The sequence below is a fragment of the Gordionus sp. m RMFG-2023 genome, chromosome 1 (genome assembly GCF_954871325.1).
Source record: "Gordionus sp. m RMFG-2023 chromosome 1, tfGorSpeb1-WG-v2, whole genome shotgun sequence".
Lineage (NCBI taxonomy): Eukaryota > Metazoa > Nematomorpha > Gordioida > Chordodea > Parachordodidae > Gordionus > Gordionus sp. m RMFG-2023.
The window spans coordinates 20,314,568-20,375,340 of NC_088775.1; the positions used below are offsets into that span (position 1 = coordinate 20,314,568).

The following is a 60,773-nucleotide window of genomic DNA, read 5'->3' on the forward strand; positions in this document are numbered from 1 at the left end:
AATCTCATGATATTAAGTTACAATACAATTATTAACGTTTTTGTTTGAATTGATCTAAAACAAAAATAATCAAATGTAGAATATTTAGACTATCGAAAGTATTAATGTTTAAAGATTAAAAGTAAAATAAAATACAATAGGATAAAAAATTAGAAATAAAGTATTTAAGTTGCGTTAATATTAGTACTGTAAACATTTCCAAAAAAAACCTCTACGTTCAACGTTCATTGGAACGCATTCACGTTCACCTTCAAAGCAAGAATCGCGTTCACAGTCATTCTAAACTTTAGTAATATTAAAATTTAATTTAATATAAATAAATACCATATATTTTTTAACACAATATATTAATTAACCTTGTTTAAAATAGTTTTAAGTCAATAAAAAAATATTTGATTATTAAAAAAATTTCTTATTTATTTTTAATATATAAAATTGATATAAAATAAGAATATATTCTACGTAAAAACCGAAAGCGTTGATTAAAAAAAAAGGAACACATTCACGTTCAAAGTTCGTCAAAAATAAAATGAATATCGTTTATCTTTTTTTTCAAACAACGTTAGTTAATATATACTAGTAGAAAGCTTGTCAAAAATGACAGGGAATGAGATTTATATTCATTTTTTACGATAGATGTCATGCCAGGTTCAAGCTCACAATATTAGGAAGCATCCAAGATCTTATAATTATAAAAAAGTTTATCAAGCCCAGCTCAACCCTTAATAATTTGTAAAAGATATTCCCAAGTCAGGTGCAAGCTAATATTAATTTTGAGGTTTAAAGCCCAGTCCTACCCATTATAATTTTCAAAATTTTTTCCCGCCTCGGAGATAGTTAAATTTTTAATATCATCACATGAACGGGAAATATCTGATTTACCAATTAGTCTAATATGGAAAAAACATAAATTCCGTATTAAGGGAAACTGGGAAGGTCTGGGCAACCACTTATTAGAGAATCATGACAAATAAAATAAAAATAGCCTACTCTTATACTTTTCTGTAATATGATCAATTAAAATTATATCAAAAAATTGTGTTGTTTTTATTATACAAGGTTATTGTTGTTTTTCAGATAAATTTAATGTATGTCTTGCATTTCTGAAATTATTTGTCAAAGAATTTGATAAGGGATATATATTTTTTTATGTTAAGTAAAAAAAATGCTGTCTATTTAAAATACAAAAATGCCACTAAACACTAATGAAACTTATATGCAAATTATTTATATATTTTTTAAGATATTTTTTTTTATTGACATATAAATTTAGGATAATTTTTTTAAAAAATAATGAGGATTATTTATTATGTATTTGATAAAATTAAGAGCAAATCCTTGTTGACATTTTAATTTTTAATGGAAAAAGTGACAAAATAAATCTGGGCGGTCATCTGGAGAGGAAATAATTAATGTATAATTTTATATCATTTAGGGTTTTAGATGAAAGTAATGATAGATTAACAAAGCAGTGTACAAAACACATTGCGTCCGGATAAAGATGATATGCCTATGCCTTGGGATACTGGTAAAAGAAGAACGCAAAACGATAATTCTGTCAATGTCAGCATTGGTATCCCCTTCTAAAATAGAATCATGAAGGACAATGTTAACTCAACCATAAAACGGTCGTAAGTATTGTTATAAAAGCCACGACAGAACTGCTGCTTATTTTTCCATTAATAAAGTTGATGAAACTGGCTGTACTGTACATTTAAGTTTGAACATTCCTCTAAATTTTCTCAGAGAATCGGATAAAGTAATATTTATATTAACTCCTAGTGAAGTGAATGATAGTACAGAATTAAATGTTTATATTTGTTATAAAATAGGCGGAGGCATAGGGATTGTGGTAGTGGTGATAGAAATATCATTTGGAGAACTGGGTGAGAATAAAATAAACATAGATTTAAAACATAAGATAAAAAAAAACAAAATAAACCTCCAGATGAGTTCATTTCAAACGTAGTTCTTTATTATTTTGTCTACCAGTAACCTTAGAACGGGTAAGGCGTTTGTTTAATCGTCATTATTTTCTTTACTTATCTTTAATAATAGATTCACCATGTTTTGTAGCAATGTGAGGAATTAGGGTTAGCCTAGACAAATAAAGAAATCAGGCAAAAATATAAATAAACTATTGTTGAAATTAAACAAACATTAAAATATAGTAAAACCGGTAGATGGGTCAATATTATATGCATATTTCTAGTATTTGGAGGGCTATCATCAAAATAAATTTTGGGGGGACTTATCAAGCCTATTATGATATTCTAAAATAAAAAATAACATGATGAATGTTATGTTAATAAGATTAAGGTTAATTAATTGTAAGGTAATTAAAAAATAAGATTAAAAAAAAGGGGGGGGGGAAAGAAGGTATAAATTATTATAACATAAAAATAATAAAAACTAAATTAAAGGAATTGATAAGGTTTTGAGAAATAGTGGTTAATAGATAATAGAGATAGAAAGAAAAGAATGAGATAATAAAATTTAGTGATAAATAAATTCATTAAGGGAGGGGAAAAAAATAAAGAAAGAGTTATTTATAAGGATGGGAGATTATAAATAAATTAGGATAAGAATATTTAAATATTTGAATATACTTGATTATCTTCTTAATTATTGGTTATGAAAGAAAAATATGAGTATAAAAAATTGTAATGTAAGTACTGACAAAAATTGTGAGTTTCAAAATAAATATACAAGTTGAGTATCTTGTAGAGATTTCATTAATGTGTAATTGATAATATGAGATGATAATTGATAAGGTAATCTAAAAAAAAGAAAGGATTAAGTGAAATATTAGCCTGAATCTTTTTATTAACATCATTTATTTCATTTATATTTAGAAAGTTGAGGGAATATTGTTTATATCAATTCAAAGGCGATTTTTCAAATCTCTCAATCCATGTTATGTATGTGTACACCATCAATTCTCTAAATTCCATTCATCTGTTTGTATAAAATAAATAAATAAATAAAATCCACAAATAAAAAAATAAAAATAAATACGTACCGATGACATGACGTAGCGATGACATGACGTCACGATGATATAGTGAGGACATCGGAAAATTATAATATAGATATATAATTAAAGTTGTTTTAGGTTACGAAATAAAAAACGAATATCAACATTCTCCTCTCTGGCAAAACCATCTAAAATAAATATAATCTACTTTTCCATCGTTAGCACCACAGAAGAGCCATGGGGTAGTTAGCCATATTTGAATTTAATCTTGGGCCTATATAGTTGGGTAGACCTCGAAGAATCAAGTCTCTCGTAACAGCTAAACCTTCATTGCTTTATTTAAGTTTGGCAGTTATCATAGTTTGAACTTTGATAACGTTATCTAAAGAACCCTTAATAGCTATGGTTATTTCTAAATTACAATTGTCTCAATCTTTAGGCCACATCATACTGTAATTCTGGCATCAGACTGCCATAAATTGTTAAATATCATTTTCATTTTTTCCAATAATTCTACCAATTAAGTTATTGAGTGTCAGAATTTTAAGAGGTAACTAATTTTCCCTTTGTTTTATCTTCTCCACTCATTATTTCTACTTTTAAGGATTCAACAAACATGATTGTCTACGTCATTATATAATATGATTTCTCTAGGCTTCTTTACAAAGTTTCTTCTTACCTATGAATTATTATTTAAATACATCAATCCTTGCATGACTTATTTAAGTAATGACCATAATAGTTTCTCTATTTCTACAAATTAGAGCTCAAACCATCTCACTAGGAACTAATATCTAAAATAACTCCAATTTCAATATCTATATTATAATTTTCCGATGTCCTCGCTAGGCCATTCGTGACATCATGTCATCGCTACGTCATGTAATCGGTACGTATTTATTTTTAATAATTTTTTTATAAATGAACTTTTTTTTATCAAGCTTCATTTATAATCAACGCGTTATGTATACCTATCTATCCATATTTGAAAGGATATGTTGCCATTCGTTTATTAAAAATATGCGATCGATAAAAAGGTATATGATCTTTCTTAAATATTATAAAAAATAATTATCTATATTTTAGATTTATCCTAAAAACATTTTATATCATGGAAGGACTATTGTTAAAGTATCTGTTTATTATTAGAAATATTATTAAATTAAAATATTATTTAATTGTATATTTAGTCGTTAAATAGTATTATAAATTAAATATCATACATTCGCATTACTAATTTTGAATATCCATATTACTCTCTCTCAATTAAACAGTGATGACAGTAGAAAGTTATTGGAGATGTGCAGGAGTATAAACCTCAAGGTCGAAAATACTTTCTTTTCGCACAGTGAATTAAACACCCTAACCTTCAGTAGAAATAATATTAAGTCTCAGATCGATTTTATCATCTCGAACATCCATAGTTGGTTTATCGATGTAAAAGTAATGCCAAATATTAATATTTCTGATCATAAATTAATCAGAGCCACTATCACTGTGAAAAATTTATGGGGAAACTCTCGGCGTCCTTCTCTTCAACCCCAGCCGAGATACCTGTCCTGGAAGAGAAATGCAACTCACCTGCAACGCCCTGCAGTCAAACTACAGCTTGATCTATTCTTAAATGATAGAGAGGCAACTTTCTTATCCTCGTCGGAGTCTCAATCTGTCGAAGAATGTTGGGCGTCTTTCAAAAACAACTTGTTTGATGCCTACAATCATCTCCCTAACATCAACATTTCTCCACCGAGACAGGAATGGCTATCCGATGACACCACTCGCATGATAGCTCAACTCAAGTTACGAGGTGAGCGTGATGGTCACTTATGGACCTCAATTCATAGACTCCTAAGGAGAGATAGAAGGATCTTTATTGCTAAAAAGGCTTTTGAGATAGACAGGGATATGAGGGAAAATAGAACTTTCGACGCCTACAAGAAACTAAATTATTTTTGTAAAGCCAAAGTGTTCAAGACACTTCCAACTATAAGACTGGATAATAATAGGTTAATTACTGACCCTGACGAACAGATAGCGTTATGGCTTGACCACTATATGGGAGTCTTTGATTCTAGGAGGCCTACCTTAATCCCATCCACTAGTCAAAATGGGGGACAATTGGATGCAAACTTTTCATCGGCGGAAATTGTGGCTGCCATTAAGAAGCTTAGGAATAATAAATCTCCGGGTACAGATAACATTACGGGAGAACATCTGAAAGCAGCTCCCTTAACGATCTCTCGGTTCTTACTTCCTTTGTTTAACAAGATATGGTTGACTGGGATGATGCCAGCGGATTGGAATAAGACTATCTTTTGCAACTTCCCGAAAATTCCAAATCCATCTAAATTCAAGGATTATAGAGCCATCGCTCTCACGTCTATTGCATCAAAAGTTTTTATGGTTCTTTTAAAAAATCGCATTCTTTCCTCTACACCAAACCTTTTGTCTAAGTATATTTGTGCTTACCGTCCAGGTAGAAATATAAACGAACCAATATTAGCTTTAAAGATTATAATGCAGAAATGTCAGAAGTATAAATTACCTTTTTACTTTATTTTTATCGACTTTAAACGTGCTTTTGATAATGTTAACCATGATGAGCTTTGGAAGATTTTAACCGAATATGGCATTGACTCTAATATTATAAGGATCCTTAAAACACATTATAGTAGTCTTTTTGCCTCCTTAAAAATTTATAATAAGGTTTCTCCATCTTTTAGGACAAAAAAAGGGGTAAAACAAGGATGTGTTCTTTCCCCGCTTTTGTTTAATATACTTATGAATAAAATCATAGTAGATACGCTGGCTACTGCGAATCTCTTAGAATTAAGTTCCAGTCAGTCTTTTTTCTTGGAAAATAGGGTGATATCTTATGCTGACGACATAGTTTTGATAACAAAAAGTTTGGAAGAAACCCAAAATTTGATCGCTATATTAAACTCCTTTAGTCTTAAGGTTGGCTTGGACATTAACTTTGATAAAACAGTGATAATGCCCTCGTCCCAGGCGCCTCTTCTGAATAATTTGGTGGTGGGGGGAAAGTTGGTTAAGGTGGTAGATTCTTTTAAATATCTAGGTGTAACCATTGACAATAAAGGTAGTTGTAAAGAAGAACTAAAAATTCGTTTACAAAATGCTAGGGCGGCTTTTTATAAATTTTTTAAACTGTGGAAAGCTAGAGAGATATCCGTTTTCACAAGACTCTGTATTTTTAACTCAACCATCATCCCGATTCTCTTTTATGGCGGTGATACATGGGAGATTACCAAGACCGAAACTAGGAAATTACAAACGTTTGTAAATAAATGCCTTAGAATAATAAATGGAATCTTCTATCCAAATATTATCTCAAATGAAAATCTTTGGAAGAAGTCTAACCATACCCAGGTTCACGTATCTTTAAAAAAGAAACGTCTTACTTTCTTTGCCCATATTTTAAGAAATCATAGTAACAATAGCCTTGTTATTGATGCCATTAATTGGTTATACTCCTTTAATGGGAAAACATATTGCAAATATAAGACATTATGGTTCTACAGAGCCTTGAAGGACATAATGGATCTAAACTTAAATTTGAAGCAATTCCTAAGGCTAAATAAAAACAAAAAATCTATAAAAAAACTACTAAAAATTAAATCGAATTACCTAAACCTCCCATAATTTATTTTCTGTATTTTTCAGGTTATTTAATTTCTTCATCTCTAAATTTTACCTCTTGATTTTTTGTCTTTCACCTATTCTGTGAATTACTTACTTCACTGACTTCAGCTTTTATTTATCTTATTTTCTGAAAAAACTGCATGGTTAACATTATCAATAGCTCTGTTATAATTCACAAATGTAAAGCAGAAGGGGTTTTGTACTTAGTTTTTCTGCATGATTATTTTTCTAAATTAATTTTGGATCCAGTATTTTCTTTTCTTGGTCTGTATATACTTATGTATTTTTGGTGTGGGTGTTATGCTTTTTCCATGCTATAGGATGTGATGGCTATAGCTCAATAAGTCTTAATTTTCTTGTGGTCTTAGTTTTTGGGTAGTTACTTAGGTAGGATTTTTGATTTCATCCCACTGCAGTAGTTCCGCTCTCCCATATTTCTATTAAATGAGGGCAAATAGGTAGCGATATTGTTATAGATGCTATTTATTTTTTGGTTTTTCTGCTGTGATATTATCTGGCCCTGGAGCTTTTGCTTTCTCTTAGTGTTTTTTTTTCATTAGTCTTTGTTCGCTTGTTACTTCATTTATGGAGAAATCAGTCGACAGGGGGGTGGCGAGGTTTGTAAATATGTTTTGCTGGTAGAGTTTTCCGTGAATGATAGACTATCATATAACAATCAAGCCAAAATGCCTTTGTTAATCCTGGCCAACAATTACTTTTCAATTTCCTAAAACTTACGGAGCTGGCTCCTATTTCTGCGTCATAGTTTCCTTTCTCTCATATCTTTATCATTATCAAAGACCTTTTTCGCTATATAATCTATCTATCACTCCATAGAGTATTTTGTTTCTCTGGAAAAAGGAAAAATAACCGTTTGTTGTGTGGTGTTCGTTTGCTGGATAGTCATAAACCGATTACTGACTAGTTTTTGCCTATTCACTGGATTTTTCACCTTTTAAACAATTTGTGGTAAACCCATTTTAGCTTTTCCTTATTTTCATGAATAAATTCTAATCTCAATTGATATGAACACATTCTCAATTATTTGTTAGTAACTACCAAGGCTTACATTAGATGTTTAAACTTAAAATTGGCCACCACCCACCCTTAAAGTAATTAAATTATTTAGGCAGTTCATGGGTATAGGCTTTTGTTTTTGCCCATCTCTTTTGTTGATTAGCCTATAGACGTTTAAGCGACAGTTCCCGGACTGTTGCGCGTACAAGTACGTGCGGCTTGCCCACAAACGTGTGAAGGGCTCCTCATTTTTTTTTCTCCTCCCCTAAATTAACTATCCAGTTTGATGGATTTTTGAGGAAAACCTAGCGTAGCTCTGTTGTATCCACAACCAGAGGGCGAAAACGCTTTTATCACGTATCACGTATATTTGCGTATATAGAAACCTTGTAATAATATTATTCTAATTTTATTTTGTATGTATATATACTAATTTTAAAATGTAAAAAAGATAATTAAATTATTATATCTAAATAAATTATATTTAATGCTTCTTTTGATTTTAATAACTTACTGCCTTCCCCTTCATCCTTTAGTATCTAATATTTACACAAATCAATTTTAAATAAGCATTTATTTATGTTACTATTTGTTAAGTTCGGACTGATTTTATTATTTCTTTTATTTTACATTATACTAACTTAATATTTACCTTACAGACATATCTTATTATTTCTTTCACTTTATATAATATTAATTTAATAGTTTCTTAATACCTTGGTCGTTTAAATGATTGTTATTTTGTATTAACCGATTAAGTAAATTGTTAAATTGAGTTTTGTAAAGTATGTATAGATGTAAAATTTATTAGATTTACATAGGCGTAGCTAGGATTTTCCTAAGGGGGAGGGGGTATTAAACAATTACTGAGGGCTTCGCCCCCATACCCCATTTTGGGGGGGGGGGTTTTCGGCCGGGTTATCTTAGTCTATATATAATCATAAAATATTTTTACAAGATAGGAGGTTAATTTTAATAGTGTTGTTAAACTGAGTCGGGTTGGCTTAGCCGAAAACCCAGCAAGGTTTGAGCCGAAAAAACGACCCTAAACCAGAGCCGACCTATTTGGCCATAGATCAGACCCGAGCCTACCCGATGGGTCGGCTTGGTAGGTCGGCTTGCTTGGTAGGCTTACTGGGTTGGTCTGTCTGCTGGATCGACCTTCTGGGGGACTTGCTGGACTGGCATGCTAGGTTGGCTTGATAGGTTGGTCTGCTGGGTGAACTTGCGGGGTTGGCCTGCTGGGTCGATTTATTGGGTCGACCTGCTGAGTTGGCTTGCTGGGTCGACCTGCTGGGTTGGCTAACTGGGTGGACAAAATATATAGAAAAATTAAACTAGTTTGTTTTAATCCGGGTTCAATGTTTTTGATATTAGAAAGATGTTCAAAAATCTTTAATTCTAGTAATAAATTGACACTGCTATCATATTTTACTCCACGAGGAAAAAATGTGAAAATTTTTAAAATATTTATCTTAAACCTATTAAAAGTTTTAGATAGAAAGATGTTCACAACCTTTTGGTCTTGTAATAAATTGGCACTGCTGTAATATTTTACTCCACGACGAGGAAAAAAATTTAAGAATTTTTTTAAGACGTTGTTTTAAGCCTAGTTAAATGTTTATGATATGAGAATGTTCATTAATTGGCACTGCCATTATATTTTGCTCCACAAGGAAAAAATAAATGATGAAAATTTTTAAAAATTTATCTTAAGCCTAGTAAAAAGTTTTTGATACTAGAACAATGTTCTTAAACCTTTGGGTCTTGTAATAAATTAGCACTGCTGTTATATTTTGCTCCACGAGGAAAAAAATTTACGAATTTTATTTAAGAAATTGTTATAAACCTAGTTAAATGTTTATGATATTAGGATGATGTTCTAAAACCTTTGGGTCTAGTAATAAATTTGCACTGCCATTATATTTTACCCCACGAGAAAAAATAAATTATCACGATCAAAAATAAATTATTTAATTTAAAAAAAATTTATTTTAAGCCTAGTTAAATGTTTTTTTACTATAAAGATGTTATAAAACATTTGAATTCAAAAATAAATTTCTAGTGCTAATATTATTTAACCCTCGCCTAAAATATAAAAATAAAATTATATATTTATGTTTTGAGTAAGGTTCATATAGTATTAAATCCACACTGCTATTCTGATTCATTCCACGAGGTAGGTTAAAATATAAATATTTATAATAACTTTGTTATGAGACCAGTTAAAAGTTATTTATATTATACTAAAAAAAAATTTTAAACCTTTGATTTCATAGAGAGATTCCCATTGACATTATTTTTTATAATTTCTTGCGTTAAAATTTAGAAATATTAAAAAATATATTAATTTATGTTTTGAGCCCAATAGTAAGTTTGGGTCTAATAATAAGTTGTCGCTATAATTCTATTTAATCCACGAGATAATTAAAATTTTTAAAAATTTTACGAACTTTGTTTTGTGCCTAATAAAAAGTTTTTGATATTAGAAAAATGTTCCAAGGCCCTTGTCTAGAATAAATTAATATTGCTATTATTTTTATTATTTTTTTTAAACTTGAATTTAGTTTAAATATTTTGGTATTAGAAATGAGTGGTATATATACCATTTGAAACTTTTTAGGGGTTTGGTAGTGGAAAAGAAAAAACTGGGGAAGTTGATCAGTCATCCCATTTTAAAATTTAAGTCATTTGTATATATTAATTTCCTAAAATGATCTTAAATCGTCCATCTATGCTAAAAATATTTTGAAATATTTAACTATTACAAATTTTTTATATCAAATATGGAAAATGTTTGTAAGACAAATAATTTTAGCAAAATTTGAAATATCGTAATTTGTGATTTTTACAAAAATTGATGATGAATTTACAAGCATTTATGATGTCAGGAAAAGTACGACAAAAATAGTTTCCAAAAGAAAGATAAGGAAAAGATATTGATATCTTTGGTTTTATACCCCATATTTTTTTTTCTATTCTCCAGAATACTCCAAAACAAATGGTCTAAAAGCATTGAAGAAATGGGTAAAAAATTTTAAAAATAACGATAAATCCACAAAAAGATGTACTGTACCTATTTTAATTTTACTTTAATTTATCCTCTTAAAAAAAATTTTTTAATATTTTTTTATGCATCCCTATCATGTACTTTTCTTAATTCATTGTGCTTGATTATAAACAACTTATTATCAAAAAAATATGATGAATTTTTTATTTCCTTATCTGATTTCTTAAAATGTATGTAGCCTTAAAATCGTACTTTCTTTCAATTAACAATACACCAATTATGAGAAATTTTTTGAAATGATTTAAAAAATGCATATCTGTTGTTTTCCCATTCCTTGATGTATAAGTTTCATTAAAAAAATTAAATCAATTATTGATATTAATTAATTTAAAATCATTAAAATATTTGTTAACCGAAAGAAAAATGAAATATTTTTCATTAAAAGTAAAGTATTTAAAACAAATATAATAAAAATGGAAATCCCAGTAGATGCTTTGAGAGATATGTTATAGACATTGCAGGTAATAACTTGATCTTAGGTCAGAATCTCTAGAAGAAATGGGTGGAAATAAAAATTTCAAGTAGTCACATTTAGAAAAGTCTGTAGAATCTTTGAATAATAAAAATTGTTGTTTAAATAAGTCAAAGTTGTTTAACCAATCAGCCAAGTTTATAGATAAAATAATCACGGCCAAAACTAATTAATAAAAAATTAGACATCGGATAAGGATTTCTGCTAATCACCCTCAGGGTTATATTATAAATATATATAAAATAATTTTTAATAAATATAAAGATAAATTTTCTAATGCTGACGGATAATTAGCCGAAATCCTTAAGTCCTTAGCCAATGCCTAATTATTTTAGCTGTTTTTAGATTAAGCTTAATAAGCATAGTTTTTCGCCAATTATGCAACACAAGATCAGACCACAATAAAACACTATTAAATTTGAAAATAAAAATTTAAATCATGGAAATTTCTTTTCAAAAGTAATGAAAACAAGGATTACGTTAAGTGACAAACAATATATTGCTAACAGAAGCTCTTCGTTAGATTTTAAAAATGGGAAAATAATAAGATTATTAAGGTATGTAATTTACGATATTTTAAACTTTTTCCCCAAAATCTGCACACAACTGATTATAATAATCTCGATTATTTTTATGAATATTTTTTAACATTAAAATTTATGCAAATTTATTAAAGAACGTTTAGTAAATTTAAAATAGGTTTCCCGGTTCCATGTCAATTCAGCGAAACTTTTATCGCGAATGCGAAACTTTTATCGCGAATCCACATTAGCGAATAATTTTCCGCGAAAACAATATAGCGAAACAAATATCGCGAATTTTTTATACCGAAACTCTTATCGCGAAACCTTTAAAGCGAATACATTAGAGCGAAATTTTTATCGCGAATCAATAATCGCGAAAATTTTATAGCGAAGTCAATATCGCGAAACATAAATCGCGAAGACAATATAGCGAAAACTACTTCGCGAAATATAACGCGGCCTATTATTATTTTTTTATTTTTATTAAAATAATTTATTTTATTAATATTTAATAGCGAAGTCAATATCGCGAAACATAAATCGCGAAGACAATATAGCGAAAACTACTTCGCGAAATATAACGCGGCCTATTATTATTTTTTTATTTTTATTAAAATAATTTATAATGTTAATATTTTATTTATCAACGAATAAACATATTATTATGATATATATTTTTTATTTATATTTATATTATTATATTATGAAATGAAAAATGTATTTCTTTTATTTGATATTTTTTTAATAAAAAAAAATGATATGCTATTATTGTAATATTATTTTTGTTACAATTTATTAGTGATTTTCACACGCCCAAAATTTTAAGCAAAAAATATTTTTTGAAGTTCAAAAAGATTTTTAAACATAATTTGATTAAAATTTTAAATCTTTTTTGAAGAATTCTTTTGTCAATTTTATTATAAATAAACAATCTTTTAGGTGAAATCTTTTATAGTTTTTTATATGATTTTTGTAAAATTATCTATTTTTTAAGTATATTAAAAGAGGTGGGTTTTCTAAATAATATTTTTTAAAAATATTTTTATATAACTTATTTATATGTTATGATCTTTTTAAGGATAATAATTTAATCTGACAATTTATATTCGTTATTGAAGATGTTCCTTGGAAAAATGAAAATTATCATAATCGGTATTTTTAAACATAATAAATTTTTTTTGACAGAAAAATATGTATTTTTAACATGTTAAATTAAAATTTTAATTAAGATGCACCATATAAAAGTGACTATTATCATAATCGTTATTTTTAAAGTTTTTTAAATTTTTTGACGTAAATCGGTTAAATAAGTATTGTTAACATGTATAAATAAAACTTAGTGAAGATGTACCATAGATAAGTGACAATTGTCATAATCCTTATTTTTAAAGTTTTTTGAATTTTTTTGATGCAAATGTAAAAATATACTAACATGTTAAAATAATATTTCAGTGAAGATGTACCCTAGATAAGTGACAATAGTCATAATCGTTATTTTTAAAGTTTTTGAATTGTTTGACGCAATTGGACAAAAATATAAATTGTTAACATGTTAAAATAAAATTTCAGTCCAAACAAAAAAACAAATCGATATTTTCATTCTCAGAATCGTTGTTCCTTTTATCCTGCTTAAAATTTGATAAAAATATGCAAAATGATTATTAAAGATAATTGTAACCTATGTTAAATTCTAAACTTTTAAGATATGGATTCACAATCTTATTCCTTTATTTAATAAATTATAATTCTACATTATAAAAATGTATAAACTTGTTTTCTCAGCTAGCAAATATTTTTGTATACTCGTGGCAATAGTGCTGAGTCTCAATTCAGGATAGGATTTTTTTAAAAAGAACTTAAAACCATATGAATATTATTTAGTAATATGGTACAATCAACTCCAATAAATTTAATGTTAAGATTTTATTATGGTTAAATGGATTACAATCCATATTTTAACCCATTTACATCAAAGAACTTTAAAAATAACGATTATAAAAATTGTCACTTTTCAATGGTATATTTTCATGAAATTTTAATTTATCATGTTTACAATCTATATTTTAACCCATTTGCAACCAAAATATTCAGACAACGATTATGACAATTGTAACTTATCTATGGTACGTCTTCACTGAAATTTTATTTTAACATGTAAGCAATTTATATTTTTGCCCATTTGCGTCTAAAAAATTCAAATAAAAAATAACGATTATGACAATTGTCACCTTTCTATGGTTCATCCAAATGAAAATTTAATTTAACATGTTACAATCTATATTTTATCCATTTGTGTCAAAAAAAATCAAAAAAGTTTAAAAATAACGATTATGACAATTGTCACTTATCTAGGGTACATCTTAATTGAAATTTTATTTTAACATGTTTGCAATACTTATTTTAGCCTATTTACTTCAAAAAAATTCAAAAATTTATAAAAAAACGATTATGACAATTGTCACTTTTCCATGGTACATCTTCATGAAATTTTAATTTAACATGTTTACAATCTATATTTTTACCCATTTGCGTCAAAAAAATTCAAAAAACTTTAAAAATAACGATTATGACAATTGTCACTTATATAAGGTACATTTTCACTGAAATTTGATTTTAACATGTTAACAATACTTATTTAAGCCCATTTACTTCAAAAAAATTTTAAAAAGAATGATTATGATAATTGTCACTTATCTAGGGTACATCTTCACTGAAGTTTTATTTAAACATGCTAGCAATATTTATAACCTATTTTGGTCATAAAAATTCAACTTTAAAAATAACGATTATGACAATTGTCACTTTTCAATGGTACATCTTCATGAAATTTTAATTTAGCATGTTTACAATCTATACTTTTACCCATTTACAACAAAAGAATTCAAAATAAACAATGATTATGACAATTGTAACTTATCTATGGTACATCTTCACTGAAATTTTATTTTAACATGTTAGCAATACTTATTTTAGCCCATTTACGTCAAAAAAATTCAAAAAAGTTATAAAATAACGATTATGACAATTGTCACTTTTCTATGGTACATCTTCATGAAATTTTAATTTAACATGTTTACAATCTATATTTTTACCCATTTACGTTAAAAAATTTAAAAAAATAACGATTATGATAATTGTCACTTATCTAGGGTACATCTTCACTGAAGTTTTATTTAAACATATTAGCAATACTTATTTTAACGCATTTTGGTCAAAAAAATTTAAAAAACTTTAAAAATAACGATTATGACAATTGTCACTTTTCAATGGTAGATCTTCATGAAATTTTAATTTAGCATGTTTACAATCTATATTTTTACCCATTAGCAACAAAAAAATTCAAAAAACTTTATAAAAACGATTATGACAATTGTCATTTTTCAATGGTAGATCTTCATGAAATTTTAATTAAGCATGTTTACAATCTATATTTTTACCCATTTACAACAAAAAAATTCAAAAAATTTAATAAACAACGATTATGACAATTTTAACTTATATCTATGGTACATCTTCACTGAAATTTTATTTTAACATGTAACAACTTATATCTTTGCCCCTTTAAAGCAAAAAGTTGTAAAAAAAACTTTAAAAATAATGATTATGACTATTGTCGCTTTTATATGGTACATCCTAATTGAAATTATAATTTAACATATTAAAAATACATATTTTTGCCCATTAGCGCTAAAAAAATCTAACATGTTTAAAAATACCGATTATGATAATTGCCATATTTCCAAGGAACATCTTCATTGAATTTATAATTTAACATCTTTACAATATAAATGATATTTTTACCCTTTTGAGTCAAAAAATTTCAAAAATATTAAAAATAACGATTATGACAATTGTCACATTAAAATATTATCCTTAAAAAGATCATAAAATAACATAAATAAGTTAAATATAAATATTTTAAAAAAAATTATTTAGAAAACCCACCTCTTTTAATATACTTAAGAAATCGATAATTTTACAAAAATGATAAAAAACTATAAAAGAATTCACCTTAAAATTGTATATTTATTTATAATAAATTTCACAAAAGAATTCCTCAAAAGAGATATATTTACAAAGAAGATTTAAAATTTTTATCATAATATGTTCAAAAATCTTTTTGAACTTCAAGAAATATTTTTTACTTAAAATCTTGGGCGTGAAAATTACTAATTAATTATAACAAAAATAATATTACAATAGTAGCATATCATTTTTTATTAAAAAACATCAGATAATAAATTATATGTTGTTTTCTTTTAAATAAATGCATTCGCAATATATTTATTGTTTCGCGGTAATGCGCTCGCGGTAATGACTTCGCGCAAACATATTCGCGATAAAAAATTCGCTGTAAAGTGTTCGCGTAAAATGTTTCGCTAAAATATATTCGCTCTAATAAATTCGCGGTTAAGGTTTCGCGGAAATAAATTCGCGACAATGGCTTCGCGAAATTGTCTTCGCTAAAAATGTTTCGCGGAGATAAATTCGCAGAATTGGTTTCGCGATTTTACCTTCACTATAAAAACTTTTCGCGATAAACGACATTTGCGATAAAAGTTTCGCTGAATTGACCTGATACGGAATAAATATTATTATTTTTTCCAAAAAAAAAATAATATTAAAACTTTTTTTTACTTTTTTGCCGTCTTGTTTGTTAATTTATCAATTAACCCTATTTATATTTTTACTTCTCTATATTTCTTTATTTTTAAAAAATCAAACAACACTATTTATATTTTTACTTTTCTATATTTCTTTATTTTTCAATATTTCTTTATTTTTTCTTCAATACAAAATTCAATAAAATATATATCGTACATAAAAAAAATTATAATAATCGTTTGTTTTTCTTTTCGCGCTTATATATTTGTTTTTTTACAAAATCATCCCTTTTATTTATTATTTTATTTATCACAAGTCAATCAACTTTCTTTTTTTAATATTTATTTATTCCACTCCTTAGTATTCGTATATTACGCCATTATCTTCCTCTAGTGCTAAGCTTAATAGCCTGCTCCTTTAACACACCCCCTTCAGCAAAGATGATCATCCGTCTTCTCCTCCCAGAGGTTGCCCCATTCCGAATCCTCTCATCCAACCAGCCTCCAAGCTCATCAACATCTTCCAAAACTGCCACTAGATCCATCCATTCTTCGGTTCCCATCACTCCTATACTAGTTTCTATATGCTCGGCTGCCGCGATATCCTCTCTTCTCGTTATACCGTTTCCCTCCGTCCTCTCGTTTGTGCCCTCAACTGTTAAATCAACGATGGGCCATTCCACGCTAGCTGTTGAACGATGTTCACGCTGCTCCTCTTCTTCCTCTTTCCTCGTTCCCATAATTTCTGCGACCGGTCGGGATTCATTGATTGTCCCTTGCACTAGCTCCGTTCGCCGCCCCAAAACAGCCGCTATCTGCCTCGTAGGTACTACCTCCACCCTTGGGCGAACTTGTTGCTATGTTCGATTTTTCTCCGTCCTTCTCCAATTCCAGGGACAGCTATATTGAATATGACCACACTCTTGACATCGATAACATCGTCTTTCTGCCATCGCTTGTCTTATGATACTTCGTTCGCTTCCCCGTCCACCTCTCCTACTCCGGCGCTCAGTCCTACGAGGTCGCATCCCGAGTATTACTTCATAGTTTCCACAGATCCATCTCATATGCCACCCCGGAGCACGATTCATTTTGATGACCAACCTAAACATATTCTATACTTTATATCTTTGTAAAATACATACTTCGTACGGAATTCCTCTTTTATAAGTCAAAGTAATCACCAAATTTATTTAATTTACACAAAAATAATTATAACTTTTATTGAAAACAATTTTCTTCAAAAAAAAAATTTCCTCTCTCCTTTTTTTTTCTTTTGGCCCACTGCCTCCTAAGGCTACGCTTTGCACGCCGAGTAATTAATTATCTTTTCATCAAATAATTTGGGACTACGCCCTTTTGTCTATTATAAAGAATTTACATTTGATAAAATTTGGCTATTAGAAAGAATTTACATTTGATAAGATTTGACTATTAGAAAGAATTTACATTTGTTTTCTTCGCCAAAGAATTTACATTTGTCTTCTTAATCAATTCTATTCATTTCTCCCTCCTTCCCACCTAATTCCTATAGGCTCTTTTATTCCTCCAAAAATTGATACGTCTCCCATTCTATATGCTCTCTTATTCTCTCAATTATTATTATTTTCCTTCTATATACGACTTTCTATCTTCACACATGCTGACTTCCCTTTTCCCTCCTGACTAGACCTAAGTCTTTTGACTTGACCTAAGTCTTCCGGGGTCCATTCCTCTCTTTAACTGATCCCCATGTCTTATTTCTTCTCTCCCGTCTGGGAACTTTATCCTATGCAATTTGTGCCCCACGTTCTCTATGACCACACCGGATTCCCATTTTCGGGCACCCCAAAAAATTCTAGCCCAAACCGTTTGCCCCACCACGAATTTACTCGCGTTATCCCCCGAATCCATCTCTGGAGGTACCTCTTGTTTTAGCAAATCTAATTGAATGCGAGTTCTACGGCCCAAAAATTTTTCCGCCGGTGACAACTCCTCCCCTTTTCGACTATTATTATAATAGGCCACGGCCATCCATAGTCCCCCCCCCGCCATATTTCGATTTTCTTAACCAACTTTTAACCAGAGCCACCATTCTTTCCGCTTGTCCGTTTGAGCTTGGATGATAAGGAGGTGCTAAGACATGTTTTACCCCGGTTTCCGTGCAAAATTTTTCAAATTGTCTACTCCAAAAGCGGGACCGCCGTCGGACACGATCGTCCTCGCTACCCCAAAACGAACCCATAAATTCTTTAAGGTCTATATTACAATTTGCGTAGTTAACCTCCTTACTGCCTCGTACTCTACCCATTTGGAGTATGCATCTACCACAATTAAATATATTTGCCCCTCAAAGTCAAAGAAGTCGATGTGGATACGTTCCCACGGCTGTGTAGTCTTGGGCCATACACTTTTCTTGTTTCTGTGAGGCATACTAGCCCACAGGTTACACATTTCACAGCTTCGGCTTATGTCCTCAATCTCTTTGTTCATTCCTGGCCACCATACATATTCTCGGCCCCATTGTTTTATTTTCTCAACTCCCTGATGCCCTTCATGAATCATTGCCAAGACCGAATCTCTCAATTTAAATGATGCTATACCCCGACTTCCCCGTACCACACAGTTATCCACTATAGCTAATTCCTTTTCGATGTATTTAAAAACTTTATCTCCGTCGCTCCAAGGTTTTCTCCCCTTTATACACGCCTTAATTCGAGTCAATTCACGATCCTTTAGAGTTGCCCTTTTAAGTTCTTCCCAAGTTATCGGTCCTCCTTTGGCTATTTTGACCATTGCCCTAATTAGTCCTTGCTCCTTTCCCTCCTCTATATCCTCTTGAGCCATTTCATATCCTTCTTCTCCAGCTCCACACCTAGAAAGAATATCTGGTAAACAGTTTTCCTTTCCCCGTCGATATTTCAATTGTACATCAAAACTTCCCACAAGTAAGAGCCATCTCTGTAACCGGGACGACAGCATCAGTTCTTTATTATCCTTTTTGAACAGGTGTACTAACGGCTTGTGGTCTGTATATATCACGAACCTACGCCCAATCAAATACTCACGGCATTTCGTCAGTCTAAATATAAAAGCCAATGCCTCCTTTTCAATCACGGAATACCTTGTTTCCGCGGCTCTGAATATTCTCGAGAAAAATAAAACCGGTTTTTCCATCCCATCTATATAATGCAGTAATGCGCTACCTACTCCTTTAATCGATGCATCTACCGCCAACACCACCTCCAACTCGTTGTTAAAGCACATAAGAATGGGCTCCCTTCCAATTCTAGCTTTCAATTCTGCAAATGCATTCTCTTGTTCCTCCTTCCAATCAAATTTTTCACCCTTCTTTAGCAGGGTATATAATGGCGCAGCTATTTGAGCGAATCCCTCTACAAATCGGTGGTAGTAATTTACCATTCCCCAAAAAGCCTGAACCTCAATTTTATTATTCGGCCTCAACACATTCGCAATTCCCGTCATATTTTTATCCAAAGGTCTAACCTCTTTTCCCGTTATTTTATGTCCCAAATATACGACTTCCGTCACTTCTAACATGCTTTTTTCGGCACTGGCCCACAAACCCTTTTCTTTAATTCTTCGGAACACCTCCTTCAATCTTTGCTCATGCTGTTCTGGAGTTCGCCCCATTACCAATACGTCATCCATATAATAGAATACGCCTTCCATCCCTTGAAAAACCGCAGCCATAGTCCTCTGAAATATCGGAGCGGATACACTTAATCCAAAAGGTAATCTACAAAACGTAAATAACCCTTTGGGAGTAGTAATGGTTAACAACTTTCTTACTTCTGATTTTACCCGCAATTGCAAGTACGCGTTGGAAAAATCAACTTTTGAAAAATATATACTTCCCTTCAATTAGCTAAAATTTCGTCAATTCTCGGTAAGGGATATTTAACTTCTACGAGCCAGGGATTTAGAGTCACTCGAAAATCAGCGCACAGGCGTAGTTGACCATTAGCTTTTTTCACAGGCATTAACGGCGTTGCCCATTCACTATATTCCACAGCACATATGATGCCTTTCTGTACCCATTTATCCAATTCCATTTCGACATCCTTCCTCCATTCAAACGGTACTCGCCTCAAAGCACAAAACTTTGGTACACATCCCTCTTTTAATTTGATATCTACTTCGTAATCTTTTAAACAGCCCAACTCTTCGTCAAAAATTTCTTGATAATCATCCACCAATTTTCTTACTCCCTCCTGCATCCTGATTACTTCCAATTCTCCTTCCGGGTTCCAACATGTCGTGTTTTGGCTCGGATTCTCCTTTGTAATTTCTTTTTTTATTCTATTTTCATTATTATCCTGCAACTTCCCTTTCCCAATCTTCGCTTCATTATCGGTTGTCTCCTGGATCTCCCCCTCCCCGTGTCTGTCCTTTTCCTTACTTGCATACCCATAACTCCCCACCGCTAATTCTCCCGCGTAATTTCTTCCCCCCCCTCCCCTTACAATTATTTTTTTCCCCTTCCTTGGTACAAATTTCTGCCCCCATCTCCTCTTCACTATTACTCGCCACTACTTCCACCTTGGAATAATACGCCTCTATTTCTCCCTTAGAATTATTCCCCTTGGAATTATATGCCCCTATTTCCCCCTTGTAATTATTCCCTATTTCCCCCTTATAATTATTCCCTATTTTCCCCTTAGGATTATGCGCCCTTATTTCCCCCTTAAACTTATTCGCTCCAATCTCTTATAAAATTTTTCCTTTCCATTTCCCTTCCCCACTCTCCGCTTACCTCTCCACTATGATTATCTCTCCTGATTCCCTCATTCCTAAACCTTACTCCCAGACTTCCATCCCTAATTTCTTCCCTCATTTCCTCAACTCCCTCCTGCTCCCAATTGAACATGTTCTCAATTCCGGGCAATACTTCCACGTCCTCATATGTCCTTTTCCCATCTGTATCATCACTCACCATCGGAACGAATACTCCCCACCATGCAAATACCCCCCAAAAACTATACCATGGACCAATCCGGGTGATCCAATCCCACCCCAATACCGCTTCTACTCTCCTATTAATAATCCATAAGTCTAAAACCTCTATCCCTCCTTCCATCATTGCCTCTATTTCCACTCTTCCCATTACTGCTATTTGCGACCCATCGAATTGCCGTATTCTCAAGCCTTCATTTGCTATCATTCCATCGGGCCAAATACTCTTATATCTCGCATAACTCATTACTGAAATAGCTGCTCCCGTGTCAAATAGCATAGGTACCCTATTTCCATTGAAGTCTATTATTACCCTAGGACAAGGATCATGTATTACCTCGTCTTGTATCATCCTACATTCCCAATTATATTTCTTTGTCCTCGTGAATATATTTTGTTTGTTTCCCATAACCCACTCTCTTGGCCCAGTGTATCATTTTTTTTACCATCATATAGTCACAAATTAGCACAATCCCTTGCCACATGTCCCCTTTCTCGACATTAAAAACATTCCACGGTTTGATCTTCAACTCCCTCCGGAAATACTCCTCTTCCCCCAACTCTGGCATCCTCAATGGTTCGCACAGTTGAAGTATTTGGTCCAATTACTCTCTGTGGAAAACCTCCTCGAGTATTATAATTTCCCGTATTACATTCTTCCTTATTGTGACCAAATCTTCCGCAACCCGCGCATCGTAATTTCTCTTGTTTTCCTGGACAATAAGGGGCTATATGACCAAATCTACTACATTCGAAACACTTTGCCTCCCTACAATCTCTGACCATATGTCCTTGTCTTCCACAATTATAACAATTCATTATTCCCCTCACTCTCGAATCAAAACTGGGTCTTATTTCCCCTCTACGTCCCTGAGAATCCTCTCTAGGTCCCCTATAAGGTCCCAACTTTTTATCACTATATACTTCCCTCCCATCAGGCTTACTTATTAATTTATCCACTTCATTCTCTGTCCATCCATTAATTAATTCTTGAACCGGCAACCATGTTACCTTTCCCATAACATCCTCCTCTCCATTATGCCCCTCTATTGTTAATGTCTGGCTCTTTATTCTCACGCTACGACACTTTTTGTCTCTTCTACCCCAAATCAAACTACACATCCAAATCACTAATATGACTAGTGCTCCCACAATATTATATTGTAATTCCCAACCTTTTATAAATTTAAAAGTTTTCATTTTCTCTCTATAAAAAGTTAACTAATACTTTTAATATAAAGAGTTTAACAATTTGCAACGTTAATAAATAAAATACTATGAGAATTGTAAACAAACTAAAGATGCAACTATACATATATCTTGTATGCCGTACAAAAATGTATTAATCCGGTTTTCCTTCTTTTTAAACCTTTTACTATGTTTCCTTATTATTATAAATTCAGGATTTCCTTCTTTTTTAAAACCTTTTACTATGTTTCCTTATTCTTATAATTTTCGGTTTTCCTTCTTTTTTAAACCTTTTACTATGTTTCCTTATTCTTATAATTTCAGGTTTTCCTTCTTTTTAAACCTTTTACTATGTTTCCTTATTCTTATAATTTCAGGTTTCCTTCTTTTTTAAACCTTTTACTATGTTTCCTTATTCTTATAATTTCAGGTTTTCCTTCTTTTTTAAAACTTTTACTATATTTCCTTATTCTTATAATTTCAGGTTTCCTTCTTTTTTAAACCTTTTACTATGTTTTCTAATTTTAAAATTACCTCTTTTCCCGTAATGCGTCGGGGTCACCACTGTTAATTTATCAATTAACCCTATTTATATTTATACTTCTCTATATTTCTTTATTTTTAAAATATCAAACAACACTATTTATATTTATACTTTTCTATATTTCTTTATTTTTCCTTCAATATTTCTTTATTTTTTCTTCAATACAAAAATCAATAAAATATATATCGTACATAAAAAAATTATAATAATCGTTTGGTTTTCTTTTCGCGCTTATATATTTGTTTTTTTACAAAATCATCCCTTTTATTTATTATTTTATTTATCACAAGTCAATCAACTTTCTTTTTTTTAATATTTATTTATTCCACTCCTTATTATTCGTATATTACGCCATTATCTTCCTCTAGTGCTAGGCTTAATAGCCTGATCCCTTAACAATAGAATTCATAATAAAAAATGATTATGACAATTGTAACTTATCTATGGTACATCTTCACTGAAATTTTATTTTAACATGTTAGCAATACTTATTTTAGCCCATTTACGTCAAAAAAATTCAAAAAAGTTATAAAATAACGATTATGACAATTGTCACTTTTCTATGGTACATCTTCATGAAATTTTAATTTAACATGTTTACAATCTATATTTTTACCCATTTACGTTAAAAAATTTAAAAAAATAACGATTATGATAATTGTCACTTATCTAGGGTACATCTTCACTGAAGTTTTATTTAAACATATTAGCAATACTTATTTTAACGCATTTTGGTCAAAAAAATTTAAAAAACTTTAAAAATAACGATTATGACAATTGTCACTTTTCAATGGTAGATCTTCATGAAATTTTAATTTAGCATGTTTACAATCTATATTTTTACCCATTAGCAACAAAAAAATTCAAAAAACTTTATAAAAACGATTATGACAATTGTCATTTTTCAATGGTAGATCTTCATGAAATTTTAATTAAGCATGTTTACAATCTATATTTTTACCCATTTACAACAAAAAAATTCAAAAAATTTAATAAACAACGATTATGACAATTTTAACTTATATCTATGGTACATCTTCACTGAAATTTTATTTTAACATGTAACAACTTATATCTTTGCCCCTTTAAAGCAAAAAGTTGTAAAAAAAACTTTAAAAATAATGATTATGACTATTGTCGCTTTTATATGGTACATCCTAATTGAAATTATAATTTAACATATTAAAAATACATATTTTTGCCCATTAGCGCTAAAAAAATCTAACATGTTTAAAAATACCGATTATGATAATTGCCATATTTCCAAGGAACATCTTCATTGAATTTATAATTTAACATCTTTACAATATAAATGATATTTTTACCCTTTTGAGTCAAAAAATTTCAAAAATATTAAAAATAACGATTATGACAATTGTCACATTAAAATATTATCCTTAAAAAGATATATAAATATTTTAAAAAAAATTATTTAGAAAACCCACCTCTTTTAATATACTTAAGAAATCGATAATTTTACAAAAATGATAAAAAACTATAAAAGAATTCACCTTAAAATTGTATATTTATTGATAATAAATTTCACAAAAGAATTCCTCAAAAGAGATATATTTACAAAGAAGATTTAAAATTTTTATCATAATATGTTCAAAAATCTTTTTGAACTTCAAGAAATATTTTTTACTTAAAATCTTGGGCGTGAAAATTACTAATTAATTATAACAAAAATAATATTACAATAGTAGCATATCATTTTTTATTAAAAAACATCAGATAATAAATTATATGTTGTTTTCTTTTAAATAAATGCATTCGCAATATATTTATTGTTTCGCGGTAATGCGCTCGCGGTAATGACTTCGCGCAAACATATTCGCGATAAAAAATTCGCTGTAAAGTGTTCGCGTAAAATGTTTCGCTAAAATATATTCGCTCTAATAAATTCGCGGTTAAGGTTTCGCGGAAATAAATTCGCGACAATGGCTTCGCGAAATTGTCTTCGCTAAAAATGTTTCGCGGAGATAAATTCGCAGAATTGGTTTCGCGATTTTACCTTCACTATAAAAACTTTTCGCGATAAACGACATTTGCGATAAAAGTTTCGCTGAATTGACCTGATACGGAATAAATATTATTATTTATTCCAAAAAAAAATAATATTAAAACTTTTTTTTACTTTTTTGCCGTCTTGTTGACACCATTAAATTTTATTTATATTTATTTATAATAATAAAATATTGCTATAAATAATCAAAAGGTTGTAATATTAAAATGTCAAAATAAGGGATTTAAAAAGAGGATGTCTAAAAAATTATAGAGATTAGGTTAAGAGATTTTAAAAAAGAAGATGATTTTATTTTTTAATGCATCGTACCTCTGCAGGTCTGATATATATTAAAAAGTTAAGATTATAAATTCTTATATATGATTTTATAATATTTATTTTTGTATATAAATTCTCAGAAGTCGACTATAGTTGGAGTGGTTTTTTCTACTAGAAACTAGGCTCGTGTCACAGCTAAATCGACTCGGCTTAGATGTTTAACAACACTATATTGCACAAATAAATCATTGATTTCATATTTAAAATTATTACATATATAGTACTACAAAATCTAATACAAATCATATTAAATTTTTAATAAGATTGATTGTCTAAAATCATGCATTTCCCAAATAGAATTTATAAAGAAATTAAAAGAATGATAAAATTTTTAAAACTATTATATCTCATTAATTTAGAACTTTAGCGTAAATAAAGAAAATTATTTCTAGCTAAATTTGCATCAACAATTTACTAAGGATATCAATAAAAAATGCCTATAAAATATTGTATCTCATATTTGCCCTAAGCCTATTTTAAATTTACTAAACGTTCCTTCACAATTCAATTGCGTAAATTATAATGTTAAAATATATTCATAAAAATAATCGAGATTATTAATAATCAGTTGTGTGCAGATTTTGGGGAAAAAGTTTATATCGTAAATTACATACCTTAATAATTTTGTTATTTTCCCATTAAATCTAACGAAGAGCTTCTGTTGGCAATATATTGTATGTCACTTAACGCAATCCTTGTTTTCATTACTTTTGAAAGGAAATTTCCATGATTTAAATTTTTATTTTCAAATTTCATAGTGTTTTATTGTGGTCTGATCTTGTATTGCATAAGCGAAAAACTATGCTAATTAGGCTTAGCCTAAAATTCAGCTAAACTAATTAGGCATTGGCTAAGTAAAGGATTTCGGCTAATTATCCATCAGTATTAGACAATTTATCTTTATATTTATTAAAAATAATTTTATTTATATTTATAATATAACCCTGAGGGTGATTAGCAGAATCCTTATCCGATGTATAATTTTTTTATTAATTAATTTTGGCCGAGATTATTTTATCTATAAACTTGGTTGATTGGTTAAACAACTCGGACTAAACAAAAATCTACTTGGAATTTTCATTTCCATCCATTTCTTTTAGACTCTGACCTAAGATCAACTTATTACCTGCAATGTCTATAACATATCTCTCAAAGCATCTACTTGGATTTTTTGTCCATTTTTATTATATTTGTTTTAAATATTGCCTTTACTTTTAATGGAAAAATATTTCATTTTTATTTCGGTTAACAAATATTTTAATGATTTTAAATTAATTAATATTTGAATAGCTGATTTTTTTAATGAAACTTATACATCAAGGAATGGGAAAAGCATAGATATGCGATTTTTAAATCATTTCAAAAAATTTCTGATAATTGGTGGATTGTTAATTGAAAGAAAGTAAGATTTTAAGGCTTCATACATATTAAGAAATCAGATAAGGAAATAAAAAATTCATCATATTTTTATGATAATAAGTGATTTATTATCAAGCTCAACGAATTAAGAAAAGTGAATGATAGGGATGCATAAAAAAAATTTTTTTTATGAGGACAAATTAAAGTAAAATTAAAATAGGTACAGTACATCTTTTTGTGGATTTATCGTTATTCTTAAAAAATTTTACCCATTTCTTCAATGCTTTTAGACCATTTATTTTGGAGTATTCTGGAGAATAGAAAAAAAATAGGGGATATAAAACCAAAGATATCAATATCTTTTCCTTATCTTTCTTTCGGAAACTATTTTTGTCGTACTTTTCGTGACATCATATATGTTTGTAAAAATCATAATAAATTTTTGTAAAAATCACAAATTACGATAGTTCAAATTTTGCTAAAATTATTTGTCTTACAAACATTTTCCAAATTTGATATAAAAAATTTGTAATAGTTAAATATTTCAAAATATTTTTAGCATATAGATGGACGATTTAAGATCATTTTAGGAAATTAATATATACAAATGACTTAAATTTTAAAATGGGATGACTGATCAACTTCCCCAGTTTTTTCTTTTCCAATACCAATCCCCTAAAACGTTTCAAATGGTATACCACTATTTCTAATACCAAACAATTTAAACTAAATTCAAGTTAAAAAATAATAATAGCAATATTAATTTATTCAAGACACTAGGGCCATGGAACATTTTTCTAATATCAAAAACATTTTATTAGGCACAAAACAAAGTTCGTAAAATTTTTCAAATTTTTACTTATCTCGTGGATTAAAATAGAATGATAGCGACAACTTATTACTAGACCCAAATTTACTATCTCAAAATATATTTTTTTATTTCTAAATTTTAACGCAAGGAATTATAAAAAATAATGTCAATGGAAATCTCTCTTTGAAATCAAAGGTTCTAAAAAAAATTTATAGTATCAAAAACTTAAACTAGTCTCATAACAAAGTTTTTAAAAATATTTATAATTTAACTTTCCTCGTGGAATGAATTGGAATAGCAGTAAGGATATAATACTATATGCTCAAAACATAAATATATAATTTTATTTTTACATTTTACGCGGGGGTTAAAAAATATTCGCACTAGAAATTTCTTTGTGAACTCAAATGTTTTAGAACATCTTTATAGTAACAAAAACATTTAACTAGGCATAAAATAAATTCTCGTGATAATTTATTTTTTTCTCGTGGGGTACAATATAATGGCATGACCAATTTATTATTAGAGTCAAAGGTTTAACATTTTTTAGTATCAAAAACTTTTAACTAATCTTTAGTGTTGTTAAACGACTCGATTTGAGCCGATTTTTAGAAACGGCTAACTAAAAATTTTAGCCGGAAAAATATTGCCTAAGCCTCGAGATCTCGTTAATAGGTGTTCAAACCTTTGTGCAATCTATGGGCAAAATCTTAAGATTTGCATAATGTTTTTCTGGATAAAATATTGAGTTAGCCGTTCTTAAAAATCGGCTCAATACGAGCTCTTTAACAACACTACTAATCTTAAAACATAATTTTTAAAAAAATTTGTAATTAATTTTTCCTCGTGGAGTAAAATAATATGCTAGTGCCAATTTATTACTAGACCCAGAAGTTTTGAACATCAATTTACTATAAAATACTTAAGTAGGCTTAAATCAAAATTTAAATTTTTTTCATCGTTGGGTAATATATAATGGCAGTGCCAATTTATTACTAGACCCAAAAGTTTAAGAACCTCTTTCTATTATCAAAAACTTTTAACTAAAAACTTAAAGCAAAATTTTAATAAATTATCGTATTTTTTTTCCTCGTGGACTAAAATATAATAACAGTGCTAATTTATTACAAAACACAAAAGTTTTTGAACACTTTTTTTAATATCATATACTTTAAACTAAGTTTAAGACAAAAATTTTTAAAAAATTAATAATTTAGTTCCTCGTGGAGTAGAATATAGTGGAAGTGCTAATTCATTATTAAACCCAAAGGTTCAATCTTTCTAATATCACAAACATTTAACTAGGTTTATAACAACGTCTTAAAAAAAATTCACAATTTTATTTTCCTCTTGGGTTAAAATATAACAGCAGTGCCAATTTACAAGATCCAAAGATTAAAGAACATCCTTCTAGTATCAAAAACTATTAACTAGGCTTAAAATAAATTTTTTTAAAATTTTCAGAATTTATCCTTGTGGAGTGAAATATAATTGCAGTGAAAATTTAATACTAGATCCAAAGGTTTTAGAGCATCTTCCTAATATCATAAACATTTATCTAGGTTTAAAACAACGTCTTATAAGTTTTTTCCTCGTGGAGTAAAATATAACAGCAGTGCCAATTTATTACAAGATCCAAAGATTAAAGAATATCCTTCTAGTATCAAAAGCTATTAACTAGGTTTAAAATAATTTTCAGAATTTATCCTTGTGGAGTGAAATATAATGGCAGTGAAAATTTAATACTAGATTCAAAGGTTTTAGAACATCTTCCTAATATCATAAACATTTAACTAGGTTTAAAACAATGTCTTATAAATTTTTCTCCCCGTGGAGTAAAATATTACAGCAGTGCCAATTTATTCAAAGACCCAAAGGTTTAAGAACATCAGTCTAGTATCAAAAATTTTTAACAAGATAAATTTTTAAAAAATTTTCATAATTTATTTTTTCCTTGTGGAGTAAAATATAATGGCAGTGCCAATTAATTACTAGACCCAAAGGATTTAGAATATCCTTCTAATGATAAACATTTAACTTCTTAAAACAACGCCTTAAAAAAATTCTTAAATTTTTTTCCTCGTGGAGTAAAATATAACAGCAGTGCCTATTTATTACAAGACCAAAAGGTTTTAAAATATCCTCCTAATATCATAAACATTTAACTAGGTTTAAAACAACGTCTTATTTTTTTCCTCGTGGAGTAAAATATAACAGCAGTGCCAACTATTTACATAATTCAAAGGTTTAAGAACATCTTTCTAGTATCAAAAATTTTAACTAGGCATAAGATAAATTTTTTAAAAATTTTCACATTTATATTTTCCTCATGGAGTAAAATATAACGGCAGTGCCTATTTATTACTAGAACCAAAGATTTTTGAACATCTTTCTAATATCAAAAACAATGAACCCGGATTAAAACCAACTAGTATAATTTTCTATATATTTTGTTGACCTAACAAATCGACCCAGTAAACCAACCCAGCAGGTCGAGCCAACCAACTCAGCAGGCCGACTCAGTAAGCCAACCCGGGTCGGTTCAACAGGCCCAATGGGTCGTGGTCGATTTTTCGACCCTGGCTCAGGGTTGGGCCAATTTTTACGATTTCGACTCGGGTTCTTGGTCGAAAAAAACCAACTAGCAACACTAAATTTTAATAAAAAAAATAAGCCTGGAACAAATATGAAATATATTTTTATTAGTTTATATAAAATATAATAAATTACTTGTATATACATTAATATAAAAGCATGGTAATAATTTATTCCAAACAAGTATAAGAAATTTATTTATAAAAAGTAAGTAGACATATAGTTTATATTCCTCTATTATATAGAATTAGTTATAAAATACTAGGTAAAATTTTACAGATATATTTGACAGTTAGAGAATATATTACAGTTAATATTTTAACAAATTTTTCTAATCAAGGCTCTTGATAATAAATATAGCAAAAATTTGCATTCAATTATTTAACGCCATATATTTATTTTAAATAAAAAATGATATTAAAAATTAATCTTTATATTATTCATCCCACAATGTCTTTAAAAGATATTTTCTTATGTCCTTATCAATATTTTATAGTTTTCTGTAAAATGTATAATTCGCTATATTGGTAAAATTACTTGATTGTCATATGATTATTGATAAAATTAGATATACTGTAAATCCACGACATATAATATTCCACTGTTTGTATTGTGCTTTAATTTATGCCTTATTTTAAATATTACAACTTCAATGTCCATGAGCTCAAATTTAAAAAAAACAAAGGTAAAAAATATAAAATCAGATTAAATTCTGATAAAGATAATAAAAAAATTTATGAGGATCTGAATGAAGATTCTTGTTAAAATAATCTAATAAGATGAAAATTAAATTCTTTAAATAATTTTTACAAATTCCTCCAATTAAAGTTTTTATTTATAATACAACCCTCCACCTGAGCCCGAACTTGTGTTTAGCACAGCTATGTCTTGAGCATTAAGCACTCTTATTTATCTTATCAAAATTTTGTAAATCAATTATTAGAAAAAGAACTTATCTTATAATATATTATTTTTGAATAATTTCATTTTTGTTATCCATGGACAAAATAAATTAAAAAAATGAATATTTTTGAATAGCCAGTAACGCGTTCCTTTTTCAAATGTAACGGGTTCTTTTTGAAGTAACATTTACAACACATAAATAATATTTTTAGATCTTGGCTAGAGCAAAATTTTTCAAATTTATTATGGCCTTAGGAATTTTTTTTTAATATTAAAATATGGGCCAGGCCTTCAATTTTTTTTAATGTGGCCTAGGCTGGGCCTGATCAAAAAATCCCATGAAAGTCTTTGGTATATATATATATATATATATAGTGGATCAAATTTTAAGGATTGTTTTATTATATAGATAAGATATATAACATAATATTTAAATTTGTAAATAATAGTAAGTATTTCACATGGTTTAATATTTTGGGGTGCGTAGCTTTTTACCTTCAGTTGAAAACGGTTGAAATGATTTATTTTGACTGTTCTATAAGATAACATGTTGTATAGAAAATATTATATTTAAGTACCGTTTCCTTATTTTCCGTTTTTTTAAAGACACCTCTTGAGAATACTAACTTATTGATGTTAAAATCATAATCGGGAATCCCTCTTTACGTAAAAACTATTATATTGTTAATATAAATTCTACCTTTTGACTATGTTATTTGATTTAAACATTTCAATTTTATGATTTTTTCCATCAATTCTGCTTCCTTGTCCACTAAATGCCTTTGATATGGGTAAAATATCTTACAAAATAAAATTCAACTGTTATTTACCGAAAATTTCAAATCTTCGATCTATAAAAAATATAGTATATAACCATTTTATAAAAAAAAATTATTATAAATAAAAAAATATATGCAGTAAAACTTTGATATAATGACCATCAGTATTGATTTTTTTATTAAAGTAAACAAAAAATAAGTCCCCAGGAGGGTTCAGTATAAACAAGGTTTTATTGTATTTATTAACAAAATAAATTTTACATTTTGATCGATTTCAGTTAACTCTTCAATTATTTCATCTTCTGGTAGTTCTTCCTCTTTATATCCAACAGGGGCTGCAAATTCAACCTAACATAAAAAAAATATTTAAATTGTGATTTATGGAAAACCAAAATTAATTTAAAAAATAAAAATTTTAAGTAGAAATCAGCCCAGCCCTAATATAGCCTGAAGAAATATTTAAACTTTCCCAGCTCCAAATTTTCTAGCCTAGCCTGACCCCCAAGCTTCGGACCATACAAATCTTGTATGTATTTATGTGTTATATTAGTAAAGTGTTTAAGTTAAAAAAAATATGGACAGAAAAATAAGGTATAAATAGGTTTATTTCACCAAAAAATATGAGAAACCTATATTAAAAATGTGTAACAGAACAATAGTCTTACTAAAAAAACCTATATCCAATCTTGATATAAAAATGGGTCAAAGGTAGGGCCCTGCAAATTATATCTTTTTTAGACTAACCTAGAATTTTCATTTAAAAAAATATAAATTTAACTAGTTGTCTACGTTAATCAGAAAAAGAACGTCGTAGATAAATATATATTTTTTTAGCAATGGTGATTGTTTAATTTCTAAGATTGTTTATCTCTCAGTATTTTGCTTACTGAACACCCTTTCAATAGATGCTGAGGATGTGAGAGTTGTATTATATTTTATAAACAGGGATTTAAGGTTTTTTATTTTTAAGGTTCATCAGACACATTGAATGAGTCGCCATTAATTCCCTCCATAGATGCCTTACTTTTATCAATATCCTACTACTTCATAAAAAAACCAAATATTGTTTCTTTTTTCAGGCTTTTAAGGTAATAATGAAGATATAATATATATTTTAATACTGTTCTAGAATATAGATGAAATTCAATAGGCCACCAAAAAACAGTGGAAAAAGGACTAGATGAGCTACCATACAATTTGGTTTGAAATTCGATTTTATATTTGTCCTTTTATTTATTATATTTAAGCCACGCACAGTTCTAGTTTCACTCATTTGGGGGAGGGAGGCAGATTTTTTGGGAAGGGGGAGAGGTGGTGGAGGAGATAGTTAAAAAAATATCAACATCAGAACAAATATTTAAGTACCGCATAAAAATATACAATGATCAAACATGTTTATAAAATTAGATAAAAGAAAATAGCTGGAAAGAAAAAAGCTGATTTAATGATTTTACAAATATTATATAATGTTGATATAGTTTAATTGTGCTTGTATAATACTTGTTAAGGATTCAATTATAAAATATATGTATTATAACTATATTACAATTGGTATTATGTCAATGATTGAGCAATGTAAAACTAACAAAAATAAAGCATTCACAATATAAATTTGGTTGAGATGTGTATTTTTAAGTACCTAGAAAACATTTCCAAAATTAATCAGTTATGTTTTTTCCATGTCCTAATAATACCAATTTACTTTTTCTTATATCACTACTAAAACGTTTATCTGATTTAATAATTCTCTTCAATGGTGAAAAGTTAACTCACAACTCGATTGGATGAATCTAAACTGATATAGAATATTTGAAAAACATTTTTTATGGGTATAGAAGTTTAACAAAATTTGATGTAACATAATCTTTATAATTTACTAAACTTTTAACAAATAATTTATAACCATTCTATATTTCAATTACTAATCTCTCTTCAGTAATATTGGTTGCCAAAAAAAATTTTTTATACCCAGAAAATTAAAATGGCTATCTTAATTTAAATTTGCTAATTTGTTTATACAAAAAAATTGTAAAAATCTTTTAGTCTTATGATCCTCTTTTTCTATGTATTATGCAATTATATTATTTCTTAACACCCTCCAGTTGGTAAAAGCAATTTTGGTATAGATTTTTTCACTATTTAAGTTATAGATCTTACAAGAAAGGCAAAAAACTAACTTTAAAGAAAATCTTCTTCTATTATTAGTGAGTCTTTTACCAGTATTGTTATTAAAAAGCCATGTAGGTTAAAAACGACCCAATTAAGATTTTAGCCAAAATAATATTATATAAGCCTCGTCATTTGGCAAATAGATGTCCAAAACCTTCTACCCTCTATGAGCAAAATCTCCAGACTTATTAATATTATTTTGGTTATAATTATGATTGGGCCCTTTTTTAAAATAGACACAAATCGGGGTTTTTAACATCACTAAATATTGAACTATTTGGTGATACCTGATTAAAATTAGTTGTAAAATATTTTCAATAAGAATAAGTTAAAATTTTAAACTATCTATTTTGTTTTTGCTGCTCAGGCTCATTTTCCTTATTCTAAATCTTAGCATCTTGATCATTATCATTTTTTCACTTAAATAACTACAGTTACATTTTCTCCTTAATCATTACAATATTAGGTGTGTTGGCACTATTAAGTATTTCAGCAGACATGAATAAATAGTTATTTTAAAACCGATAGTGGTTTGAACAACAGCTATTTCTCTCCCATTACATTCTTATTTTTAAAAATTTTTGGAGGGTTATTTTTTGGGGGGAGGTTGAGGTTTGGAGCTAAAAAATGTTTAAAATATAATAATAAAATAATTTATGGGTAACGTAAAAAATAATATTACTTTTTTCAAATAATAATTGTTGTATTTATAACTTTTTTACATATTTTTTATATGTACTAGTATTTTAATTAAATAATTTCTTTTAACAGATATATTAATTTCCAATGTTTGATTTGTGGATTTTTTATAGTTTAGTTTATTTTAAAAAAATAAAAAGATGAAAATTAATTATAGGTAGACCTGTGCGCTGCCGGTATTCTTATTCACGCCGGAAAAGCCGCCGATTGAGATCATTGGCGCGAGCCGGCTCCCGCCGATTTTTATTATGGCGGCTGCGTGACGTGTGTAATTTTTAGAAAGCATATTAATTATATTTATATATTAAATTATATTATTTTAATTTGAATACTAACATTAATAAAATTAAAATATGAATTGTATTCTTTTGCTATATATAATAGACTAGTGTATATCATTTACATTCATTCATAATCATATTTTATTTCCACAAACAATTCATATTAATTATTTTTATGAACTTGCACGTTTTAAACCACCCTATATACAATTATGAAATAACAATCTCTACTAATCATAAATCAAGTTGGTACTTTGAATGAAAATAAGAAAAGCACAATAATGATTGATTATATTTATTGTGAACCTTGCTTAAAATTGGCGAAAAAAGATGAGGAAGATTCGAATAAACATAATTCATTTTCACAGTAATTTATTTTTATTTTAGACTTATATTTATATTATATTTTATATTTTAGTTATGAAATAAAATGTTTTAGTAAAAATTTAAGTACAAGTAATCTATCTCGGCACTTAATTAATTATCACAAACTAACAGAAAACTGAATAATAATAAATCCATTCAAAGTCTAAAAATGCTTTTAAAGCCAACACCAAGATGCAGCAACAATATCAAAGATAAAAATGGGATCTTAGGTTAGTATTATTGTTTATTATTATTCATTTAAAAAATTTTAACTAGTTTGTTAAATTAATTTTATTAAACTTTATTTTGAAAGTTCAAAACAACTAAATTTTTAGTTTATTTAATGCCAGCTCTATTTTGAGATCTTTATAATGTATAAACTTAATATATAATTTATTAAATTAATTATGTAAAACTCATCATTTGTTTCATTCCAACTTAATTATTATATTTTTTAAATGTCTTTTTAATGTGTAAACATAATATATAATTTATTAAATTAATTATGTAAAACTTTATTTTGAAAGTTAAAAATAAATCAAATTTATAATTTGTTTTTAAATATCTTTTAAAGTATAAACAATATATATAATTTATTTATGTAAAGGTTTATTTTGAAAGTTAAAACTAAATCTAATTTATTATTTGTTTCATTCCAGCTCTAATTATTTTGATGTTTTTAAATATCTTTTTAATGTTTAAAATAAATATGAAATTTAGTAGGACGAAATTATGTTTTGATGTGCTGCTTAGATTAAATGCCATTTGATTCTATAAACAATAAAGGAATGACAGATTTTCTAAAGGTTTAAATTTATATAAAATGATTATTAAAAAATAAATTGCCCAAAAAATAGAAATATAAGATAATTGATTCCTCGTCAGAATTTCCAAATAGGACAACCATTAGTCGGGGTGCACTAGACGATGTTTATTTATCTATAGAGGCGCATGTTTTGATTGATTGGACCAAAATTTTGTTCTATCACTTTTGAATTATGGACCGATCATTTCAAGCGTCGATATTATATCACATTTTCATCATTTAGATGAAAATTTTGATTTAAAATATTTTACCCTAGCAACTAGAAATGTGACTCAATAGCATACTGGGGAAACAATATTATCTGAGATTGATAGTATTGAAGAGGAGTTCCATTTAAAAGCCAAAATAATATAAATGGTAACTGATGCTGGGGCAATGTCAAAAGAAGCGTCAGATTAGGGGATTATGAGCATCATTTATGTTTAGGGCATGGACTTCATAATTTGGTTACAGTTGATGGCATAAAAAAGTTACCAAAATTGATATTCTCATTAGAAAAAATAGAGAAATTATTTCAGCTCTCAGATATCGAGTAGCTGATTTGGAATGTGAAAATGAGGCTGAACATCGTGAATGTCTGCAGTCAATTTATGAGACAGGTAATATCTTGGATATTGATGATTCTGATCCATACCTTGATGACCATTTTGATTGTCTGATGAATCGGATAATAGAAATGGCATTGCATTAACCAATCTAATTAATGCAAAAACTTTAAAATTAAATTGCCCTACCCGCTGGCATAGCATATTAATTATGCTAGAAAGTGTTCACAGTGTAAACAAAATTCCTATAAATAATGTTCTAAATAAAATAGGAAAACATTCTTTAAAACTCTTTAATAATGAATGGGATATGATTGATGAGCTTTACACAGTATTAAATCCATTCCGCGAGTCAATGGAATTTCCTTCCTCCCAAAAAGGATCTACAATAAACTTAGGGTTATTATTTCGCAGTGAAATAGAAGCTCATATACAAATCAATAGATCTGATTGCTCAGATATTATATGCTTAAAAGAACACATGAAAAAAAAGATTCACCATAGGTTTCTCATTCATTACTGAACTTCAAGTTATTTTATATTTTTATTAATAAAATTATATTTTAAACATTAGATATTAGCAACTCTACTTGATCCCAGATTTCAAAATCTCAAAGTTGTTTCAGAATATTTAAATTCAAATTCTACGACATCATTGCAATTTTTAATTCGACATTTATAACTTTTCGAGCAAGATAGAAATGCACAGAGTGAAATTCAAGTTGAGGATAATGGTCAAACATCATGCTCTTATATAGCTAAATTAGCCCGTAAACATTCCCTTCCTATTAACGATTATAACAATATTAGTAATCTTGAACAAGAATGCCATATTTTGCTCAGCCAAAATAATATCCAAGAAGAGGATGCATTAATCTTTTGGAAGACGACTGGAACTTTCTATGCTTGCTAATTTTACTAGGAAGGTTCTTTGTATACCTGCAACCAGTACACCCAGCGAAAGAATTTTTTCCATTGCTGGATTAATACTCAATGCTAAAAGGACTTCTTTATGTCCCACAAATCTTGATAAAATACTGTTTATTCATGACAATTATAATTTTGCTAAATCTGAATTTTGTATTATATTTCATACTTTATATTTTGCTTGCATTCCAAATTTATTTTAATTATAATAAAATCAATAGAATATTTCTTATATGTGTTGTTGATGTGACTCTGATCTGTTAAAATACAATTCCTTAGTCTATTTCTGAGAATGAGAAAATACATAAATTTAAATTGGAGTGAGACAGGAAATAATTTAAGATCAATTAAACTATGTTAACAATGTGTTAGAAAAGATCGCCTAAATAAATTATAAAAAATGTAATATTCATTAAAAATATATTGAAATATAAATTATATTCATTAAAAAAAATTTTGTGCTGCCGCCGCAGAACGCTGATAAAAAAAAATTTAAAAAACCGCCGCCGTTGATTGAGGCGCACAGGTCTAATTATAGGGCATTGCCATCAGAGACAATACTCTTAAATTGAAAATAAAAATTTTGATATTTTATTTCAATAATTTTATATAAGGGGAATCCCTATTACATCTCTCTACTTCGGTGAATTCTGCTGGCATTTTCTTTTGTATAATTTTTACAGCAAGACCATTAAATTTTTTGAAAAAAATACTTTCGCAACAAATGCATGTTTAAACACATTTTTATAAAATTAAACTTTCCAAAAAATTTCATAATGGTACATTAGCATATTAATATTTTTTATCATGAAATAAACATATTTTATAAACAAAATGGTAGAATGTAGTTGTACATTTTAAAATCAAACAACCTTACCTTATTTTAATTGGTTCTTAAACATGAATATCCAGAAATATGAAAATATCATTGACCATTCTGACTAGTGTTGTTAATCGACTGAGTCGAGTCGACTTAGTTGAAAACTGAGTCTAAGTTTTGGGTCGAAAAAATCGACCCAAACTGACTTGAGTTATGAACTCGAGTCGTGAACTCAAGTCGACTCAAGTCGTGAACTCAAGTCTATATACTTGAGTCAACTAGAGGACGATTTTTATAAACTTGAGTCGTCGACTAGAGGACGAATATTTCAAATTAATTATTAATAATTAAGATTTGTTCTGTTTTTTACATTTTTTTATTTTAGACTTCCAACTTGAGATTTAAATAGGAATTATATACTTTAGTCAACTAGAGGACGAATAGTTCTATGAACTTGATTCGACTAGAGGACGAATATTTCAAATTAATTATTAATAATTAAGATATTTGTTGTTTATTACTTTTTTTATTTTAGACTTCCAACTTGAGTTGCAAATAGGAATTATATACTTGAGTCGACTAGAGGACAAATAGTTTTCTATGAACTTGAGTCGACTAGAGGACGAATATTTCAAATTAGTTTTTATTTATTAAGATATTTGTTCTGTTTTTTACATTTATTTACTTTAGACTTCCAACTTGAGTTATGAATACAAAATATATACTTGAGTCGACTAGAGGACGAATAGTTATACTTATATGATATGAACGTGAGTCGACTAGAGGACGAATATTTCAAATTTTATTAATTAAGATATTTGTGATCTATTTTTTACATTTATTTACTTTATACTTTCAACTTGACCATGAATACGAAATATATAATTGAGTCGACTAGAGGACGAATATTTTAAATTAGTTATTATTAATTAATTTATTTGTTCTGTTTTTACACAGGATAATTATAATGACCAATATTGTTTGTTAGCTGTTTAAATTTTTTACCTATTAAAATAAGCTTAAAATTTTAATGTAATGTGCGGACCACCTGCTAAAACAGTTTTTAGGTCGTAAGAAAGCAAATCTACTCAGACCTAACTGTATATCGTTATGAGTCTCTCTAAAGTGAATGAAAAGTTCTTTAATATTACATAAAATTAGCCTTTTCTGCACTTGATATTTTCCTATTTACATATAAAATTATTTTTGCCTGCATAAGTAGTGTTGTTAATTGGTTGGTTGTGTAGAGCCCAGACCCGGTGTTTGGGTCTAAAATATCGACAAAACCAGCTGAGCACGAACCCCGAGCACAGACCCGGCGTTCAGACCCAAGGTCCAGATCCGGATAGATGGCACAAAGGTTTAGACATCTATTATCGAAAACTCGATGCTTAGACAATTGTTTTCTGGTTAAAATATTGATTTAGCCTTTTTTAAAAATCGGCTCAAAAAGAGCCGTTTAACAACACTAATGGAAATCCTGTTCACATTATTTATTAAATATATATTTTATTATATCATTGAAAACAAACTCCCTTTTTTGCTTAAAAATACAGGTAAAGCATTATAGGTAAACCGAATGTTAAAGACTCCATTTGGCGCTAATTTTTATTATTTTTTGATAGCCCTTTAGAGAATATTTTTACTTACAATATGATATATAATTAGTTTTTGAGATATAAGCATTTTAAAAATTTTACAGATTTGAGCCCCTATATCTCAAGAACCAGGTGTTATAGCGAGCTAAAATAAACGGCTTTCTCATTTATTTACCCTTCTAAATAATTCCAGAAAAAATGAAATAAAGGCGTGGATAAAATTTAATTTTAACTATTTTATATAATTATTATTTTTGCAAAGTCCTGTCTGATACATTTTTATATTTTTTATTTATTTTATAAACAGACAAAATTAGATCATGTTTTTTTTCAAATAATATTTTATTTTTTGTTTATAAATTTTTTTATGTACATGACGAGAATTTATTTTTTAGGTATAGAAATTAAAATATAAATCATTTTTGGTTGTTGCTATTGTATTATTTTTTTATAATATATTTTATTTTAAAAAAAAGTTTTCAATAATTCAAAGATTCAAACATTAGTAAATCTAAGAAGTAATTATGGTCTAATCAACAAATTCTTGAATAATATAAGAGATATATAAAATAGTGATGTTTTGGACGGCCTGATTAAGATTTTAGCCAAATTAATATTATGCAAGATTAGGGATTTGGCAAATGTGTAAAATCTACAGGCTTACAAAATATAATTTTGGTTATAATCTTAATTGGGCCGTTCAACAATGCTAATATAAAACAGCTAAAAATTTATTATTAATACTTTCTAATTTTCATGAAGAGCTTAAATTCGAGCATAAATTTATTTGATCAAAATTATTCCTCAATAATTTAAAAGATATAGAACTTAGCTAAAAAGTTATCTAATATTTTTACACAAAAAATTCTTTGAATCTCCTATAAAAATACGAATCAAATCAAATATTTACATAATTCGTGTTTTCGAATCGAATAATTATATTATTCGTATTAGTACGAATAAAATAATTCCTTATTCGTATCCGTTCGAATAATGAAAACATTATTGGATTTGATTCATTGAATATTCGATGCCAAAAATTAAATTCTTTAAAAATATAATCAAAAAGGATATTAAAATTTAATGATTTATAGATGTTGAAAAAAAAAGTAAAAACTTTTGAAGGAACTTTTAAATACTTAAGAATCATGTCAAATATTTCTGGGTTTGAATATTTCTGAATAATTTGAAATATTAACAAATAATTTGGAATATTTAATTACGAATAATTTCTAATATTTATAAATTATTTCAAATAATAAGAATAATTCGATCGAATAATAAATAGATAAAAAAAAATATTCCACAGATAATATATTTTCTTTATTCGATTCGAATCAAATAATTTTTTTTTCATAAAATACGAATCTTATGAAATAAAATCGAATAGTGAATAATTCGTTTTAGGTATAATTTTATTTTTGTTAAATTTTACTCAATTTTCTACAAAAGAAAATGATATTAAAGTTCGAATCCAATATACTAATACAGAATTTTATTAATAGGGGTTTTGAAATCTTTATGATTCTAAAACGAGAAACGATTATATTTTCTTTAAAATAATTCTTTGTATTACACAATATTTATTTATTTTGTAAACATATATTAACTTTTTAACATAATACAATAAATAAGATACAATATATATAAATAAAATATTTTATATATTATATCTCTAAATCCCTCCTTCCTCCGTCTCTCTCTCCCATTATTGTTATTATTCTTATTCTTAAGCTTATTTTTTTTTTAATATTATTTTTCTTATTGTTATTTATTATGATTTTGCGCCTAGCTGGAACCACTAATTTTTTGTATATTTTTTTTTACAATTACTAAAATAAATAACTTACATTTTAAACTTTTTATTAATTATATTTTTTTATAATAAAATATTAATATAATAAAAAAAAATAACTTAATGCATCGGCATTTATATTATAAAAATTTTAAAAATAATTTTTTTTAAAAAAAATTCCCTCCTCTACCACAATTTCGTAAATTTCCCCCTTTTTATTTTTGGTAAATTTTTTAAAAATAATTTATTTTTTGATATATGATCTTTCTGGAAGGGGGTTAAAAAAAAATTAATCATTATTTTTTTTAAAAAATGATTTTTAAAAATTTTATTTAAAATTGTTAAGAAAATATTTGAAATGTCAAGATATGGAAAAATTTATTTAAAAAAAAACAAATCAATCTTAAATTTACCTGCCAAAAAAATGAAATAGGTTTACCGTCAACTCATCCAAAAGTTGTATACAGACTTATCCTAGCCCACAATAGGAGTATCCAGGATTTTTCAAAGTTCAAAGTTAGCGGTGGGTTGTAGGGTAATAATTATATAGCAGCTTAAGTCAATTTTTAGCAGGCTAAAAAAATTGGCTAAACCTAGTTTTTAGCCTAAAGCTATCACTTTGACCTTGGGATTTTTTCTTTGAAATATAGCGGTTCAGATTTGAAAGAAACAAATATAAATTATAACGCCTTAATGTTAACGGACTTTCTCCGGCAGGCGCTTATAGATTGAGCGGGCATTTAGTCATTACCCAACTATAGTTGTGGGTGGGAGGCTTACCCGCTCATAACCCTCTAAACACGTGACAAAAAATGCATTAATTATATAGCATATTTTTGTATACTTCACCACGAATTCGCGCTTGCTGTGAATTCAGGATAATCTTTGGCTAACTGCTAGTGCCGGCTAGTTTCAGAAAAATGGGATCCCTAAAAACAGTTTCTGACGGAACTCACTACCTACCAGATGTCAATTAAATAACAACTTTTTTGTATATCTTTTTTATTAATTATTTATCAAACTGCAAAAAATTTTCATTGGGTTGTGTCCTAAATTATCAAAAATTAAATTCACAAACTTTCGAAACTTTATTGAAAATATATAAATAAGATAAAAGTCTATATTTTTAAACATAAAAATAAAAACATTTACAAAACATACTTGACAATTTTCTAAATTTTAATACTTAAACATACAATTTTAAAATTTTTCTTAAAAATTTTGGATTATAGCCTTTAAAACGAGTTTTATTTTGTAGTTACAAACTTTAAATAACAATATCCCATTAATTCACATATGTGAACCATCTTTTAAAACCAGCGAACACTACAACTTATTAACCAAATATTTTTTTTAGTGAATGTATGAAATTTTTTTTAAACTTTCCCCTTTTCTTAACATTTAAAAAAAATGATTAAATGGTGTCTTTTTTGTCCAAGAGTCTTTACTCTTTATTTTATATTAGAAAAAATCTATTATATACCATTATTTTTTAATAATATCATATTTGCTACAATTTATATAAAGTAATTAATGAGACAGTCAAAAAAAATCTAAGAATTTATTAATATTCTTTTTATTTTTACGGTTTATATTTTTTTAAATATATTTAGCCTTTTCAATATTAAAATTTATTTAATTCATAAGGCAAAACATTAAATAATAATAAATAAAGGAGGGAGAGAAAGAGACAATGGGAAAAACGAAAAGAAAATGAAATGCATTTTTTATATTTGATTTTTTGTAAATATAAATAAAAAAAACATTAAATAAATGTATCCCACCCAAATTTATAAATGGGGGTTTTATTATAAAACACTTATTTTATTCATTTTTTTTATTTTATATAACATTATTAATTCCTGATTTTTTATTTCAAAATATAATAAACAAGTGAAAATAAAAATAAAAGGAAAAAACATGAAAGTTAAACTTAAAATTAAAAATTACAAATTTTTTTTTTATATATAATGCAAAATAAAAAAAATAAGATGCAGAATTATATTATCTCAAATAATTCTTGCTGCTCCTTGCACCCAGGTCTCAGTTGAGAGAGCATTTAGTGCATTAGCACTAACTGTAACCTCTCTAAGGACAAGATTAGACAAAGATATACTTGATGATATTTTAATTATAAGCTTAATCGTACATTGTTAAATAATGTGATATTTTAAATCATTATTTATATAACCTATTTCATTATAAAGTTATTGTTTACATTGAAATTTTAATAAATAAAAATTCATATATATGACTGATTTAAATAATATAAATAGATTTTTTATATGAATAGTATAATCAGAGGGGGGCGTATTTTACTAGATATATCCAAATAGTAGTTTCTAAGATCTAAAATTGATTTAAAAGATTAAAGATAAAATATTTTTAAATTTGTTGTTCCCAAAAATATCATGTTTATATTAATGCATCTTTCTAGTTCAACTCCATTCCGGTTGGCTCAAAAAATTTAACATAATATGATACTATTATCATCTGCCCAGAGGTTTAAGTGTTTCCCAAAAAGATCATATTAACCTAATTTAAAAATAATGGATATGAGTAATGTGATAATTTCAAAATATATATATTAAAATAATTTCAAAAGGGAGTTGAGAATTAGATATGTCACTTATCTATGGTACATATTCACTGAAATTTTAATTTAACATGTTTACAATTTATTATTTTACCCTGTAAGTTCAAAAAAATTAAATAAAATTAAAAATGATAATTGTCACTTATCTATGGTAGATCTCCATTGAATATTTAATTTAACATGTTTATAATATATATTTTACCCATTTGCTTTAAAAAATTTCACAAAATTTTAAAAATAACGAACGATATACCTATTCGAAATATTCGTCCTCTAGTCGACTTAAGTTCACTACTCAAATGGAAAACTCATGTTCTCGACTCAAATCGACTTGAGTGCATGACTCGAGTTGACTGGAGTTCACGACTCGAGTTCACGACTAATCAGACTCTGAGTCGGAGTCGGGTGAACTCGACTTTTTAACAACACTAATTCTGACAATCTGTTTAGTAGTTGTAACCCTGCTTCCTAACAAGGACTGCATATATTAAGTAAATGATAATTGATAGAAGCCATTAACAAGACAGAACAGATAAACGATAATGTTTGTATAAAAAAAATTGAATGCTAATTTAAATGCATACAAAAAATTAAATTTAAAAAAAACGAATTTATTATATTGATTAAAACCAAGATATTTAATATGGCATATCTTGCAAAAGCAAACCATTTGTTTGTAGATTTTGAATCATTATATTTCAATTTTTATATAACTTACTAAATAACTATTTTACATAATATAGGTCAAACCTGCAGGCAAGGCCTGGCCCAAGCCCTGTATAGTTGAGCCGTAGTTTAATTTTTTTAAAAATATACCCAGGCCAGCTTAAATATTTTTTTTAACACCCAACCCAGGTCGGGCCATATATTTTAAAACCAAATAAAAATTTTAAATCACCATTAATTAGCTAAATAAATAAAAAATAAATATAATAGATTATAAAAAATCCAAGTGGACTTGAAAAAATAAAACCCAGGCTGAGCCATGCAAATGGTACCTCTGCAACTTTGATATAGATATAATATATTTTATATTGAATGCTTTGATATAAAGTATAATAAAAATAAAAATTTTTTATAATGTTGCCTCAAATTCTAGTAAAAACAAAAATTTGCCTCTTTTTAGAGTGTGAGTAGCCTCCTTCTCTGCAAATCAAATTTTAAGACTACAACCTTACTGGTAGTATCAGTGGTATCAAGTAAAAAAATGTGATATGAGAGCATCTGTTATAATTTTGTAGATATGTGTGGGACAACTTAGAGGGCTAAAGCCAAACACAGAAAAAAAAGAATTCCTTAATTAAATTTTTTTTTAAATGAATCCCCTAATCAATATAGTATCATCTATTGTAATCACAATATTTTAAAAACTGAAAAAATTATAGATGTCAGTTAATTAGTAAGTTAAAAAAATATAATGTATTAATTACATTCATATCACATTCAATAATTGACACTGCTTTTCCAGGTTTTGTTTCTAACACACATAATTCATATATCTGTAAAACATTAAATTATTAGAAAGTTTTAATGCTAAACTTGATCATTGTATTCAATAGCCAGAATATCCCCTGTTGTTAAACATGCAAAATTTCTTAAGGCATTTTCTAATCTTTTAAATATATATTAAATTTGAAGATGATAAATTGTATATATACATTTAATAAAATTATAAATATATACATACAAGGCCTTATGATTTGTAATATCTAAGAAATCAACTGATTGTGGTTGAAATTTAGAATATGTTGCAATGGGCAATGAAATACATTCAACTTGAGCAAAACCTCCCTCTTCAAGTAAGATGTTTCTCATCATCTATATAGTATATAGCTCTTCTGTATAAAATATAATATATTTATACCCAATATGGAATATAAATTTTTCCTTCATCTGCCACAAATTCCAAAACACCGCAATGAGTTATTCTATTTGTTTTTAAATTTGTCAATTTAAATAACATTGGGTATTCAGTATTTAATCTTGCTATTAAATAATATTAAATTCTAAAAAAAATTTCAATTACTTAATTGATTTAATGCAGAGGGTGGCATAATAACTAAAATATAACATAAATTAATTTTAATATATAACAAAATAACTCTTTCCTCCTCTTTCTACATCTTTTCTCTCATTTCCAGGTAACATAGATACTGAAAAACATTTGTATTGAGTCTTAAAAATCCCATTTGTGAATTCTGAAAATAAATTAAAGCTAAACTATAAAAAAAAATATTAATAAAAATCCAAATTTTAACAAACCATCGATCCTTAATCTTAGAATAATGGGTTACAAGGAATCTAGAAAAGAAGGAAATTTTTTAATTGGATGAAATATATTAGTTAAACAAGTAAGAAAGATAAAAGATTAGAGAGATAGTTATCATTAATTAAAGGTTAGAGAGATATGATTAATTAAAGGTTTGGAGAGGTGTGGTAATTTTTAGTGATTATAATAATGTCAAGTCAATCAGTATTATTCCTTTTCCAGGGTTTTGTCACTTTCAATAATTATATTTACTAATAATTGCATAACCCAGTATTTATATCTGTAAATTATTAGTGTGATTGAATATCGGAAAATTTTAAAACTATTATTTTTTTATTTATTTATATAAAATATATACGATCGTGTGGCGATTAGTCTATTTTATTGTGTCCATTGTTAATGTTGCCAGACTTAATCTTATAATTTATTAGCAACATAATTAATGCTTGATTCGCCACAATTTACTCTAAATATATAACTTACAAATCTTTTTTATAAGGCAATTTATGTTTTAAATATCTTCAACTCTTTAACTTACTAATTATCTTGTTTAAATTTTCGAAACCTTTTTAAATATATTTTTTACTTTTTCCTTTTTTATTTTTCACCAATTTTTTTTAAATTATAATTATTATATATTGAAAGAAATTTATTAATGACAAAAAATGTTTATATGTTTATAAAAATAAATAATACTAGGGCGTTATCCCCGGCCTTCGGCATGAGATAGTGTAGCATGGGAATCATAAATGACACTTAATCAGAGATAGTTATGAATCACAAATGGTGATGAGTAACAAATAGCGATGAATTATAAAGCATGAGATATCAAAGTTTTAATAGAGTAGGTAAATTTAAAAAAAAGATTAATATATTGTCATAATATAAATGAGTGTATTAAAGCATTAATGAGCAGGAATAATGATAAATAAAAATTATATAAATATTTACAAATATTATTCAAAGGTATATTGCGAATAAAGACTAAATTCTCAGTTATTTTCTTAGGTAGGATATTTAAGATCAGATATCTATATTATAATTTTCGGCCATGACTGAAATACAAATTGCTAAAAAATAAGAATTGCTCAAATTGATGTTAAATTATGATAATAAAATGTTGCAAAATAGGATGACTAAACTGCGAATTGCCGCGTATAATGTTAAATAAAATGGCTAAACTACGAATTGCCTTATTTTATGTTAAATTAAAATGATTAAACTATGAATTGCCTTATTTTATATTAAATTTAAATGACTAAACTACGAATTGCCGTAATTAATGTTAAATTAAAATGACTAAACTGCGAATTGCCGTATTTAATGTTAATTTAAAATTACTAAACAACGAATTACAGTATTTAATGTTAAAATAAAATGACTAAACTACGAATTGCCCGATTTAATGTTAAATTAAAACAACTAAACTGCGAATTTCCAGGGGCGTCGCAGCCTTTACTAACTCAGAGGGCTCAACTTAAAAAAAATTATGGGAGCGAAGCCCCAATATTCTCTAATTAGCGGGCCTTCGGTCAGCTTTTGCCCGGCCTTCGGACAGGTTTTAAATTGATATATTATTTTTGAAATTTTCTAACTCTGAACAATTATTCTGAATTTCATATTTTGTCGTTTATTTTATTATGTATACAAAATAAACTAGCATATAAATAATTAAAACAATACAAGACATTTCTAAAAAAGTATAAAATATTTTCGATTGCTGATATAAAAAATTTTGCGTCTAAAGAATTACAAGTGATAAAAAAAAGGTTAATTAATTCATACATATGCTTCAATTGATAATGGTTTTTAAAAACCACATAATATGATATAATTTTTAGCAGCTTACATTGGCAAAAGGTCGTGATGTGAAACTAATATAACTCTCTGTTACCATTTTAAACAATGTTTTATAGAATAGACCAATAAGGAAACATTTATAGGCCTTATCAAATTAACAATTCTTGAAGAAGAGAATATAAACGACCAATCCAAATCATAAAACCATATGGTGATTATAGCTTCCTCTTAGATAACATGATGGAAGCTAGATAAGTAATCGAGAAAATTATTGTGAGATATTAAATTTCTAAAAGATTATTTTCCATTTTTAATGATATATAAATGACTACATAGTTGATCATTATTGCTTATCTAAAATATGCAATCATATGCTCTCAGCAGTTGTAGTAATATTCCTGTTTATATAGCCAAACAGATAATAGATTCTGGTTAATTTGCAGTCATAACCATGACACTCACGATGTTAACTCATATAATAATTTATTATGTGATAAATTGATAAAACAAAAACATTAAGAATCTTTAGAAGAAATTATGCCTTGAGTTATTTACACGGCAAGGATGCCATATTAGAAATGAAACATTTTGTAACTATAAAATAAGAACCAGAGTGATATGATGAAAGCAAAAGATTTTTTATATTATTGTCTCACCACCTCTAGTTAGTATTAGTGTTGTTAAACGGCTCGTTTTAAGACGATTTTTAAAAACGGCTAACTCAATATTTCATCCGAAAAAATATTACGCAAATGTGAAGATTTTGCTCCTAGAAGGAACAAAGGTCTAAACATTAATTATCGAAATATTGGGTCTTAGGGAATTTTTTTCTGGCTAAAATATTGAGTTAGCCGTTTTTAAAATTCGGCTCAAAACGGGCCGTTTAACAATACTAGTTGTTATATTATATCTATAATAGTAGTTTGTAATAATATAATAAATATATCGTATTAAAAATTTAGCTCAAAATTTTTTTTTAAGCTCCTTAATCCCTTTGAACTAAAAATAAATTTTTAATTACCCCATGGCAGTAAGATGTCTTTCGATAGCACCCTCAAGTGCCTCGTCAGAAAGAGTCTGGTCAGCATTTGGAAAAATTCATTCAAAAACTAGAAATAGAATAAAGAATGAAAGAGTCGAAAAATTAATATCAATAAGGCATAACATACATTTAAAGGATCATACAAATACATCGTTCGGGATATCATCAAAAGAGTTCAGATTCCGATTTATCAATATCAAGTGATAATGATGATATTTCAATTTCATCCCATGAAGATATTGATGCTATTTCATTAGCATCCCAAGAATTTTAAATGTAATTTCTGATACATGCTTTTTTAATTAATAAAGTTATTCAAAAAATGATGTTTATAGTGTATTTATTTTTGTCTTTATTGTTTAATTATTTTATTTTCCCTTAGTTCCCCAAATTAAATAAAGTTATTCCATAAAAAAAATTGTAAGGTTTAAAGTATATTTTGTGGTTATTTTTTAATTTTCCGTTATTTCCCGTTTTTCCCCCAATTTTCCCTTTTTTCCCCAATTTTCCCGGGGAAATTTCCCCTGAACCAATTTTCCCGGGAATTTTACATCTATAGGTAAATATTACTCCAATGAAAACTTGAAATCGAAATTAATTGATAAATAACTTAATAGATAAATGTGATAAATAAATGTAATTAAATATATATTTAATATGAGATAGGAATAAATATTAACAAATATAAGTTAATATATACAATTTTTGAAAAATATACCCGGCATCTGCATTTTTTGGCTTTGGGGGGGATTTCCCCCCCCCCTCGCGGCGTACGCTAATGCTCTCCATTCCTCTCCCAAATTATTTGATTTGTTTGTATACTAATTATTGTTATTTTACTATTTCTCCCTAATATCTTCTTCTCAATTTTATATAACATCCGTGTCATACATACCCTGTAATACAAATGTTTAATTCTTGTTCCACAGTTTTTAAGATTGTTTTTCCAAAATTAATTTCCATTTACCATTAGTCCCCCTATACTAAGTTGTTGTTTTTTTGGGAGGGGGGAGGGGGTGAATGTGTGTTACATAATTTGTACTATATTAACTTTTATTTTTATTATTACAGAATTTATATTACTTTTAAATTGTTAATATGAGTTTGCAGCTATGTTTTATAACCGTAATTGATTTACATTTTATAAAAAAAAGATATATTTTTCATTATATATAAAGCTCATGAGAAAATAATTGTTTATTTTTATAATTAATTGATAAAATAAAAAAATATAATCTTCCTTATGTTTAAATTGAGCTAAATCCCTCTAATACCCATTCTACAAAGCAATTCTTCTCAAGACCGACGTCTTATATTCTATTTTAAGCAAGACTTTTCCCCGCTTGTCTTTAATTATATACGGAATTCGTAGTTTTGTCACTTTATTTTAAAATTAAATACGGCAATTCGTAGTTTAGTCACTTTATTTTAACATTAAATACGGCAATTGGCAGTTAAGTCATTTTAATTTAACATCATATATTGTTTAGACAACTTAATTTAACATTAAATAACGGCAATAGTAGTTTAGTCATTTTATTTTAACATTAATTACAGCAATTCGCAGTTTAATTATTTTAATTTAACATTAAATATGCTAATTCGCAGTTTAGTCATTTTATTTTAATATTAATTACGGCAATTCGTAATTTAGTCATTTTAATTTAACATCATATATTGTTTGGACAACTTAATTTAACATTAAATAGGGCAATTGGTAGTTGAGTCATTATAAGTTAACATTAAATATGGCAATTCGCAGTTTAGTCATTTTTAATTACCGTAATTTGTAGTTTAGTCATTATAATTTAACATTTAATACGGCAATTCATAGTTTAGTCATTATATTTTAGCAATACATCAATTGGTAGTTTAGTCATTTTAATTTAACTATATATTGCAATTCGTAGTTTTGTCATTTGAATTTAACATTAATTACCGCAATTCGTAGTTTAGTTTTTAATTTAACATTGTTACATATAAGTAACAATTATATTAATATATTGTTTGTATTGAAGTAACAATGTTATTAATAAATTTTTTGTATTGTAGAAGGTTTAAGGCTAAAAAGGTAGTATTACATATATTTATTTAATATTAAATTGATGTTAATTTTGTATATATATACCACAAAATAATTATGATAAAGTTTTAACCTTTTTTTTTTATCTTTTTGGAAAATAAAGAACTTTATTTAATATTCTTAACCATCAAACAAAGGTGTTTATTCAATACAATCGCCCACAATTTATTCTATATTATTACTCTTTCAATATGGTGGAGGATAGGAATGATGTAAAGATCAAGGTGTTATTGAAGACATTGGATCTAAAATTTCTAGCGGAGAACATTGTAGATGAAGCGACAAAAAAAAATAAACTATTCAAAACAATGGACAAAGAGATGGCTGTGAGTATTATGGATAACATTGATAATTTATCTTATCAACAAAGAATTGATACAAAAGAAAGTTGAAAAGAACAAAATTACACATATTTTTAAATTGTTCAATGCTAATGCTAAACCTGATAGACTTGAATCTTCGAGAGAATATCACGCCAGACTTAAAGGTAGTGGTTCTGGGCTTAATTAGGAATTAATAGCTGTTTAGTTTATGATTAATTGTCGATGAAAAACTTAAAACAAGATTGATAGAACAAAACACAACAGTGCTTAACGTTATTGAGGATATTGTGGTCAAATGTCAGTCTATGGAGATAAATAATAATCAAACCTTTGTAGAGAAAGATTCTTGGAGAAGAGATGATGGAGCAGATTGGCAAGGCTATTCATCGTATAAAGGAAACAAGCAGAATTTTAAGACAAGCAACAGCAACAACAATTTCAAGAAACAAGAAATTATACAAACACCTTACAATCTTAGACCAAGAAATAAGATTAAATTTATTAATGAATTTATGATTGACATACAACTTAATAATCTAAATTTTTCTTTTATGAGTGACATCCTTGCCCATCAAAGATTTTGAAAACTGGCCAATTATAAAGATGTTGAGTTGAAAAGTTGTTCGAGAAAACTATTCTCATATGAAGGTTCACCGATCACAATCATTGGTCAAGTCAGTAATTGTAAGGTTAAATATTTTAATATGATTAAATATTTAGATTTTTATGTTTTGGAAGGGGAAGATCAAAGAATTTGACATAATTAAATTCAACTCTGATAGTACCACTATTAATAAGCTAGATATAGGTGATAGGATAAATTTTTTAACTTTTGACAATCCTTGAAAAAATAATGATAAATTTTATAAAGATAAAAGGTTATTCATTCTATATTTATCGAAGAAGGGCGTGTTGAAGCGAGTTTTGATATCAATAGATTAATTAAAAGTTTGAATTGTATTTTTAATAGCAAAATTGGCAAAGTTAAAGATTTACAAATAGATATTTTGTTAAAGGATGATTTTAAACCAAGATTTTTGAAGGCCAGGAGAGTGCCTTTTGAATTAAAAGAAGAATTAGAGGTCACAATTGAACAATGTCTTTAACGGTTAATGATGCTTGGTACCTTAAGGTACCATCTATCAAATTTGAATTTTGTTCATTTTTCATTTGGATAGGCACTACCAAATATATTTATAATATATATTTGAAAAATCGTGATTTTTGGAAAGCCTCTATGGCCTAGTAGGCATTAGCTTGGCTTACTTATCCTAAGCTCCCGGGTTCGAATCCCAGGAATGATCATGTTTTTTTTCTTATTCTAACTTGGTGGTTCCATCCTTGGGGGGATGATATATAGAAGGCCGGACTCGACCACGTGATTCCGTATTAATATATTAAATAATAAGGGTCTTATTACATTTTAATAAATTTTGGTCGGTATTTAGCAAATTAGATTGGTATTTAAAATATTTCCATACATTCACTTGGTAGTAAGCATCATTAACCGTCTTTAACAGGGTATAATAACCCCTGTGAGATTTTCTCAATGGGCCACTCCTTTAGTATTGTTTAAAAAAAAGATAATGCGTTGGGAGTTTGTGCTGATTTTAAAGTCACTGTAAACCACAATTAGAAAAGTTTGAATATCCTCTTCCAAGGATAAGTGACATAATTGCTAAAGTAGGAAATGGAAAAATATTTTCGAAAATAGTATTTAACTCGGCATATTTGCAAATACCTGTTTCTAAAGAAACTTCCAAATTTTTGACCGTTTCAACCCACAAGGGTCTTTTTCAATTTAACAGGCTACCTTTTGGACTAACAGTGTCAACTGCTTATTTTCAAAAGGCCATGGACTAAATTTTTTCTGACATTAACTGGGTTATTTAGATGATTTGCTAATTTTTGGTAAGGATAAAGAAAATCATTTTAAGAAATTAAGAAAAGTGTTTATAAGAATGCTGGAATATGGTTTGATTGGAAATATTAAAAAAAGTGAATTTAGCAAAGATAGTATTAAATATTTAGGTTACTTAATAAGTGACAAAGGTATACAGCCAATCAAAGAAAAGATTCATCCGATAAGTGCCATAACTGAACCTAATAATAAGGATGAATTGCATTCTTGATTGGGTCTTATGAATTATTATTCAAGATTTATAAGAGGTTTTTCTAAATTAGCAGCTAATTTATATGAATTGCTTAAAAGGGGTAAAAATTTTCACTGGGGAGTTAATGAAAAAGCTAGTTTTTACGATATTAGAGAAAGATTGTGTAATGCACCAGTTCTTGCGCATTATGATAGAAATAAGAATTTGTTTATTTCAACAGACGCTTCGAATAAAGGCATGGGTGCAGTCTTATTTCATGTAGAAGAAGATGGTCATGAAAGACAAATTGAATTTATGTCCAAAGCTTGGGCTGGTGCTTAAAAAGGTTATTCTATTATTGAGAAAAAAGGATTATCTATTGTTTTAGCTGTTAAGAAATGGAGGGAATATGTAGTGGGGAGGAAATTTAAGATTTTTACAGATCAAAAACCTCTTGTTAATTGTTTGGATCAGATCCAGTTAAACTATACAATATGTCTCCAAGATTAAAAATGGGCCTTTTGTTTAGCTGGATTTGATTTTGACATTTATTATAGGAGGGGTAAAGATCAGATCATTCCTGATGGGTTATCACAAGGTTGCCATGTCTCCCCCCATCAGCGGGAGACTTCCGCAATTTTTTAGTTTACAGCAGACATCTCTCTCCCGCAAAACTATCGCAATTAGAAATCTCCCGCAAAAGTCTACCGCGATTTTTTAATTTCTCCCACATTTTTTTTAGTATTTTAATGTTTTTAATATATAAATAATAATTTTGAGAGACATTAATTGATTATTTTTATATTTTTAAAATAAATTTTAAATATTTATTCGAAAAAAATGTCTAGTTTGTAAATTTCTTTCTATACTGTTTTATTTTTATCCAATAATAAATCTTTCATTCATATAAGTCAGTACAGGGGAGTATATCTACAGCGATTGCAATACAAAAATATTCTCAAAAATAATAAATAATACAGATGCAACTACATTTGCGGAAATCGTATACATCTATCATGTAGTTCAACATTCACAGAGCTATATCATCACAATGTGGGTCGAATCTTTTTCTCGTGATATTTAACGACTGCAATATAAATGCAAACCTTACTTGTGGCAGAACAAAAATGAGCAAGGCTATGTGTTTTAGCACCGAAATCCTAGAGGTCAATTCTAGATGATTTGAAAGATGGGCATCAATATGCAATTCTAACAGATGCATTTAATAAGGGAAATATTAAAACATTTCCCTCGATCCTTCGCTATTTCAACAAGAATAAGAACATTTCAATAAAACTGTTAAAATTTTTTCCTCGGATATTGAAAAATCCAACAATGTAGCTAGCCACATAATGGTAAATATAGCTGATTCAGGGTTACCAATGAATTGTATGTCAGCTTTCTGCACTGATAATGCCTCTGTAAATTTTGGCAAAAACCAAAGTTACCGAATTGAGGCAGCTCAATAATGAATTAATACCAATTGGCTGTATATGCCATATACTACATAATTCTTACAAGGCAATGAATACACTATCTGTGGATGTCGAAATAATTGTGATGAAATGTTTCAATGAATTTAATTTATTAACTAAAAGAGTTAATGAATTAAAAGAGTTAATGAAGTGGTCTGACTTGGAATGGTGTGAGTTGTTGCGATATATACCTATCAGGTGGTTGTCATTTATACCTGCCATCGATAGAATTTTAAAATTTTAGAAACCTTAAAAAAAATACTTTTTAAATAGAGATTTTAAAGCTGTCCTAAAATTTTGAAAATTTTTTTCTAGTATGAAATGGCAGAAGCATATTTGGGATTCGTTTCACATGTAGGAAATCTACTTCATGCAATTAATATTCCTTTGCAATCAGAATATAATTTAATAAATATATTAAAAATACCTAAAGACATTGATATCTTGTTTGAGGAGATTGTCTCTCTATTTTTTATGATTCGCCATAATTCTTAAAGTTAGATGGTCTAAAAGCAGAGGAGAAATGGGTAGAATTTTTTCGTAATAACGATAAATCCCCATGCTTGGAAATAAATATGCGAGTATGTCTTCTCCTTACCTCATCCTAATGCCTCATCCGAGTGCATTTTTAGCCTGATGAGGACTGCATGAGAAAATGAGAGAAATGATTGCTTTAACAACATTAGAGGCCGAGCTAATAGTTATACAAACATATAATATATCATGCCAGGAATTTTATAAATATCTCAATAACGACGGTAAACATTTAGTTCTATTATTTAAATATAAAATATAATTAAGTTTTAGCAATGGCGCTATAAAATGTATTGTCAATTATTAACTGTAAAGATGAACACATCTTCAGCATAATTTTGTGAATCTTTATTAAGATTTTTCTGATTGCAACTACACATTAACAGCATGTAGTTCCTACATGTGAAATCATTCCTAAATATACCTCTGCCAATCATTATTGAAAAAAATTTTCAAAATGTTAGGACAGCTTTTATAATCTTTATTTAAGAAATATTTTTTAAAGGTTTATAAAATTTTAAAATTCTATCGATGGCGGGTATTAGGAACATATTGCAACCAACATTGTGCTGACTCAATTCTGTAAATACACTGTGTTTTTACCAAATTCACTGAGGCATTATCAGATCAGAAAGTTGACATGCAATTTATTGATAATCTCGAATCTGCTATATTTACCTTTATATGATTAGCTATTTCTTTGGATTTTTCACTATTTGAGGGGGAAAAATTTAATAGTTTTATTGAAACGACCTTAATTTTGTTGAATTAGCAGAGGATCAAGGGAGATATTTTAATATTTCCCTTATTAGATGCATCTGTTAGAATTGCATATTATGTCTTTCAAATCGTCAAGAATTGACCTCCTGGATTTAGGTCCTAAAACATTGATGATAGCCTTGCTCATGTTTGTTCTATAAGTATAGTTTTCATTTTTATTAGAGTCGTTAAATATTATGGGGAAAAGATTCTACTAACATTGTGGTGATAAGTATCTCTGTGAATGTTGTACTACAAGATAAGTGTTTACAATTGCCGCAACTGTATTTGCATCTGTATTATTTCTTATTTTTGGAGTACCTTATTATGTATTTAAACGTGATACGTGATAATTAGACGCCTATCCCTATAATGTTAAACACACACATAGTAGATTTACAATTGCGGTAGTTTTGCGGATTGTAAAATTAAAATCGCTTTTTTAATATAAAATTTTATCTTATTTACATTCTTTTATATTTAAAAAAGATCGTTGGTTTTTTTTAAATTAACATATTTTAATTAATCAAGATGTTATTTTATTTTAAAAAATAGTTACCGACTTTGTATTTATAAACTAATTATAAAAAATAATAGGCGGATAACTAAGTCAATTCAAAACGGCCCGCAAAAAATTTTTTTTTAGCAATTTTTATATTTCTACCGCAATTTTCATATTTCTCCCGCAATTTGAAAATTTTGACCTGGCAACCCTGGTTATCAAGGCTAATTGATAAAGATGTAGTGTGTTTTTTAAGTGCTGATGATTATGAGAATGATGTAATAATAATTAATAATTTAGATTTGATAAAAAAAAAGAAACTTTGGTAGATACTGAATTAATAAGAATAAAGAAATTCGTTTTGAATGGAGATGGAGATCATTCGCAGATTAAAGGATATAAGGTATTGGGAAAATTGTTGAACATTACGAATGATTGTATTTTTAAGGGAGAACAAATTGTTGTTCCTCATAGTCTAAGAAAACATTTTCTTAAGGTGTTACATGAGGGTCATATTGGGTTGCTTAGGATGTTAGATACGATGGAAATATATTTTTGGTGGCCTGGAGTGAATAAAGGTATTAAAGAAATGGTTTTTAGGTGCAACATGTTTATGGTTAATGCGCCTAAATTACGGAAAGTTAAACAAAATTATTGGGTACAGCCGAACATGCCATGGTATCGAGTATATTTTGATTTTTTTGGTCCGATTAAGAATTTTTATGGATTTGTAATGATCGATGGGTACTCTCGCTGGCTATTAATTCGTTTACCACTATTATGGTTTTAAATAATATATTTTCCAGATTTAGTCATCCGGTAGAGTTGGTATCCGACAAAGGACCAGCTTTTAGGTCGTTTGATTTTAAAAAATTTTTAATAAAAAAAGGTATTAAACATATTTGTACTCCTGCATACCATCCTTCTTCATATGATATGGCTGAAAGAGCAGTACGATCTGCAAAAAATATGATTTATAAATTAGGTGGCTGGGATGATAAGGTATTAGAATATGTTTTATTAAATTATCGTAATACCACACATTCGGTAACTAAATCATCTCCTGATTTTATATTATTTGGAAGGGATTTGAGATGGAAGTAGATTTTTTTAAAAGACAATGACTGTGATTGTAGAACTAAATTGAAAAGAATAAATTTTAGAGAGTTAACTTTAGGCAACTCTGTGTTTGTAAAGGTAGGCAACAATCAAGAGTGGCGTGTATAGATTGTCAGTGGGAGAATTAGTAATGTCATATCGTGAACGAAGTTCGTTTTTTTGTAAAAAATGATGAACGGCGTTCCTTTTATTTTTGACGAATTTTGAACGTGAACGCGTTCCTTTTTTATGACGAACGCGTTCGAATTTAACGTTCGTTCAATTTTAAAAATATTTTTATTTTTATTTATTTGAAAAATTTAATATTTCCGAATTTTTTTAAAAAATGTATTATTTATATCTTTTAGTTTATTAATTTGAATATAATTGTTTATATTTTAATTTAATAGATTAGCATAAGCATGGATATTATTATTTAATCCTCATCATCTGATTCTGAAAATCCGAAATCGGATGAATTATCATTACTATGGCCAAATATGATAAATGTTTTACATTAACATCATATATTGAAGGAACTAATCCAATGCTTACCAAGTGTAAAATGTGGCCAAAAAGTATTATATTGTCAAAATTTTCAGGTTCTAATTTAAAACGACATTTGATTTTAACATTAATTATTTGATTTTATATGATATAACTAAGTTAAATCATTAAATTTGAAGAAATAATGCATTTGGGATATTTGACCCCAACAATAACGATAGTTATTTTAAAATTAAAAAAATTAATGGCCTCAAATATGGTCAACCATTGATAGACGCCGTATTAAATGGGATTAATAAAAGGTATTAAACCTATCACTCTCAATTAATTACATATATATTTTTTTTTAAAGATTTGAACATATATATGAAGATCAATGTTCTTTCTGCAATTATACATCCAGTATTTAAGCTACAATGACCATGGATAATTCCACAGAACGAACCTATTAAAAATAAACTTATAGCGTTATTGAAAAAAATGATTTGAAAACCCTAGAGAACTGTTAATTTTGAGATATCCTTTTTTTTGTCAAGAGTAGAGAATGGATTGGAGGAGGATAACTTATCTCTATATTTTGCAAATAACAAAACATGTTTTTAATTAATTCTCCACGTTAAAAGAGCTGTTTATTAAGTAAAATAGCGCAATCCCATCTGCCCCTGTAGAGTGCGTTTTTAATATAGCTAATGCCGTATTAACTGCCAAGTGTTCCTGCCTATCAGAAAAATATTTTGAAAACAATTGTTATTAAAATTTAATAAGAAAAATTTTTTATAAATAAAAATATCTTTTTATTCGCTATATTATATTTTATTTATAATTATATTATCAAAATAAAACTATAATATTTTTTAACATGGCTAAAATATATTGTATTAAAAAAATATAAGTTTATTTATATTAAATTTAATTTAAAAAAAATTTATCATAAAATTTTGAACGGTTTATGAACGTGAACGCGTTCTTTTTTTTGAACATGAACTTGAACGTGAACGCGTTCAATTTTTGTCAATAAACGTTGAACGCGAACGCGTCCGCTTTTTTTAGTTTTTTTTAAATTTATCTTCCCGTTGGTTTAAAATTTCTAATTTTACTCATTTTAATTTAACTTTATATATGGCTATTCGTAGTTTGGTCTATTAATTTAACATTACATACGGCAATTCGCAGTTTAGTCATTTTATTTTAAAATTATATACGTCAATTCGCAATTTATTTACTTTAATTTAACACAAAATACGACAATTCTTAGTTTACTTATTTTAATTTAACATTATATACGGCAATTAGTAGTTTAGTTATCCTATTTTACATAATTTTATCATAATTTATCATTAATTTGCGCAATTCGTAGTTTAGTTATGGCAATTTGCAATTTACCTGGTAATTCGTAGTTTTTAGCAATTCGTATTTTAGTCATGGCCTTCCTTTAATACGCTACCAAAATTTTCAATCCTATAATTCTTCCCTCCTAATTCGCTCTTAGAATTATTATTTGCCTCTATTTCGCTTCTAAGATTATTTTCCCCGATACTCTCTTATAATTATGTTCCCTATTTCCCTCGTAGAATTATCTCTCCTTATTTCGCTCCTAGAATTACTTCTCCATATTATAATCTCCCAATTTTGCTCTTAGAATTATTTATCCTTATTTCGCTCTTAAAATTATTCCCCTTAAGTTCCCAATTCAACATGGTTTCAACACCTGACAACACATTCTCACTCAACGTCATAACTATATATTCCTCACTAGTTATTGGTACAAATACACTCCACCATGAAAATACTTCCAAAAAACTATACCATGGATCAATTCTAGTGGTCCAATCCCACCCCAATACAGCTTCTATATTTCGA

General features: G+C 27.9%; 2 protein-coding genes across 4 annotated transcripts; both read right to left on the bottom strand.

Moving 5' to 3' along the window:
• Window positions 1–21,784: 21,784 nt before the first annotated feature.
• LOC135922770 (uncharacterized) lies at window positions 21,785–22,405 on the bottom strand. The gene has a single exon (XM_065457240.1). It carries the CDS (start codon window positions 22,403–22,405, stop codon window positions 21,785–21,787), a length of 621 nt encoding a protein of 206 aa, XP_065313312.1.
• An 8,330-nt stretch (window positions 22,406–30,735) lies between these two features.
• On the bottom strand, window positions 30,736–46,764 carry LOC135931405 (ubiquitin recognition factor in ER-associated degradation protein 1-like). Of its 3 annotated transcripts, XM_065468486.1 has the most exons (13): window positions 46,691–46,764; window positions 46,531–46,648; window positions 46,455–46,487; window positions 46,293–46,414; window positions 46,116–46,246; window positions 45,968–46,040; window positions 45,859–45,927; window positions 32,068–32,154; window positions 31,858–31,878; window positions 31,728–31,807; window positions 31,606–31,687; window positions 31,489–31,562; window positions 30,736–30,752 (listed from the first exon to the last, which is right to left on the bottom strand). In XM_065468486.1, exons 1-12 carry the CDS (start codon window positions 46,691–46,693, stop codon window positions 31,494–31,496), a joined length of 888 nt encoding a protein of 295 aa, XP_065324558.1. In that variant the 5' UTR covers window positions 46,694–46,764; the 3' UTR covers window positions 30,736–30,752; window positions 31,489–31,493. The 3 variants fall into 3 exon arrangements, with proteins under 3 accessions (XP_065324558.1, XP_065324559.1, XP_065324557.1); XM_065468485.1 differs by lacking the exon at window positions 30,736–30,752 and having other exon boundaries at window positions 31,289–31,562; XM_065468487.1 differs by lacking the exons at window positions 30,736–30,752; window positions 46,691–46,764 and having other exon boundaries at window positions 31,279–31,562; window positions 46,293–46,410; window positions 46,531–46,637.
• Window positions 46,765–60,773: the final 14,009 nt, after the last annotated feature.

Excerpts from the sequence above, each read along its gene's own strand:
- LOC135931405 (XM_065468486.1), bottom strand. Across the intron at positions 46,488-46,530 it reads TGTAGAAAGAGGAGGAAAGA|TTATTATGCCACCCTCTGCA; the intron begins GTTATTTTGTTA and ends GTTATATTTTAG. Across the intron at positions 45,928-45,967 it reads CTATTGAATACAATGATCAA|ATATATGAATTATGTGTGTT; the intron begins GTTTAGCATTAA and ends AATGTTTTACAG.
- LOC135922770 (XM_065457240.1), bottom strand. The coding sequence starts at position 22,405 with ATGTGTAGTTTGATTTGGGGTAGAAGAGACAAAAAGTGTCGTAGCGTG.